General features: G+C 42.4%; 6 protein-coding genes across 7 annotated transcripts; 4 read left to right on the plus strand and 2 right to left on the minus strand.

Moving 5' to 3' along the window:
- The first annotated feature begins 5,985 nt into the window (after positions 1–5,985).
- Positions 5,986–6,939, plus strand: LOC103304322 (olfactory receptor 52M1). The gene has a single exon (XM_008161238.2). The coding sequence runs from the start codon at positions 5,986–5,988 to the stop codon at positions 6,937–6,939; it is 954 nt and encodes a 317-aa protein (XP_008159460.1).
- An 8,013-nt stretch (positions 6,940–14,952) lies between these two features.
- LOC103304321 (olfactory receptor 52I2) lies at positions 14,953–15,991 on the plus strand. Its single transcript, XM_008161237.3, has one exon. The coding sequence runs from the start codon at positions 15,017–15,019 to the stop codon at positions 15,989–15,991; it is 975 nt and encodes a 324-aa protein (XP_008159459.2). The 5' UTR covers positions 14,953–15,016.
- A 3,528-nt stretch (positions 15,992–19,519) lies between these two features.
- TRIM68 (tripartite motif containing 68) lies at positions 19,520–28,769 on the minus strand. Of its 2 annotated transcripts, none has more exons than XM_054725503.1 (7): positions 28,703–28,769; positions 25,824–26,299; positions 24,106–24,201; positions 23,087–23,344; positions 22,738–22,760; positions 22,152–22,252; positions 19,520–21,950 (listed from the first exon to the last, which is right to left on the minus strand). In XM_054725503.1, the coding sequence occupies exons 2-7, from the start codon at positions 26,247–26,249 to the stop codon at positions 21,400–21,402; spliced, it is 1,455 nt and encodes a 484-aa protein (XP_054581478.1). In that variant the 5' UTR covers positions 26,250–26,299; positions 28,703–28,769; the 3' UTR covers positions 19,520–21,399. The 2 variants fall into 2 exon arrangements, with proteins under 2 accessions (XP_054581478.1, XP_008159458.1); XM_008161236.3 differs by having other exon boundaries at positions 25,824–26,306; positions 28,703–28,762.
- Positions 28,770–36,939: 8,170 nt separating this feature from the next.
- LOC103304319 (olfactory receptor 51D1) lies at positions 36,940–37,914 on the plus strand. The gene has a single exon (XM_008161235.2). It carries the CDS (start codon positions 36,940–36,942, stop codon positions 37,912–37,914), a length of 975 nt encoding a protein of 324 aa, XP_008159457.1.
- A 12,079-nt stretch (positions 37,915–49,993) lies between these two features.
- On the plus strand, positions 49,994–50,998 carry LOC103304318 (olfactory receptor 51E1). The gene has a single exon (XM_054725659.1). It carries the CDS (start codon positions 50,045–50,047, stop codon positions 50,996–50,998), a length of 954 nt encoding a protein of 317 aa, XP_054581634.1. The 5' UTR covers positions 49,994–50,044.
- A 5,202-nt stretch (positions 50,999–56,200) lies between these two features.
- LOC103304331 (olfactory receptor 51I2-like) lies at positions 56,201–57,163 on the minus strand. The gene has a single exon (XM_008161248.2). It carries the CDS (start codon positions 57,161–57,163, stop codon positions 56,201–56,203), a length of 963 nt encoding a protein of 320 aa, XP_008159470.2.
- Positions 57,164–60,948: the final 3,785 nt, after the last annotated feature.

Raw genomic sequence — 60,948 nt, forward strand, 5'->3', positions numbered from 1 at the left:
GGAGTTAAGTCTGATTTTAAAGCTACCCTCCACTCCAGGTTTATTGAGATACAATTGGCATATAACATTATGTAAGTTTAAGGTATACAATGTGATGATTTGGTACACATACTAGTTAGTATGCATTGTCTAATGATGACCACAATAAGGCCCCTGGAATCATTATGCTGGCCTGAGCAGCAAGTTGTTTTCACCTTGATTGACCTACATGGGATGCCAAACTGTAAGACAGGGTTGATTGAATGAAGACATAAAGCTGAGTTGTAGGGGCGGATGGGTGGATGGGAAGAAATCAATCAATGAACTTGTGTACATATATGCATAACCCACGGACACAGACAATAGTGTGATGAAGGCTTGGGAAAAAGGGGGACATATGTAATACTGTTAACAATAAAGATTAAGAAAAATAAGCAGACCTGGCACATTCAAATGAAGGATTAAGGTATTTTAATGACACGAAGATTGAGGTTTTCCTGCCATTGGTGTCTCACCTTTGGGCTAGGACGCCCTCTCCTGGACAGTGTTAGAATGAACACGAACCATGTTTCTGGTTCATCTTTCAAGGCTGAATATGCATTTGATTTATTTAATATAGATTTAAGATATTATTCTATGGGAAAAATTAATTTAATGTTCTTTTGCAAATTTCATATGCATAACTCTCTATCAGTTTTAAAAGGTTATCCTTTTTTTCTGGGGTGTTGATTTGTTTATTTTTGTTACATTTTTCAACCACAATTTACATTCAATACCATTCCACACCAGTTCAGATATACAATAAAGGGGTTGGAAAACCATGCAGACTAAAGAGTGGTCCCCCTGCTGACCCAAGCACCCACCTGGGCTAGACCCAGTTATTTTTTTTCCAGCTTCTCTCCTCCTTCTCTTCCTCCTCCTTCTCTCCTCCTCCTCCTTCCTCCTTCTCCTCCTCCTCCCCTTCCTCCTCCTCCTTTTTCTCGTCCTTCTCCTCCTCCTCCTCCTTCAAAATAATTATTTATTGTTGAAAGTATTGCATATGTCTCCTCCCCCTCCCCCCCCGTCAATGACCCCCTCCAGCCTGCCTCCACCCCCCACACCAGGCCTTCAGCACCCTATTGTCTGTGCCCATGGGGTATGTATATATGCATACAAGGTCTTTGGTTGATTACCTTCCACCCACCCACCCACCCACCCACCCTGTCCTGCCTTCTCTCCGAGATTTCGCACACTGTTCCATGCCTCCATGCCTCTGGATTCACTCTGTTCATCAGTTTATTTTGTTACTTAGATTCCATATATAAGTGATATCATGTGATATTTGTCCTTCTATGACTGACTTATTTCACTTAACGTCTCAAAGGGTAAGAAATTCTTCTTTTTTACTGCTGCATAGTATTCCATGGTATAAATGTACCAGAGCTTTTTTATCCACTCATCTACTGAAGGGCACTTGGGCTGTTTCCAGATCTTAGCTATTGTAAATTGCGCTGCTAAGAACATGGGGGTGTATATATTCTTTCTGATTGGTGTTTCGGGTTTCTTAATATATATTCCTAGAAGTGGATCACTCAGACCCAGTTATCTTGACATTATTGACTATATTCCCTACGCTGCAGACCACATCTCTGTGGCTCTTCTGCAATTACCAAATTGTACTGCTTAATCCCTTCACCTTTTTCACCCAGTACCCCAAGCTCCATACCTTTTGGGAACCATACAGTTTTTTCCTTTGTATCTATGAGTCCATTTCTATTTTGTTCATTAGTTTTCACATATAAGTGAAATCATATGGTATTTGTCTTTCTCTGACTGGCTTATTTCATGGTTGTCTTGAGAGTTGGCACATAAAGTCAAATTATTAAAGGAAGAAGCCTTACTACATGAACCTTTAACACTATAATTCAAGTCTAATTGATTTGATTTATTGAATACTTATCATTTTTAATATTACACAAGATATCCAGGTACTAAAAAACCTAGCTTACCTATTACACTTTTAATTTAAAGGCAGAGTTCAGTTGGTGGAGGTGATTACTGAACCATGTTTCAAAAGCTAGATATGAATCTGTATGGAATGGCATTCCTCCATTACTTGACTGAGGGTATAACATGTGCACAGGCATAAAAAGAATAAACAACCATGTATATTGTAGCAACTGTAAGCAGTTTTACATAGAATGTAAAATTTAAGGTTGGGGAGCAGGTAGAAAGCTTCTAGAAATTCCTAGCTTTTCCTGAGGTGCCAGAGAAGTAAGATCCTCTGAAAGGGGTGTAGGAGATAAAAATGAGATCCTTTCTGTACTGATTCTATTGCATTAGCCCCTGCCCTGACCATATGGGCTCCTTATCTGAGGAAGACCATTAGGATGTCTCTTTTAGGCTTATGAGAGCTAATCTCTCTCAAAGACACAAAAACAACAGCAGTCATGTTGACAACAAGGATGCAGTTTATTAAGCACCTAATATGTTTGTTCTTTCTAGCCCCTTTCCATACAGTATCTCAATGAATAAAAACTCAATTATAAGAACTACCCAGAGACAGGCATTATTCCCATTTTACCCTTGAAGCAATGGAGTTCAATTACATAGTGGGGATGCATGTAGCTGTGTTGGCTTGCAAACCTAAACCTTTGGTGCTTCAAAGGCCATGTCTTGACATGCGTCCTAAAGCGTGATGCCCCAGCAACCCACGAAGATCCTATTAGGATACAAGAGAAACTGCTCTCTCCATTTGGCTTCTCTTCTTTCTGCAGAATGGAACTTTAGGTTGGGAAGGTTAGGTTAAGATGTAAGAGAGACGTGCTGCTCAACCCACAAGACCACGAAGTCCTTCTCTCACTATGTAAACCAAACTGGGGAGAAGTCTGCCGTATCTAGTTTTTAGGATATAGCCATTGATTTGTCTTAACGTTAGTTAGAGATTTACTTCCAGGCTGAGATCTAGTCTCAAGGATATTCTCCATCCCTCCTCTAGAAAGGCCTTTTTGACTTCTACTCGGTGTCCTTAGAATAGCTTCAGACTCCAGGGAGGCCAGCAACAAGCAAGAGCAGGAGTTGGACCCAAGGGATCAGACTCAATTAGGTCTGTCTCCTTAGACTTCTCTGGTCCAACCCTGACATACAAGGGATAACTGTGCCTAAATTTAGGTTCTGTGTCCATCCTTCTGGGACAAAGCCTGCTATTTCCTTCTCCACCGAGGGAAGTGAGAAGGTTATGAGTCCAGGTGGAATTCTCTCAAGCCCTGAATACAATGCTTATAAGTGCCAGGCCTCAGAGGTATTTGCAGAACCACAGGCTCTTGTTCTCTGACACTACCCAGCCCAGGTAAGAGCATCTTATAAAGGGGAATTTAGGAAAGAAACAGGGGTCATCAGGAAGAGTTCCCAGTCTATAAGGATGAACAGATTGGGACACTTAGGTTGTGCTCCTGTATAAGTCTCCAAGATAAGATTCAGAAGGAAGGAATTCTCTCAGAGTGGGACTTAAAAGGGGTGGAGTCCACAGAGCCAAACACAAGGAGGCTAAAAAGGCCTCTAACCCACTAACACCAATTCAAGTCCCTCCGAAAACATTTCCGGGTGCTTTAAGTAGATACAATATTTTATTCTCATTCAACACGGGTAGACACTGTGTTAGCACAGGGATTACACTAAAGAAAAAGATAAGGCATGCTTTCTGTTCTTATGGAACACATTCTGTTTGGAGAAACATGCATATAATCAGGCAATTCAGAGCATTATGTGTGCAGTACAAAGACAGGTACCAAGCAGAGAGTAAGTGTTGGAGCAGGCTATTTAAAGGTGACATCTAAGTTGTGGCAAGGTGCATATGTAAGGATTAGCCAGGTGGAGAAGATGAGAATATTTCAACATCAGGGAAGGACATAGGTAATTCTCAGAGGCAGAAGACCATGATGCCGTTAGGAAATGGACAAAATTCAGCCTTGTTGCAGGGTAGGAGGCAGGATGAGGAATGGTAAAAGCTGTGGTTGATGCTGGCAAATGTATCTGGGTAGAATTCAGGTGGGAGGTTGTCCTTCCGTGATTCCTTACACCCTCACAGTAACCTTGAAAAGGAGGTACGGTAGCCTCCTTCTGTTGTGTTTAAGGTGTGAGGGCTGCTCTGACTAGGGAAACATAAGATAAGGAGTGTTGGGATCATAGGGAAGAATGGGTGGTCACCAATGCTCAGCCTACTCCCATCTAGCAGCTGAAGGACATCTCTCCAGTTGTGAGATGAGGCCTGATTGCTTTCAAGAGAACTCATATGCCCATAATTCATTATGCATACATTTAGCCTCATATTTAATTTGGGCTGTGAGATGACATGACTTTTAGGTTCAAATCTAGAAGGGAATAACTGCCCCAGGGTGTGACTTAGTAGGGATGGGACACAAATGGCATCAGAAGGGAAGACAAACTACTAAGACAGTTTCCTCACTAACAGGAGAGTCATTTCTACAAGCATAGGAACAGAAGGCATAGTCACTTGGCAAGTCCTGCCTATTTTTCCATTTCAAGGACTCTTGTTTTTCTGGAGTAAAACAACATTCTCCACATGATTACACCTTTGCTTAGTATAACATAAAGTTATAAAAGTCAGTTAATAACTGGTAAGGGTAAAATAGACAAGTCCCCTTTTATTGTTCTTAACTTTTTCTGTCTGAGTTATTTCGCTTAGCATGATATTCACAAATGGCACTATTTCATCTTTTCTTATGGCTGAGTAGTATTCCACTTTACTGCTACTGCCAACACTGTCTCTATTTCCATTTGTAGTGATCTATGAGAACCTGGAGATGGAGAAAACACAGCTTATGGAGAGGAATTCTGTGGGATAAAGTCACCACAACAGACTTACATAGGTTACCATCCTCCCAGAATCATGGCTCCCTTCAGAGACAGACATTCCAGAGTTCTTTGGAGTTGATTGAATGTATTTTAGGTTTTGCACATTATTCTAAAAAGATATAATGCTTGGTGTTATTGTGTCAGATTAAATGAGAATGCATTTAATGACTTCTCTAGGTCACAATGGTTTAAATCTGTTGTGGAATGAAGTTAGTTGTATTTATCTAATGAGATAAAGTAACTTGTCTAAACTCCTATTACCAGGATCTGACACCATATCTGGAAAATTCTAAAGCCCAGACTACTGACTACTCTGCTCCATTCAACCCAACTAGGTTCAAAATGTAGAAGACAAAGCTTCTTCCCTTCCTTGACATTCCTGTAATATAGTACATAGGAACACATTCTGGTATCTCTTAGACCCTGAAAAAAATACACTGTAAGAATGACATGACATAATAAGTATTGAATAAAATTAACTGCTATTTGTATTTCTCAACATCAATGTGTCTCTTCTTTCAAGGAGTCCTCACTTTGAAACCAAATATGATCCTGAGAGATACTACACGGTTCTGAAGATTTAAATGACTGAGTAGGTACTTGTCTGCCTTAGGTCATTTCATTCATTGATGCAAGAACATTACTCCTTGAGAACCATATTACAAAAAGATGCTCAGACATTTCATCAAATATGTATTTTGGCCTGTGCTTGGTAAATTTGTGAGTACTGTAATAACAATAATATGACACCTACACTGTGACATTTTATAATTTCCTCTGAGAAAGAAGTTTATAGCATCTTATCAATGATCCTATTCTTTATTATAGGACTTAAGAATAAAATCCTTGCCAAAACCGGTTTGGCTCAGTGGATAGAGCGTCGGCCTGCGGACTCAAGGGTCCCAGGTTCGATTCCGGTCGAGGGCGTGTGCCTTGGTTGCGGGCGCATCCCCGGTGGGGGGTGTGCAGGAGGCAGCTGATCGATGTTTCTCTCTCATCGATGTTTCTAACTCTCTATCCCTCTCTCTTCCTCTCTGTAAAAAAAAAAAAAAAAAAAAAAAAAAGAATAAAATCCTCTTGTCTTTTATTTCTAGAAAAAAAAGTTCTACTGCATTTTGGGGCCTAAGTGAGAAGGTTCATTTATGAATAGCTATGCTCACTTTTCATAATGTCTGCTCGGTACCCAGCTCCTTCCAGCTCACTGGCATCCCAGGGCTGGAGTCCCTGCACATCTGGCTCTCCATCCCCTTTGGCTCCATGTACCTGGTGGCCGTGGTGGGGAATATCACCATTCTGGCTGTGGTAAGAGTAGAGCGCAGCCTGCACCAGCCCATGTACTTCTTCCTGTGCATGCTGGCTGTCGTTGACCTGGTTCTCTCTACTTCCACCATGCCCAAACTGCTGGGAATCTTCTGGTTTGGTGCTGGTGACATTGGCCTGGATGCCTGCTTGACCCAAATGTTTCTCATTCACTGCTTTGCTACGGTCGAATCAGGCATTTTTCTTGCTATGGCTTTTGACCGCTATGTAGCCATCTGTGACCCACTGCGTCATACCACAGTGCTCACTCATACTATGGTGGGACGTTTGGGACTGGCTGCCCTCCTCCGGGGTATACTCTACATTGGACCTCTGCCTATGATGATCCGCTTGCAGCTGCCCCTATACAAAGCCCGCGTCATCATGCATTCCTACTGTGAGCACATGGCTGTGGTCACCTTGGCGTGTGGTGACAGCAGGATCAATAATGTCTATGGGCTGAGCATTGGCTTTCTGGTGTTGATCCTGGACTCAATGGCCATTGCTACCTCCTATGTGATGATTTTCAGAGCTGTGATGGGGCTGGCCACCCCTGAGGCCAGGCTTAAAACCCTGGGGACATGTGGTTCTCACATCTGTGCAATTCTGATCTTTTATGTTCCCATTGCTGTTTCCTCCCTCATTCATCGATTTGGTCACCAGGTGCCTCCTCCAATCCACACTCTGTTGGCCAACTTCTACCTCCTCATTCCTCCAATCCTCAATCCCATTGTCTATGCTGTCCGCACTAAGCAGATCCGAGAGCGGCTTCTTCAAATCCTGAAGATACAAACTAAGATCAGATGACTACCCCTTCCCCCTCTCTCAAATAAGTGCATGTGTTTAAATATGGGCAGCCTTCCAAATGGGAACTTCAAGAAGTCTGAGATGCTAGGCTCAGTGGTCTCCAGCTTTAATAATTCTAAAAGAATGTGAAGAAAGAATGTACAGCTCTGAATTCTAAGAGGAAAAGGTATTTGTTTAATAACTATAGGATATTTGAGATGTGGAAGGTAAAACAAGGACAGTATCAGTAATAGAAATACCAACGAATGTTTACTTAGCAATTACATATCATGTAATTCTTACAAACATCCTGACATCTTATGAGGTAGGTAGTATTCACATTTGACACATGAGGAAATAGGATAGGATACTCTTACTTTATAAACTGCACACAAAGTTTAAGCTGCCTGCATCAAATGGTTTGATTGGAGTTTATAATATATTGTGGTGTTATATAATACTCTCTACTCTGTTTTCTGTGTATGTTTTAATAAAGTCCTAAATATCTGAGGTCAGCCTAGCCAGTGTGGCTCAGTGGTGGAACATTGACCTATTAGCCAGGAAGTCACAGTTAGATTCCCAGTCAGGGCATATGCCTGGGTTGCAGGCTTGATCTCAGTGGGGAGCGTGCAGGAGGCAGTCGATCAATGATTCTCTCTCATCATTGATGTTTCTTTTTCCCTCTCCCTCCTTTTTCCTCTGAAATAAATTATATATATATATACATATATTATAAATATATATATATATATATTTAAAAGTAAATAAATAAATATAAATCTGAGGTCATTTCATTAAAATGGTCTGAGCTACAAGAAAAGAATTTTCTGCCAAAACCGGTTTGGCTCAGTGGATAGAGCGTCGGCCTTCGGACTGAAGGGTCCTGGGTTCGATTCCGGTCAAGGGCATGTACCTTGGTTGCGGGCACATCCCCGGTAGGGGGTGTGCAGGAGGCAGCTGGTCGATGTTTCTCTCTCATCGATGTTTCTAGCTTTCTATCCCTCTCCCTTCCTCTCAGTAAAAAATCAATAAAATATATTTTTTAAAAAAGAAAAAAGAAAAGCATTTTCTGATTTAAGCTTTTAATAATCAAGATGCTGCTAAAGATGCATGTACTAATAAAGCATGAAATATTCTAGAAAAAAACACTGACCTATATGCCTGACTGGTATGGGGAATTCCACTCATGAAAGAATGTGGCCTGGAAAAAAATATCAGCTCAATGAAGGAAATGAGACAAAATGACCACATTGCTCTCGCATTTTCTCTGCAGGCCGGATCCCATCGAGTGGCCTGAAACTTGTGAGGGCTCCATGGAAAGAAACACCTTCTCCTTCTCACAGAAACACTCCTTAATCCCTGGGTCCATCCACCTGTAGGATCCCTGATCATAATGTGTTTTTGTGAATGGGTCACAGTAAGATAAAGTTATGAATTCTAGAATTTATAGGAACATTGGCTTTACCTTCCAGGTAGAAAATGGATAATACATATAAAGCACTGAGCTACTTAAGTTCTATGAATTGAAAATTACTAACGTGATTCTTATAACTACACTGAAAGGGCAGACATTACTCTCCCCAAATTTCAGATGAAACTGACATTCCCAGAAGTGGTAAAACAATTAATTGCCCAAGGTAACTCAGTTTATAAGAGGTAACAATTAGCCTTAAAAAAAAACCACAAACTCTAGGGCTTCTACTCTTTCTCTGATCCTCCTTTTCCTTAACTGTGAAAGAGCTGAAAGGCCTTTTCCTCAAGGTCTGAATGGTTGTGCATTTAACATTTCCAACACAGCAGACATTAGCTGTACCCCTATTCCCGGAACTGGGAGTGCACAGATCAATAAAGCAGTCTCCTCTCAGTGTTCCCTTCCCAGAGGAATGACAAAGGGTAGAGCTGGATTCATTAGAAGTCTGATTACAAACTCCATAACACATTAAACAAAACAGGCAAGAAGACGTTGTGATTATTGGGCTTCGGGTATGCAAAACACTATCATTGGGCATGATACAAAAGGAGGTAGTCAAGTGCAAAGGAAAGACCACTACATAACAACCACAAAAGTGACTTCTGATTTTGCTTTGGGTATTCCAGTTACTTGCCCCACGACTGGGATATCCAAAATATATGATCACTTAGGGTTCCAATTATATTCACACTAGAGGCCCGGTGTACGAAATTTGTGCTTGGGGGAGGAGGGGCGGTGTGTGTGTGTGTGTGTGTGTGTGTGTGTGTGTCCCTCAGCCCAGCCTGCACGCTTTCCAATCTGGGACCCCTCGAGGGATGTCCGACTGCCTGGGCAGTCGGACATCCCTCTTAAAATCCAGGACTGCTGGCTCCCAACCTCTCGCCTGCCTGCCTTCCTGATTGCCCCTAACTGCTTCTGCCTGCTAGCCTGATAACCCCCTAACCACTCCCCTGCCAGCCTGATCGAAGCCTAACTGCTCCCCTGCTGGCCCGATTGCCCCTAACTGCTCTCCCCTACAGGCCTGGTCACCCCTAACTGCCCTCCCCTGCTGGCTTGGTTGCCCCTAACTGTCTTCCCCTGCAGATCTGGGTCTCCCCCAACTGCTCTCCCCTGCAGACCTTGTCCCTCCCAATTGCCCTCCTCTGCCGGTCTGGTCACCCCCAACTGCCCTCCTCTGCAGGCCTGGTCCCTCACAACTGCCCTCCCTTGCCAGCCTGGTTGCCCCTAACTGCCCTCCCCTGCAGGCCTGATCACCCCAACTGCCCTACCATGCAGGCCTGGTCGCCCCCAACTGCCCTCCCCTGCTGGCCTGATCGCCTACAACTGCTCTCCCCTGCTGGTCATCTTGTGGTGGCCATCTTGTGTCCACATGGGGGCAGCCATCTTGTGTGTTAGAGTGATGGTCAATTTGCATATTACCTCTTAATTATATAGGATTTCTTCTAATACCTCTAATTTTCATTTCATCATTCCATCATGGTATTTAGCTTTCCTGAACCTGATGTCTGAAATCAATAAAAAAAGAAGAAAAACATTAAAAAAAGAAACCATGAAACAGATGTAACAGAAGTCATAATTTTAAAATATAATCAACATTAAGACTAAAATATAAGTAAAATTTAATGGGATGCAATGTGAACAAATATTATAACAAAAATACATTCACTTTCTCATTTTTTAGTGCTGCTTTTCATTCAAATATAAAATAAATGAGAAATAGATACATTTGAAAAGTCAAATTAAATGCTCACTTAAATGTTGTTTGTATTTATTGGTTAGCTTTCTAGCAATGGATACCTTAAGGAAGGATGCATGTAGGGAGTTGGAAGTAAAGAGTCTCATGACAGAAAGCCAAAGATAGTAAGAAATTGATGTGTCTCTATCTAAATCCTGACCTCAAGAGACTTGTTACACTGGCCCAACTCTAAGGAGAATTATTCTGCTGAATGGAAAATTTGGTTGTCTTTTATAATAAAGAGACACTTTTTCTGAAGAAGTAACTGAAATCTTGCAGACTGTTTTCATTGGGTGGTATTGCGGCTGGATTCTCGTGGCACAAAGAGAAATTCTTCCCTTGGGTCCTAATGAAAAGCAGCTCAAACGAAAAGGGCTGTGTGATTGAAAGTGGATGTGTGTCAACACTTACTTGCATGTATGCTTATATACAAATGCAAACACACCTACATACAAGTCTGATACTGGTCCTTATGCCTAGGTGGCATGTTCAAATAAAGCTTTGGCCTAGTGAGTTGTAGATTTAATCTTTCTTATTATATTCCAAAGGGTGGGAAATCAAAGATGTTGAAAGCTCTTGCTTCTATATAGAATACCTTTTCTCTGTATCATTATTCTGTTACCTTGAGTCGTCACCCTTTTGGGAATGCTTCTTCTTCCTCTTGAAACCCTTCTGCCATGGTACTGGGTGTGGTGAGTTTAAGGCCACACCCTGTTCATGAGGATCCACTCCTGCCATTAATGTCTTAACAGGAGGCAGGTTGAATCCCAGGGGGAAGTGGTCCATCTGTCCCATTGGCACTGTCACAGTTTAGCCTCACACAATGCTGGGGCTATTTGGGTGGCACCTCCTTTGCCTTCTTCATCTGATTGCCCACTTTTCCTATCAATATTCCACATTGTTGTTATTTATGCTTATGCTCTGGCCTGTTCTCTGAATTATCCTATAAGCAACAGAAACTCACAGGCCAAAGAATTTAAACATTTAAGTACAGCAGTTTTGGGGACTAGTTCTCTCACAGGTTTGAAGACTGGACCTTCTAATAGATGATAAGCCTAGTAAATTGGACTTCAATCACCCACCTCCATTTTTAGGAATGTGATGGGTCAGGTTGAGGAAGGCATGAAGCACTCCCCTGCCCCCCAAAGGAAACAAAGGTCTCTCACCAATCACCATCACTAGTAACTATGTCTCCCCTGAGGACCTGGGGCACTGGGAGCAGGTAGCATCAACTCCTGATTTTTCATATTTCCATATGTCTCTATATCCTTTGCCATTAAAAAATTAATTTTATATCTTATGCTTGTTGGCTTCTTTCTCTTCACTTTATTTCTGTACTGTGATGGTGCCCAGGCAGAAGTCATGACTTTTAAAATATGAACCATGCACCTCATTTATTTTCTGGCCTCATTTATTTTCATTCTTTTTCAAGTACTTACCCTACACTCTGCCTTCTCTGGTTTATTCTCTGTTTGGAGAATATTTTGTCTTTTCATATCTTTGCCCTTCCCTTAGTTTGAAAAGCTTATCTTCCTTGATTCCCTTACACTCTATTTTAATTTTTTCAAATAGGACTTTATAATAGAGAGTCATGAGAAATATTGAAACAGTGAAGCCCACCTCAAGCCCCCAGGCAGAACTGAGGAACTGAACTGAACAATGGAGTGGACTTTGAGAGATTATGTATACTATCAGTGTGAAGAGTTCTACATCAATGAAATGAATTATGATTGCTAGAATTTGAATCCTGACTCTGGCTTGCTAGCTTTGTGACCTTCTCTGTCCCTCAATTTCATCTACAAAATGAAGATGTAATAATGGCAGCTACTTTAGAGGGTTATGACAATTGAATGAGATCATCTTTGGGAAAATCCTTCAGCAAGGTGCTTGGCACATATCAGGCTTTCACAAATCTAATCTAGGTGTTTTCTTTTCTTTTCAGAATGCACTCTACATTCTTCTCACTCTAAGGTACCCTCTGAGGACTTGAAGAAACAAAGATTCTTTATCCACTAAGCATCCGCCTCCTCCTGCAATCTGGAAAACCTCAGGGGCCAGAGCACAGAGAAAAGCCAGTCTCTGGAGGAGTTACAGTGTTTGGCTGATGGGCAAAGGCCAAGGGGACCTGGAGTGTCCAGAGAAAAAGCAGGATGCTAGAGAACCTAAAGAGGAAAGAAGGATCCCAGTGGGACATCTTTGAAAGTGGCAATACTTCTCACCATGACTCTCTGTTGTTCATATTTGATCTTAAGCTGCTCTTTCAGCTCCCCCTGAAGGATCCTGTATAAATCTCCATTCTTTAGAGTAAAAGACATGTGGACACATCAGAGGATGTTGAATAGAGAAAACTCCAGGGATGTAGGTAATTGACCTGGGACTGGGTGTTGGGCTGATGAGTCTGAAAGCCAGGGTCACCCTAGAAAGGAGAGATAAGCCTTCCACTCCATTTAAAGGTCTGGGCACGTCAGGTGGGTACCTCTGATGTCAGGATCACCTTCTGGAAATGATGAGAGGATGGGAGAGAGGGAGAGAGCAGGGGACACATGACTACTTTGGTACAAGGCTGAGAGAGAAAGGGGTAAGTTCCACCATGGTATAATGGAGGGACAGTTTTCAGAGACCACAGGAGTTATAAGGAAAGAAACAGAGCAGTAGGCCTGATTGGGAGCATCTTTATTTGGTTGTAGAGGGGAGGCATAGGGTTATCATAAACACAAAGGCTCCATAATATACATTACTGCCTTTACTTTTAAACAATTTTAATTTAGATTGTGTATTTCCCATCCTTTAAGTAAGAATGAAAAATCCTCACATCTCCTACAATTCATTTCTTGGAGTTAAGTGACTTATCTAAGCTTTTCTTCAGTGATTGGCCCTCCAGCTTTTTATGTGAATGTCATGGCAGGGCTGAAGGCAGAGGCTGGTTCTGTGTTGGAAGTGTCTTAAGAGAGCTCTTGATCAGAGCTTTCTGAAGACCATTTTAATAACCAGGAAGCAACTGTGTCTGTATCTTGCTCTGGGTAGTGGTCATGTGGGTGTGTTTGTGTGTTCTCTTTATAAAACATTATAAAGGTACATACCTGAGATTTGTGCATTTTACAGTATTTAAAATAAAAAAAAAAAACAAAAAATAAAGGAGTAGGCAGTAATGGAAAATGTTTTGGATAGGTCAGGTAAAATAAAAAAATGAGAAGAAATCATTAGATTGGCAACTGGGCATAGATGGAGATCACTGTTGATCTTAGAAGAAACTTTTCAGTAACAATAGATTGAAGAGTGAAATAAAAAAAATATGATCAACAAACCAAATGTTCTGTCATTTAAAAAGACTAATAAAATATATGAACCTCTTAGCAGAATTAATTCAGAAGAAAGAAAAATGTGGAAAATAAAAGCGTCAAAGAAATGAAAAATAGGACCAGCTAGAAGTTGCCAGAGTGCAGAGAGGAGGGATGAGCAGTGCACAGAAGAAAGGTAGATTTGTACAGGATATATATAAAAAAGCTTTCCGTTGTCTTCTCATGATCTATCACTGAAGATGTCTCATTCAGTGACTATACACATAAAGGTTTTTTGTTTTTGTTTTGTTTAGTTAAATATATTTTTATTAATTTCAGAGAGGAAGGGAGGAGAAATAGAAACATCAATGATGAGAGAGATCATTGACTGGCTGCCTCCTACACTGGGGATCAAGCCCACAACCCGGGCATGTGCCCCTGACCGGAATCAAACCCGGAACACCTCAGTCCGCAGGCCGACACTCGATCCACCGAGTCAAATCAGCCAGGGCACATCAAGGTTCTTTTAATATGACCATGAAGCAGAGCTTATTACTTTATTCAGTCTGTTCCATTATAAGGCATCTCTTACGTTTAGGCTTTGTTGTTGTTAGTGGTGTTTATCTGGTTCAATAAAGACCATGGTTTGCAATCATATCCCCAAAATTCTAAATAATAAAGCTTTTTATTTTTTTTGTACTTTGCAATGTCTTTATAGCTTATCAGAAAGTTATTTATACAGATATACAGAAGAATCATAAAAACCTATTGGGGTCATCTATAAAGGAGCCCTAAAGTTTTATTTGCAGCTATTTAATCTATTAAATGAACCTAGCTCAATGAGGAAATCCAGGCTGCAGTAAAGGTAAGGATTATAAATACTTCCAGTTTATTATCTCCTATGAAAAATTATGTTGTTCTCTAATGACCTTATTTTCATGAATTCAACAATTCATTTTTTTTAACCAGAAGGATGCTGCATTCATCTTTTGTCTAGCACTATACTGGGGATACAAAATATGATATGTTCAATATCAGGAAGTTCATTGTTTCATTCAAAAATATTAAATATTAGGAACTGAACATATAAAGATAAAAGAAAAACTCTTTCTTCTGATTTCTCATTCATTTATCTGTTTGCTATAATGAGCACACATATCTTCTTTCAATGGACTTGCACACCACAGCCATGTGTCACAAACTTGGTATAAGGTATAAGTCCATGACTAAGACACATATGATTGAATGCAATAAAGTCAAGGGTAGAGCATTGGAATTGTTAATTTAGGTCCCTCAGAGGTCAGCATGTGAGATTCCATGAAAGCTCAGAAGGTACATAATTTAGCTTTGACATGGAATGGTAGAGGAAGTAGAGCAGAAGAGACTTCCAAAGGAGGTAACCCATAAGCTGATCTTTGAACAATGAATAGTGAGGCAAAGAATAATGAGGTGAATGGGAGGTGGGGCAGGATAACTTTGTCAGATGTAAGTTTTCTAGTTCTGAACAGACAATACCACCAGGCTTTCCTAACACCACACCTGGGAATAAATCTCACAGGATTGCATCCTTTTCTTACATCATTTTATGCATTAACAGGAAAAGTCTCATCTGTGATGCTGGGGACACCCTACAACCACACAATGGAAACCCCTGCCACCTTCTTCCTTGTGGGTATCCCAGGTTTGCAGTCTTCACATCTTTGGCTGGCTATCTCAATGAGTGCCATGTATATCATAGCTCTGTTAGGAAACACCCTCATATTGACCATAATCTGGATGGATTCCACTCTACATGAGCCCATGTTCTGCTTCCTCTGTGTTCTGGCTGCTGTGGACATTGTTATGGCATCCTCTGTCGTGCCCAAAATGGTGAGCATCTTCTTCTCAGGAGGCAGTTCCATCAGCTTTAATGCTTGTTTCACTCAGATGTATTTTGTCCATGTAACCACAGCTATGGAGACAGGGCTGCTGCTGGTCATGGCTTTTGACCGTTATGTAGCCATCTGTAAGCCTCTACACTACAAGAGTATTCTCACGCCTCAAGTGATGCTGGGAATGAGTATGACCATCATCATCAGAGCTGTCATATTCATGACTCCATTAAGTTATATGGTGAGTCATCTACTTTTCTGTGGCTCCAATATTGTTCTCCATTCCTACTGTGAGCACATGGCTGTGGCCAAGTTAGCATGCACAGACACCATGTCCAGTAGTCTTTATAGTCTAATTGGTTCTTCCATTATTGTGGGCTCCGATGTGGCTTTCATTGCTGCTTCTTATACCCTAATTCTCCAGGCAGTCTTCAATCTCTCCTCAAAGAATGCTCAGTTGAAAGCCTTAAGCACGTGTGGCTCCCACGTGGTGGTTATGGCTCTGTACTACCTACCTGGGATGGCATCCATCTATGTGGCCTGGCTAGGGCAGGACATAGTGCCTTTGCACACCCAAGTGCTGCTAGCTGACTTATATGTGGTCATCCCACCTGCTTTAAACCCCATTATCTATGGTCTGAGGACCAAACAAATACGGGAGCAAATATGGAGTTTGCTGATGCACTGTATCTTTGACCACTCCAACCTGGGTTCATGAACACAGTCTATTCAGGTCTTGAGCATTCAAGCCTACTTCAAAGAGTATGTCTTAGAGATATGAGGAGATGGTTTGTTTCATCTGGTGAAAAAGGAGTTCTAAGATGAAACTGTGAAGAATATCCTTGTGTAACTTTTCAATTTCTAGCAAGAATGTGAATAAAATGGTTAATTTTTTGACAACATGTTCAATGGTTTCAATCAACTAGTATCTGAATTAGAGACAAATTTGGGCAGAAAAATAGATTTTGGGTTTTTCTTTCCTTAGCTTCTGACCTGTATTTCCAACTTAATATCCTACCAGTACCTCTGCAAAAGAAACCAACTGTTTGGCCTCCCCACACCTGGCTGATTTGATCAGAATTGTTCATTTCCTCATGTGATTATATGGAAGCAGCTATTAATATATGACTCTTGTCTTCTGGCCCATTAATGAATCCATTCAACTTGGGCCATGTGCTCACCCCTGGTCTAGAGTCCTTCTCCAATAAAAACGGATTCCAGTTTATCTCAAAAGATGTAAACTTGGGATCATTGATGGTGGCCATTTTTCTAACACATGAACTTGGAAAGAGAAATCTATTCCTTAGCAGAAGCACATCTATAAGACGGGATGAAGAAACTGAGTCTCTGGTTCTCTTGTTTCAATTCATTCTGGATACTTGAATATACCTTTATTATTAAGTCCTGTAAGATCCTGCTATATCATTTTACTATATCCCCATTGTTAAGCTAGTTGGAGTAAGTGTATTAATTACAAGCTTTTTATTTTTAAGCAACAGAGGCCAAGGCAATGTGAGTTCGGTTTTGGACATCTTTCACTTTTCTTCCTAGTCCTGCTTGTGTAACTTAACTGTAGACACAAAGGAGAGGAATCAAATATAAAAGGTCTTTCTTCTTTTGAATACCTCTCAGGTGTGCTCGGGGATGAAAAGGTTAATAGAAAACAATAGCAATATCAATAATGAAGCTGAAATGTCACTACTCTTCTCCAGCTCACCAGATACTTGTTTTTATATTTTACCTTTTCAGAAAGTCTTAAAGAGAATAATCTGTATAAGCTTAAAAAAAAAAGGTTTCATATGTAGGAGTACATATATTTAACTCTGATACAATTGAAAATCTTAATAAAAGATAATTTCCTAATAGAGTTGATAACAATTATATCTGAATATTAATATCTCCTTTCTACTGATGGAAGAACCAATGATAATTTATAGAGGGTATTAAAATAAAGGATAGCACATAAGATTAACATGTTGTACATATTTAAAATATATACCCAATAGATCTTTTAAAAAATTATTTGAATTTAGAGACGGAGGGAGGGAAAAACATTGTTTTGTTGTTCCATTTATTTATGCATTCATTGTTTTTTTCTTGTATCTTGTATGTATCCTAACTGGGGATGGAACCTACAACCCTGGTGTATTGGATGATGCTCTAACCCAGTGGTTGGCAAACTGCGGCTCACAAGCCACATGCGGCTCTTTGGCCCCTTGAGTGTGGCTCTTCCACAAAATACCACGTGCGGGTGCGCACGTACAGTGCGATTGAAACTTCGTGGCTCCTGCGCAGAAGTCAGTTTTTGGCTCTCAAAAGAAATTTCAATCGTTGTACTGTTGATATTTGGCTCTGTTGACTAATGAGTTTGCCGACCACTGCTCTAACCAACTGAGCCAGGCAGCCAGGGCTACACAATAGATTTCTAATTCAATAATTTGGGGTACTATTAGAACTGCAGTCTTACAATTATCATTCATGTGATAATTCTTCCAAACAGACATGCTATATTCATACCTTTTGCTAACATCAGACTTGTCTGTCTACTAGGATATATTCTGTTTCTGAATACCAGTGGAGCAGAAATCAGCCTCTAAAAATCTGATAATGCATTGAGCTCCCAGAGTAGTAAAAATAAATTCTCCTCCTCTTGCAACCCCATAATCAAGATGAGGTGGTTAAGCATATTTGATAAGATTTCTATTTTGAAAAGTCACACTATTCTTTCTTCATAAGCAAACCAAAGAACTGACTAGTATCTGATGAAAAGCAACAAAGGCACATTCTAGCTTGCACCTAAACCAGAAATGTCTCCACAGCATTTCCATTAGAAACCTACCCTGCAGCTTTGTTTCATTCCCGTTAGTATTCCCTGAAACTGGGATCCGCTGTTGGCACTCAACTCTTTATTGAACTGAATACTTTACAAAGTGGACTGGTTCCCTCCCATGGCTATTCCCCAAACAGAAAATCCTGTGCTTTCCCCAATACATTCAGATTCAGCTCCTACCCTATCACATGAAGCAGTGTGTGCTCATTTAACTAGTGCCTGTGATTCACAGCACTCCCAATGTTTGCTTTTAAGACATTACAACCAATCCTGCTTGAAAAAAAGGTAGACTATATTTCCTGTGGGTTGTAAACCCACCGATTTGCCCTCTGTCTCTTTCTTTTGCAGAACTCAAGCACTTCACCCTTTTAGTAGCCTTTCCCTTCAAGGCTCAGGCACTGCACCCCTTGGTTTCTGTCAGTAAAATAAAAATAGGCAAATCTCATGCCTGAACCCTGCCTTGTGGTGAATTATCACATCAAATTGGAGGTTTCAGGGTAGTCATTTTCAGGGAATATGCAGGTACTCTACCCTTCACATGGCTATCTGCCTCTTCCCCTTCCAGAACACTTTTATAATTACTCATCAAATTAGTTTTTGAATAAGATTAGAACTAAACATCATCTAGTCTTTCATGACCCTTTGAGGCAAGGGGAGCTTATTTTTGCTTTCATTCTAGGAATAAGATTAAAAGTTCCCTCATTTGTTTATCAACACACACACACACACACACACACACACACACACACACACACACTGCTAGACTGAGGGTACAATGGTGAACCAGACAAATAAGGTCTTGTCCTGTCTTCATGGGGTTCTTAGAAGAGAAGTGCACATAAATACCCTAAAGAAAAGGGTTTTTCATATGCTTAAAAACTCCCATCTTCTTGCCTGGTCTTAACTAACAGAAAATATGAAATGACGTGACATCACTTAACCTGTAATTCTTCTAACAAGCAATCATAGCTCCAAAATCACCTGATAAATGAAAAAAAAAGCACACACAAACAAAACCAAAACAAAAAACCCAAAGCCCCCAAATAGTACTTAACAAATTAAGCCATCCCACTTCTTAGTTCATTCTAGGTTTGAATGAATTTATCAACTTTTCTCTGAACCTTCAAGGACTGTCCTAATAAAACAATAGTAAAAGAACAATACTGACTTTTCCCCAGCCTCTTTTGCTAAGTGTCTATGGACATCTAATGGGAAGCACTTCCTACAGATCTATTTCTCAAGTCTATAAACAATTCCCCAGGCACTCTACCCTCCACATGGCTACTTGCCTACCTGCCTCTTCCCCTTCTGGACCACTTTCCTCCCCACAAAAAGACACACAGCCCCTCTACTTTAGGTCAGCTCAGCACTTTGCCAAGACCAGGTCTGTGACTTACTTACTAGTCCATTCCCCTTCTGCTAATGCTTAAGAAGTGACTTGGAAGCGTGGTGGGCAGAATGAGTTTATTTATTCATTTTGGCCTTTTTTTATCTCTTTCATTTACTAACAATTAAAGTAGAAAGGCAGTTTTTGCTATTATTTATTACATTAATTAGGAATTACTTTGCCTCTGTCCATACATCACCTACTATCTTCTTTGCTGCTCATTCCTTCCCCAACATCATTACCTTCACATCTAAAGTACATCAGAAGTCGTGTCTTTAGTCATGGTGACGATATGTGATGTATATGTTGTAGCCTCTCACAATAGGCAAAGCCATTTACTCTTCATGCTAGTCTTGCAGTTCATTTCTAGACACAACCTTCCCACATCACACTCATAAGGCCTGCAGTGAGTTATTTTTGCCACACACAGCAATCCCTCATAGGTCAATAGCACAGATACACAGTCTTAAGTTCCCCTTCACTATATTAAGCTCCCAAACTGGCTCTCTGTGCCTAGTGCTACTCTTTCCCTCACACTGCCTCCCATTTCTCCTTCTGCCACAGATTTAGAGAAGACAAAGGCAGGGAGAATGTTATGTAGTTACCAGAACGATTCAGACTCCCTTTGTGACACAAAAAGATCTAAACTTTAGCTCAACTAGCTTGTGGGCGAGTGAGTCTTTTTCCTGGGCATTTTGTTTTTCATTTTAAATTATCTCGTCTCTACCCTGTGGTCACAATCCCAATTCTAATCCAAACAAGAGACAAACGTACAACAGACACACAGTATGTTACAGTAGTCCAGAGTTTGCCCTGGTAGGGCCACGTTCTGTCTAAAGAGCTCCAGACTGTGAGGAGAGGCCCTGAGACAGAGGCCCTGCTGAAAGATGCTGGCCGAGAATGTGAGATAGGAAGGTAACATGGGCAATATTCTCAACTTGCCTTCCTCTGTCCCTGAGAAAGGAACACAAGTATGGGACGGACCCGAGATCCTCACAACAACCCTGTGAGGTAGGAGAGTATACAGCCACTCCACTCATTTTTCCAGAGGCTGAGAAAACTTTCAATCGGGTGGGAAGTTTCAGACCCAAATGTAATGAATGACACGCAGACACGTGACCTGAGAAGCGAGTCTTGCCGATCTTGTTTCATTCGAATGTGAGAAATACGTTATAATCTCTACAATCTTCTTTCAATAGCTCTGTGAGAAATAACTTGCTCTATTAAGGCCATTTCAGTTTTCTCATCCATAAAGTGAAACTAAAAACAAGGCTCACAGGTTCTCTGATCCTGCCACTCAGCGAGAAGGGCAGAGCCAGGACACAGGTCTCCTTAGAGTCTGAGACAGTGGTGTGCCCAGCTCGTGCTGAGGAGGATGGCTACTGGAGTGGTCTGGACAATCTGCAATGAATGTCTCTAGTTTGCAGGTCAGAGAGCAGGGCTCAAACATTTGCTCATCGGCAGCAAACCTCAGGTGAGGCCTCCTCCAACTGGCCTCTCCAGAACAGCCAACTCTGGATGTGAGCAGGATTTTTTTGCCAACAGGTTTCCAGAAGGTTGGATCTACTTCATCGTCCTTCGTGACTGAGTTATGGCACCAACAGGGACTGAAAAAGAGGGGCCTGAGCTACAGAAAGGACAAGTCCTCCTTGTGAGAGTCACTCGGATCTTCACCATCAGCCGTCATGCCTCCCTCACAGGGACAATGCTCATGTGACGAAGCCTCACGTCCCTCACATGAGTGGTTTAGTGAGAGACGTGGGCTGAGGAGCAGCAGACCACTGGGCCAGGCAGAGGAATCCCAAATTTTAGGCTCAACTCAGTTTAAGGGAACCCTTGTCAGGGGCGGGGCCCTGCAAGACCCCCGGGCCCAGGTGAAATTCCGAGGCCTCTGGCTGGATGGTGGGTCTCAGTCCTCTCCGTCCAGGGAGCAGATGGCCAGAGGGGCGGTGTTGTTGGCACCGATGCTGTAGCAAGGACTAAAGTAGGGCAGGAGGCGGCCAGGAAAGGGGTGGTGGGGGAAAGTGAAAATGTGGGAACCGTTGTTGGTCACGTTGTAGAAGGAGATGTCCTGGGCCTCATAATCCAGGAAGACACCCACCCGTCGGGGAGGGACTGGCAAAGGCAGGAGGGGGTATTCATCAGTGCCTGCCCGGTACTCATTGCCCTTCCTCAGCCTTATCACCCAGAAGCCATAGTTGGGGGATAAATAGACCACCTCCTTCCGGTCGACATCTTCCTTACACACTCCCAAGCCCCATTCAGACCTGTCTCCCACCTCCACCTCCCAGTAGTGCCGGCCTGAGGAGATGCACTGGCTGCCCAGGACGATGTTATAGCGGTAGAATCTCTCAGGATTGTCGGGCAGTTTCTGGTTGGTGTCTCCATAGCGCACGCACTTTCTGTCTTCAGATACGATGAGGCGGGAATAAGCAGTGTCTGGATCAAGGCGCACATCAGCTAGGGACAAAGATCCTGGTTGGCAATGCTGGTACAGAGCGAGGGGCCATGGGCGAGGTCTCCCTGATAAATACAGCCCCGATTTCTCAGTGACGGGTGGCAGTGGGGCTAGTTGGGGTATTCAGAAGACACTGAATGGTTTTATTTTTCTGGGTGGGGCCCCTCCCACTGCCCATCACAACCTCCCCCAGCACTCATTACCTGCATACGTCTTCAGGATCTCTCTCAGGCCCGGCACCCGGCAATCTGTCTTCAGTTCCAGGGAGACTGGTTCTGGCCGCTGGAAGCTCCAAGACTTGCTCCTAATAGAGGAGGGTCAAGGAGTCTTAGCTCAGCCACATGGACCTTCCCTTAGTACAGGGAAGAGGGGCTTGGCAGGGCGGTGCCATTCCCCAGCATCACCAGGCAAAGCTGTGATGCTTATTCGACTGAGAAGAAGGTTTGTGGCACAGACAACATTCACCTGACACGGGGAGAGGAACAGGTGTGCCACACTCAGAGCTTAGAGACTAATGGACACATCTGTAGTGTTTTTCCCTCCTTGAGAGATCTATTTGAAACCACGTATTTTATAACTTTTCTGAGATTCTTATTGGTAACCCTTGAAATGAATCTGATCAAAAATACAAAGAAGAAAGGTGAATAAAGCTTCTTTGGCCAATGCAAGGAAAGAGGAAGAAGATTATGGAGCAGCCCCTGGTTCTCTACCGCATGGGTCTCTGCTCCTTCCCCACTTCTGGCCAGGCCCCTCCTGGGTCTGCCAGGGGCTCCAGCGATGGGAACGTACCTGTTTAAGACCTCCCGAATGCCCTAAAAGGAGAAAAAAGTGCAGCACATGAGTATCTGCTGTTCCTTGGAGGGACCAGACATTGAGCGCAGGGAGGGGGTTTCTCTAAGGGCAAGGGAGGCGCAGAGCAAGGCTGGAGAGAAGGTGTGCAGAGGTGGAAGGGAGAAGCCTATGGGAGGGGAGGATAGGCTGAGCTGGACTGGCTGACTCTCAACAATCTGCCCAAAGGAGTAGGAATGCAGAGCTGCCTGAACACCGCCCCACCTACCTGCCTACAAAGGGCCAGCTCATCCAACCAACCAGGGGCAGGAGAAGTGCAGGGATGGGGGGTGGATACGGAGGCACTCACCTGCAGCATCCAGCGGACAGGCCTCTGAGACCTCTCTTCCAGCTCTGCGATCAGCCGGCACAGGACCCGGCTCTGCTGGATGAGCGCATCGTGATTCAGCTCCAGTTTCTGTCTCGTCTCCCTCTCCTCCCGCTCCAGGCTGGCGAGAGCTGAGGCTGCCTCTGTCTCCAGCTGCTGACCTGGTGGCTTGTGCTTTAGTAATTGCCGATACTTCTCAAACTCCCACACGATACTCTGCTTTCGGGTTTCCACCTGTATCTGCACAGCCAGGATCAGAGAAAAGCACTGATATTGTTCACACAAGGGCCACCAGGGACTGTGCGTGTACACACACACACACACACACACACACACACACACACACACACACACTCTGGAATGTTTTGGTACCAACTGTATGCCTGGCACTGTAGAGGCCAAGTTAAAGGCTACTATTTTTCTTATCTTCTGTTCTCACATGCTTCTGGGGCCCTATTACCTATCCTTATCCACTCCAGTAGGGCCCAGGATATTATCTTGGTACTATGTGCTATAGACTATTTCCTATTTTCAGAATAGTATATGCTATTTTCAAAATAATGACCAGAGCATTACACTTGAGCCTCTAAGGCAGGTAACAACCACACTGGTAGATGCTTTTGCTTCTTACTGGTATTATCTCAGTTCAATATGTTGTTTTTGACTGGTTCAGTGTTACCTTCTGTTGACCTAAAGTTCTGATAGTTTGGTAGTTACGGCCTCAAATTTATTTCAGAGGCGATCTTCCAGTGTATGTGAGGTGTGCATGAGGACATATGAGGGCACTAGGCCAGAGGTTATCCCTACATCACAATCAAGAAACTGGAATGAGAAGTACATGGCCTGCCTAGGGCTGCACAACCTGTGGAGGAAGCTGGCATGAGGATCCCTGGCTCTGACTTCAGTCCCCACATTCTGCTTATAGAGATGAGGAAGTCCCCATGGCCAGCTCCAGGGCAACACCGGAACCACCCAAACTCCTTCCCCAGGCGGCAACCTGCCTTCCAGGTGGCAGTTCGTTTCCTCTCACCAACTTCCAGCTTCCAGGCCTCTTCTTGCTCTTTCCTCAGGTGTTCCAAAGCCTCGTGGAGTTTCCACTGAAAGAGATAAAAACTTCAGCCGGGTTGATAATGAGGCTTGCTAGGTAATGGGGGGGAAAAAGTGTCCCTCAGGTGATGAGCCAGAATGAATGCTGGGAGCAAAGGGATGCCAAAGAGGGAATGGAATCCTGCCCACTTGACACCCAAGGTAGCTCTCGTTCTGAGAATCATTTCAACTCCCACAGTCTCCAGGTTTCTGCAGAGTGAAAGAAAATGTCTGTTTCCAAGCTTGCCAGAAGGCCTCCTTGGACTTCCTATCCATGCATCTTTTACTCATCTTCTACATTACCCTGGGGTCTCCTAAAATCTTCCTACTCAAAGTGTGGGCCAAGCATCAGCACCACCTGGAAGCTTGTTAGAAATGCAGAGTCTGGAGCCCCACCCCAGACCTCCTGAATTAGAATTAGAATTTTAGCAAGAATTTGGGGTGGTTCAAATGCTCATTAAAGGTAAGAAGCACTATCCTGGAACACTCATGCAAAAGATTACTACTGGAAAGCATAAAGTATTCTGATGATGATATTAACCATTTTGTTAAAAAGTTACCAAGTGCCACACATATGCTTCAGTACTAAATATACATTCAGTACTCAACCCCTTGAGACTGGTATTATCCCCATGGTACAGATAAGAAAACTGATGCTGAGAGAGAGAGACATACTCAAAGCTATTCAGCTAGTAACTGGTTGAGCTGGGACTTAACATGCTTATGTGATACTGCCTCTCTATTCTAATACTCAAAACAAAATGAGCAAGTAAATACTTTTAATTTTGTAGAAATTCTCACATAGAAAAACAGCTAATTCTGGAGATTTGTTTTACACTCTTACCTTCTAATCTCAACTTCCAGAAAGGAAATTAAGACCAGTATTGCATCAGAGTCATTGGCATAATGATTCTGTAAAGATATGTCAACATGGAAAACTGAGGAAAGTATAAGAAGCTGGAAGTTGATGAGGGTAGATTAAAAAAAAGGAATAGCAGGTGTGTCAGAGATGACTCCCCCTGCAGTCCCCCTAATCCCCCCCAAAAAAAGGCCTGAAAGAGGAGAAAGAAAACTGGCCCAAGAGCAAGACCTGAGTCGTATCATTTGATCTTCCTTTAACTAACTTTTAACTAACTTAACGAAAAGTCAAACATAAATGTCTTGGCCATAGTCTTTTCCAGCTCTAAAACCAATTATTATGATCTCAAATTTCTAAGCCTTAGTTTTGTCTATAAAATGAGGGGGTTAAAGTGACTCACACAATGTCAAATGACTATTTGTGGCATTGCTAGGGGTTTGCAGTTTCTGGTAGCTGTAGCCTTGACTACCCCATACCAGATTCATTCAAGGCACCAAGAGCTCCAGCTAAACAAGACTACGTCTCCTTCAAATTCTCAGTAAGGAAGCATCTTTGGGTTAGGCATTGAGCCCTTTTGGGGTTGGGGATGGGGCATGGAAGTGGGAGGGAAGGAAGTCAAAGGAGGTCATAGATGCAAGGAGAGATGTGGCTCACTGTATCAGGTCCCACGGCTCTGTGGACATGAGGACCAAAGGAATCAGTTCTCATTTGGTCTCTGGGGCCGCTGGTCAAGTTCCTAATTTAGACATAGCCAAGTGAGAGGCAGCCTCCCACCTTGTACTCCCAGGCGACATCCTCCATGGGCACGACGCTGTGGGCCTCATGCTCAGAGGACCGGCTGCAGGTCTCACATGTTATCAGGCCATCCTCTTTGCAGAACATCTTTAGCTGTTCTCCATGGAGCTCACACACATCACCCTTCAGCCCCATTCCTGGGTGCAGGCCTAGCAGGCAGACTTTTTCTACCACGTTGGCCAGCTGCCAATTAGGCCTCAGGTTCCCTGGTTGGACAGGAGTCCGGCAGAGGGGACATGTGTAACCCCAGTTCTGGGATTCTCCTGGGACCTCCCAGAGTCCAGCGAGACAGCTGTGGCAGAAGCTGTGGCCACAGTCAATGCTCACAGGCTCCCTCAGGTAGGCCATGCAGATGGGACAGGCCAGTTCTTCCACGACGGCTTCCACCAGTGCTGCCGGATCCATGGCTCCTTTTCACACCCTCCTCGGAACATGAACAAAACCAGGCGGAGGTACTGAAGGCTGAGAAGAAGAAAAGAAAAACAGGTAAGAGGAAAACGTAACAGAGGAGCAAAGGGATCCATAAATGGGATAATTCATGTGTGGAAAAAAACCAGTTCCTCCTTTCAATCCTTCCTCGGACCTTTATTGACCCTGTTTAATAAGCACTGGCCTTCCCAACTGAATTTCTGATCGGGCCACATTACTCCCACCACAGAGGGCCACCTGGGGATGCTGGAGCAAGCGAATGATGGGAATTCTCACTTTTCATTCATTCAGTCATCTCTGACCCTCCTCTGGGGTCATGAGACCCACCTCAATCATGCTCTCCAAATCAGCATTATTCCTCTGGAACTTGGATGAGATCACAAAAATGGGATGTTTCAGTACCTAAAATAAGGCCAGAAATACCCCTAGTCTCACCCTGTGGTATGTTTATATGTATACTTATATACTTCAAGGGGCAAAAAGAGGCTGTGCCAGAAACCCATTGCCTACATGCTCAATTGGCAGATAAAAACGAAGGTCATCTGATGTTCATCAAACCCATACGATGAAGTCACTACCCAGCAAGAAACCTGAGATTTTTGCCAGGGCCACATATGGGTATGTAACTTACACAGCCAATGGCATGCTCTTGGCACGGTTGGCAATATTTACTCGTTCACTTTGCACGTTTGTGTTAGTAGCCAGAGTCTGTAAATGGAAGAGCCATGTTGATCTTAGTCACTGCTGTACCCTCAGCACCTAAACAGTACCTGAAATGCAGTTACTATTGAATAAATATTTCTTAAATAAATAAACCAGCTAGACACAGGAAATAATTCCTACACTCAATATGCGTTTATACTTTGTTAGAAAATCGAGAGCATATGTTAATCATAACAGCAAGCACTCCTTGAGCCCTTACACTATCCTGAGCATTTTACATGGGCTAGTTTATTTCACAACCTTAAGGAGAAACCATTATTCTACTGTTCTCATTTGACAGGTGTTTGGTCCTGGGCCCCACCATTCCATCTTGGGCAAATTACTAACCTCTCCAGCTTCAAGGTAGGATAAAAATTCGAGAGAGAGAGAAATCACTGTGGTTTTGAGTCGTCCAGTAAGTCTTCCTGGAGGTAAGGAAGCAGTAAGTAGATTTTGCAGGACTCGCTGTTAAAGGCTAGCAGGAGGTCCAGCCTTCTCAATGGCCTCCCTGTCTCCTGCTTCCCTTCCCCCCACCCCCCACTAACACTACCCAACTGTGGGATCTAGTATCCTAAAACCTAGTTTTATGAAATCACTAGCCCACTGAAGAGCCTATCCTGGTTCCCCAGCACCCAGTCCAACAGGAAGCTCTTGTTCTTCATCCTTGAAACAGCTCCCGTGTCCAGTCAAGCAAAGAGAGAAACTTCCACACGTTCCAACAGAACCCTGCAGACTTTCCTGGTTATTTTACCCCACCTGGGTTCCCGCTGTTCTCCCAGCTTGAAATGATTTCTCCATGATCCTGTTCTTAACATCATTTGGCATGTATGTGTTATTGTCTTATTTGCCCACTGGAAGTTTCAAGAGGATAGTGACATCATCAATTTTGTTCACTCCTATATCCCCAAGACTAAGAACAATGCCTCCAATATATTTTTTTTAATATATAAGAATTAAATGCAACTGTTGAAGTCCAGCTGATCCTAGGTTGGAAGTGGAAAAAGTGTCAACATCCTCATCTAAGACAGAGGGGCACTAAGAGCTACCACAACACAGGTTGAGATCTATGATTGAAAGCTACAAAGACCAACAGAAGAATAAAAAAAAAAAATAGAATGGAAAACTGGTGGGAGGTAAAGAAAGAGCAAAATGATAAATCAAGAAATGCGGTGTAAGTATATTATTTAGATTTAGTAGGGTCTTAAGTTAAAAGCGATGGCCTCTGTAAAAAGGATTTAGAGGTGGGTACTATTACTCTTAGGATATAAAACCTGCTTCATTGTTTCCTTTGTTCTACATAAATTACTTCGACAAAACCTTATTAAACATTGAATTGCTCAGAAATTGCCTTTGGCAGGGCGGGGAGTCAGTCTGGGAAAGACCTTTGAAGGGAGGGGGCAGAGCCTGGAAAAGCCTTGCAAAGAGGGATCTGAGTGGGGTGAGGGGTGCGTGGAGGCGGCGATCTTCCGGGTTCGAGCCGAGGGGCGGGGGTGGTAAACCCTAGGCCCCAGGGCCGGGGCAGGGCCTCCGGGCGCGCGGGCAGGGCCCCAGAACAGAGGCAGTGAGGAGACTTCGCAGGACCTCTGACTTCAGAAGAGGCTCGGCTGTCGACCCACCTTCCCCCTTAGACCGCACCAGCGCCCCACGGCGACCGCGGAAAGCGGAGGTGCCAGGTTCCCACGGCCGAGCGTCCGCACCGTCAGAAGCGGCTGGACCGCAGCACTTACCGCCCGTGGGCAGAAGGTCCCCGCGGCCGCCGGCTCCTCGGCCTCTCGCCGGCTCTTCGGCCCTACGCCCGCCCTCAGGCCCCGCCCACAGGGCCGAAGCCAATGAGCGGCGGGCAAGGGCCCGGCGCCGGAATTCGTCCGGCGGCATCTTTGTGGAAGCAGCCAATCACAGTCAGGGATCAGGGCAACCCTAGCCAATCAGAGGAGGGGACGGGGCCTCGGCACACCTCTGGGCATGCCTGTTTTTTCTCTGCTATCTCGATGTTTGCGTCCCTTTCCCCAGCTCGGAGCCCCTTAAAACTGTGAAAGGGCCCAGGAGGCAGTCCCAGGACGAATCGAAGGGTGCGGCTCTGGGATGCGGGCGCTCAGGCTCTGTATTAGCAGAGGCCCAGTTGGTTCCCGGTCCCAGGAATCAGTGACGTCCCACGCTTCAGCGCCCGCTGACCAGCGGCTCTCCTGAGCGAAGCTGTTCCTTCCGGATGACGACACCGAATGCTGTTCATTTGCCAGTTTCCTGTGTTAAACTCACCAACCTGTGAGATCAGCCTTGCTTGGTTCAATGACGCAGGTTAGCGCAGGTCTGGGTACGTAACTGAGCTCTGCAGTTTCCAGCAAGATAAGCGACCTCTCCTGGCTCCAGGCGGCGGATACTGGGTTCTTAGAAAACCCCCTCATGAGTATTTTAGCAGGCACAGTTCATCACCATTGCTGCAACACACCTTCAAGTTAGAAGCAGATACTGGGAGCTGCTGGAGTGAAAGTGAAATGGATCGTTGGTCACAAACTGTCATTAAAAAAAAAATTAAAATAAAATTTTATTCAACAGCTGATACCCCTCCTTCACCCAGACACAGACATACAGCTTCTAAAGGGAGTGAATTGGATTTTTCTTTGGACTCCCTGCACCATGTCCTTTTCCTGATATTAATTAGGTGTTTACTGAATAAGCAGATAAAGGCACATCCAATCTACATGGAAAATAAGGAAATCCTCCAATTGAAGCTCATTTCCATTTTTTTGGATTTAAACTCTTTGGGTCCTCAGGCCAATGTCAGGACCCAGGACATGGTTGAAATTCTGAAGGGTGAGGCCCAGAAAATTCCTGAAACAAATGGGGGAGCAACAAAAGAAGAAAAGAGGTAACTGAGGTCTGAGCTGGACCTTCTGTTTCACCTGAATCTGGAGAAATGGCTGCCATGACAGAATAGGGAGTGGATTCATTGAAACAAGCCACTTTAAACATTTATTGACCATCAACTTTTTGCAACACTTTGTGCTGGATGCTGGGATTACAACTGAGTCACACAGTCTCTGCTCCTAAAGAGCTCAGGATCAAGTTGGTTGTGTTACAGGGCAGTAAGGAGCTCAGAAAATTCCAGGGCAAGTGGAATAGGGGAACAGACAGGAAAGTTAAAACAAGGCCAAACAATGTGGGCAATTTGTAGTCAATTTATAAATAACAAGCCATTATTTTCCCCAGACAAGGACACTTGAGAGCAAATGGTTAAAACCTCCCCAAGGAGAGAATGCAGAAAAGGAAGGGGGAAGGTGAAAGGAAAAAAAGGCCAGTTTTACTCCCGAAGCAGAAAATCCAGCAGTTTCAAGGCTTGGCAAGATAAAATGGCCAGGTGCTTCTCATGAATTCTGGGAAGGTCACAATAAAGTAAAAAGGGACCTTGATAATTAATCTGTACCAAAATATTCAGCAGAGGAATTCTGAAACGTATAGATAGAAGGATTTTGATGGTTTCAGGTATTACATTTAATTAGTTAATCCATTCTGGGTTTATTTTTGTATATGACATAAGAAAGTGGTTCAATTTCATTTTTTCTCTGTATCTGTCTAGTAACCACTTACTGAAGAGACTGTCTTTACTCCATTGTACCAGTATAGTCTTGCCTCCTTTTTCATAGATTAATTGACCATATACTAGTAAGTGAGGATTTATTTTTGGGCTTTCTATTTTGTGCCATTGATCTATATACATTGTATCTGTTTTTATGCCAATACCATACTGTTTATTTTTTTAAAATTGAATTTATTGGGGTGACAGTGGTTAATAAAATTATATAGTTTTCAGGTACACAATTCTATAATACGTCATCTGTATATTGATTGTATTGTGTGTTCACCACACCCCAAGTCAAGTCTCCTTCTAGTACCATATGTTTTGATTATTGTAGTTTTGAAGTATAATTTGACATCAGGGAATGTGATTCTTTCCACTTTGTTCTTTCTCCAGATTTCTTTGGGCTCTTTGGGGTCTTTTGTGGTTCCATATAAATTATTGTATTAGTTGTTTTAATACTGAGAATACCATTGGTATTTTAATAGGGGTTGCATTGAATCTATGTATTGTTTTAGGTAGTAAGGACATTTTAATAATATTAATCCTCCTAACCCATGAAAAGGTATATTCTTCCATTTATTTGTATATTCTTTCATTTCTTTCTTCAATATCTTACAGTTTTCAGAGTATAGGTTTTTCACTTTCTTGGTTAAATTTACTCCTAGGTATTTATGCTTCTGATGCAATTGTAAGTAGGATTGTTTTATTAATATCTCCTAATTATTCATTATTTATGTATAGAACACAACAGATTTCATATATTAATTCTGTATCCTGAACGTTTGCTGAATTCATTTATTTTAATAGTTTCTTGGTGGACTCTTTAGGGTTTTCTATACTAGAGTATTATGTCATCTACAAATAAAGTTTTACTTCTTTCTTTCTAATTTGAATGCCTTTTATTTCTTTTTCTTATCTGATAGCTGTGGCTAGAATATTCAATACCATGTTGAATAGAAGAGATAGTGATAGTGGGCACCCTTGCCTTGTGAAATATTGAAACAAAAATATAGGGATAGAGTATTATTTTAAAAGCCATACCATGGTCAAACTTACACAGTATTCTTATTACTGTAACAAGTAAAACACTGTTTGAAAAGTTCCTTTGGAAAATAGCCATTTAAAAATGGAACCAGCATGGTGCTTGTTGTTGATACCAAAAATGTAAGGGGACCTTCCCATTAAACATGTCTCAATTGAAGTAATAGAAATGTGAGTTATGAGTGAACATCAACAAGAAGACCAATAATCTCTGCATTAAGAGGGAATTAAAAATGAATCTGTAAACCTCCTCCTTTAACTGTGCACATCAGTGTCCATCCCCCCTACCAAAAAGGAGGATAAGATTGCTCAGAGGTATGAAAAAAATTAATTTCATAATGTTAAATGCTTTAAGTTAAACAAAAGGAAAAGAATAGTCACTTGGAGAGTCTGCCTGCTCCATCAAGATTAGAAGTCAGGAAAGATCTCCTTAAGCAAGAATGTTTAAAAAGACACCTGAAGGCTAAGTATTAATCAGAACAGGGAGTAAAATTAATGTCCTTCCCATGGGTAAAAATATGTGAAAGCTGAAAGGTGAGAGAAGGCTTGGCACATTGTAGCTGTGGGATAATTTTGGTACATCTGGGACTCGGTATGCAAAAGGCAGGTAGACTTGCTGGTGATGGGCTTTAGACGTACACAGAGGTGACTCATGGAGGCCCTATGAGCTGGGTTAAGAAGTATGATGCCTGATGATGTGACCAAAACTTTTCATTCTATGTCACTGGGAAGATACTACAGACTGACTTGTGCTTTGGAGGTCGCACTGGCCACAGTGTGGAGAGTGAACTGGTAGGAAAAATATTCAGGGAGGCTGGCCAGTGAACGAGTTATTCTAATGATCTAGGCAAGAGCTTATTTTGGCTTGAACTGGAGTGAAGACAAAGGAGATGGAGAAAAATAATCTAATTCATGAGCTATCCAGGAGGAAAACAAAGAAGACTTGATGATTTTTTTAAAATTATTTTTCAATTGCAGTATAATTTCAATACCATTTTGTATTGGTTTCAGGTGTGGCTAGACAATTATATACTTTACAAAGTGTTCCCTTGGATTATTCCAGTACCCACTTGACACCATACATATTTACTAGTGTTATTGACTCTTTTCCATATGTTGTACTTTACATCCCTGTAACTATTTTATAATTACCGATTTGTACTTCTTAATCCCTTCACCTCTTTCACCCAGTCGCTCAGTGGCCCCTTCCCTCTGGTAGGGGGAGTTCACTGTTGGGGGACTGGGTCCACTCTCTGTGTTTATGAGTCTGTTTCAATTTTGTTTGCTCATTTATTTTATTCTTTAGATTACACATATAAGTGAAATCATATGGCATTTGTTTTTCTCTAATTGGCTTATTCCACTGGGTATAATACCTTTTAGGGCCATTCATGCTGTTGCAAATGGTAAGATTTCATTTTTTTTAATGTCTGAATAATATTCCATTATATATGTACCACAGCTTTTTTATCCACTCATCTATTGATGGGCACTTGGGTTGCTTCTACATCTTGGCTATTGTAAATAACACTGCGATAAAGATAGGGTTGCATATATTCTTTCAAATTAGTGTTTATTTTGATAAATCCCTACAGTGGAATTGTTGGGTCACAAGGCAATCCATTTTTAACTTTTTGAGGAACCTTCACACTGTTTTCCATGGTGGCTGCATCAATCTGCATTTCCACCAATAGTGCACCAGGGTTCCCTTTTTTTCTGCATCCTCGCCAATACTTGTTCGTTGATTTATTCAAGATAGCCATTCTGACAGGTGTGAGGTGATGTCTCATTGTGGTTTTAATTTGCATTTTTCTAACAATTAGCCATGTTGAGAATCTTTTCATATGTCTATTGGCCACCTGTATGAAAAGGACTTGGTGCTTGACTGGATGTGTTTGGAGAGGGAGGTGAGAGAGAGACAGGAAGAAGGTGGAGAAGATGGTTTCTAGATTTCTGGCTAGGGCAACAGAATCATTTCTGTGACAAGGAACAAAACACACACACTGGGGCACAGACTGGGGACCAGAGATAATGAGCTTAGTTGGAGGTGCTGAGTTTGAGGTGCCTTAGGGACACCTAAATGGTGATGTCCTATAGATATTGCCATGCCTTGAGTTCAGGATATTGGTCTGAATTGTTTGGGAGATAAGAACTATGGGAGCAGGTGATATTGCTCCCACTCTACTCATGGTTACCATGTGGAGGGGAAAAGACAGAGGGTCGACCAGGGTCATAGCCTTGAAGAACTCCACTAGTAATGTGAGAAGTAAAGGACAGAGAGCCTCTCAACTAACTCCATCTTGTTGACATTTGTGTTCAGTCTCTTCTATCTCCAAAATACACATTTTAAAAACTCTCCTTTGACCTATCAATTCTTCACATTGCCTATTTCCCTGCTTCTCTTCAAATACAAAATTATTTAAAAAGTTATCTACACCCAAGTTCTCCATTTCTTCCCAACACACTCCTCACTCTACTTCATTCAAGATTCTGTTCCTACCAGCTTACCTCACACTTATCCCAAGCTAACCAGTGACCTTCTCTATTTTCAGTCTATAAACTGCTTGATATCTCCGCAGCCTCTGCACTGCTGCCCTCTCTTCCTTCCCAATGTATTTTCTTCCTCTGGCTGTTGTAGCACTATCTCAACTGGATTTTCTCCTATGCCAGTGGCTCTTCCAGTTGTTTTGAATAATAATGAACACAAACATTCACTGGAGAGTTGCTAGTATTTTCTTTTATTTTTCTCTTCAAACTGAGGCTAGGGGGGTCATACCATTAGTAAGTGGTTGGGCTCGGATTTGGACACAAGTCTGTTTCCTCAGAGAGACCTACATATAAAAACAACCATGCTACATTGCCTCATTTGTGTGTGTGTGTGTGTGTGTGTGTGCGCGCGTGTGCGACACACACACACACACACACACACACACACACACACACACACACACACAAGAGCGCGCGCGCTGCAGAACCGAAGCGGGACGATTAGTGGTTCAAGGAAGAAAGCTGTCTTGAGAGAAAGGGAGAGCTAAGGGGCAGCATAGTACTGTGGAATGAGTTGATTCCTTAGGACCTTAAGGGGCTGCAACTCCCCAAGACTGCCACAAGAGGGCAGTATCAAGAAGTGAGAAGCTGCCTGAACACAGCTCTGGATACCGTTGGATAGTAACAATATCCTTGTCTGTATGTTTTCTAGTGTGTGCCCACACTGCCATTCCAGTAGCTCCTTTTTTTTTTTTTTTCAGTGTGGGTCATTCCTTTTCTTCTGTCAAACCTACAGCACTTGCCTTCCCTCTAGTCTTCTGAGCTGGCCTTAGAATAGTAACAGAGCGCAGCCCCTTTGGGTAGAACTCAGGGCTCAGCTTTCCTGGGGCACCTGAGCAGAGCGTGGCTCCCAGGGAGCCTGGAGTAATTCACTCTTCATTATCTCTCACACTCCCTAGGGTCCCAAAAAGCTATATATGGGCGGTGGCTTTGGACAGAGATACTGTAGGTGGGTGCGTTAGGCTCAGCTCAGGTAGGGTAGGTGAAGCTTGCCACAGAGACCTGTAGGATAGGAGGCATTTCTGAGGAAGCCTGGCCTTTGTGAGACAGCCTGGTTACTTGGAGAGTCTGCCTGCTCCTACACCTCCCAGATCACAGAGGCCTGAATTTCAGACCTTATTCAGGGACCTACCCAAAGAGGAATTTCTTCAAACCACTGTGAGACCTATTCCGTACTTTCAACTCCTCAGTTCCAGCCTCCCACCCTTCACTGAAGAAACAAGGCAAGCGAAATTAATTTACCCAGGAAAAATATATGTGGTGGTGGTGGTGGTGGTGGTGGTGATTGGTAATGAAGAAGGAAACCGATGGCTGGAAGGGTAAGCTGGAGTCACACTGCAAATGGACTTTAATGCAGACCAGGTGATTTCAACTCTATCTTGAAGGCTTTGGGAGTCACCTTAACTTGCTAACTAGAAGCCTGACATGGCAAGTTTGCTGTGTAGGTGGTAGTGATGTGAAAGGTAGATTGACACAGAGTGGGTTTAAAGTCAGGAAGGTGAGATAGGAAGCACTTTTCATAATCAGAGCAGAGTGGATGATGCAATGAGGTTGGGAGAGAGGGAGGGTGTGTTAAATAAGGGGAAAAGTCATAATAGATTCATTGGAAAACAAAATCACTCCTGGAGGTGAAAGAGCGGAGAAATCAAGGTGGGACTAGATGGGACTGGATGTCTTGAGTGACAGAATGTTTCCATTCAGAAAAGGTCCTCTTTGGGGCAAGATGGGTATGAGGATAGACTATCAAGTAGAAGTATGAAGAGGCAGCAGGTTTTACGGGTCTGGATCTCAGGACAGAGGCTTAGAATAGAGTGGTCTGTGTATAGAAAAGGAATTGAGCCTGGGATGTTATGGGTTCACGAGGGAGAGTAGTGGAGGGAGAAAGGTGTGCATGTGGACACCAGAAAGCACCACCAGCCACATGGACTGATGTTCTTTTCATGTCTCAGGTGCATCTGGTTTACATGTTACACCCCAGTCAAGCAGAATCTGGGTCTGACTGTTATGTGGGCATGAGAAATCCTGATGAAAGAGTCTGTTCTTTTCCTTTTTTTTTTTAGTCTGTTCTTTCTTCAGGCTAGAAATAACAGGTTTTTTTCACCCTCTCTCCCCCAGAACTCCAGATGAGCGTTTCCCAAACTTCTCAGATTAAAAACAAACCAGCTTGGGAGAAGGGTATAATGGCTTTGTTGTTGTTGTTGTTGTTTTTTAACTGGATTTCTGGATCCCTCTCCTGGAAATTCTGGAGTAGGACCTGGGGGTAAGTTCTCAGTAACTGCTTTAGATGAAGCTATCAGGGAAGTCTGAGAAACGCTGCTTAGGACTAAATAAAAATTTGTCTCTTGAAATCCAGTCCCAGACTCAACCCCTGATTTCTGCCCTAAATCAGATCAAAGTGGTCTTGAAGGAAACTACAGATTGGATCCAAACCAACCCTAACCCCACATGCATTAGAAGAGCTGGGGTTAGTGTAGATGGGAGGTTCTGTGCAAGGCAGTCTACTCTGTTGGGAAAGTGGCCAAGAGCAGTGCCCCTGGTCAGCTCTGGAAATGAAGAGCTGTTGAGTATGCTTTCTGTGTGCGTCATCACACACTGAGATTAATGGGACCTCCAGGGAGGGATGCACAAGGAGAATTAGAGTAGAGGGAAGATGGAGTTCAGAATTAGTGTACTAGAAATACTCAGTCTTTCTCTTTGTTACTTCAGTACTTCAGTGCCCTGTCCTTATGTTTTTTCTCTCTGCTGAGCCACTAACTGAAGGATGTTTCTCTTTTTCACTTTCATAGTCGTTGGACTTGGATGCAAAAGCCTCAGCTCTTAGGTTCTGTCATGGCTACTCCAAATGAAACTGTGGTCCACCCAGCATACTTCCTGCTGGTGGGCATCCCTGGCCTGGGACCTAACACTCACTTTTGGCTGGCTTTCCCACTGTGTTTTATGTATGCTTTGGCCACCCTGGGCAACCTGGCCATTGTCTTCATCATCCGCATAGAAAGGCGCCTGCATGAGCCCATGTACCTCTTCCTGGCCATGCTTTCCACCATTGACCTAGTCCTCTCCTCTGTCACCATGCCCAAGATGGCCAGCCTCTTCCTGACAGGCATCCAGGAGATTGAATTCAATGTTTGTCTGGCCCAGATGTTCCTTATCCATGCTCTGTCCGCCATGGAGTCAGCTGTTCTGCTGGCTATGGCTTTTGATCGCTTTGTAGCCATCTGCCACCCGCTGCGCCATGCTTCTGTGCTCACAGGGCCTACTGTCGCCAAGATTGGACTAGCTGCCCTGACCAGGGGATTTGCATTCTTCTTCCCACTGCCCTTCATCCTGAAGCGGTTGTCCTACTGCCAAACACATACTGTCACACACTCCTTCTGTTTGCACCAAGATATTATGAAGCTGTCCTGTACTGACACCACGGTCAACGTAGTGTATGGACTCTTCATCATCCTCTCAGTCATGGGTGTGGACTCCCTCCTCATTGGCTTCTCCTACATCCTCATCCTGAGGGCTGTGTTGGAGCTGTCTTCTCGGGGGGCAGCACTCAAGGCTTTCAACACCTGCATCTCCCATCTCTGTGCTGTTTTGGTCTTTTATGTACCCCTCATTGGGCTCTCAGTGGTGCATAGGCTGGGTGGCCCTACCTCCCTGCTCCATGTGATGATGGCTAATATCTATCTTCTGCTACCACCTGTGGTCAACCCCATTGTCTATGGAGCCAAGACCAAGGAGATCCGTTCACGGGTCCTCCACATGTTCTCACAGGGTGGCAGGTGAGCAGGTTAATCTTCCCAGTATCCTCAATTCCTGCCAAATATGGGAGGACAAGGATCCTGTTCACCGTCTTGGTGATTGGATCATCCATCCCATTGGGCTGTCATTTAGTTATCTAAATGGATCTTGAATTCTGTTTCTAGGAATGTGTCAATATATGAGAACTTATGAACCAGCCGTCCTGGAGAATGGTTACCCTAGTGTCTCTGCTCTGGTGGCCGTGCCTTATTTCCCTTACACAATAAGGCTATAAACGCCACAGCTCAGGATAATTCCAGTTTTGATATATGATTTTAATTATTCTTGCTCCCATGAACTCATGTCATTAAAACTGTTTTGGTCATAAAGCTTCTTTTTCGAACCCCAAGTGGTTATGCAGTTTTTTGGAGGGTGGAGGAAGGTGATAGTAATTGAAGCGAGGGGAGGGAGATGGTAACAGGAGATGAGACAGCTCACATGAAGTGTTTACATTTCTGTATGCATGTGGGTGTATTTATGTGGAAACTGCCAATGCTCATCTATGTGGCCCTACTGGAGATTGCCTTTCCATAAGAGTACTGTGTATTCTGAGTGGTAGTGAGTGTGTAGGTACATTTATGTGGGTGTAGTGATTTTTAGTGTGTGTGTGGTGTGTGTGAGTGTATCTGTATACATAAGAAATGGGCCAGTTGTGCAGTTGGCGAGTGTGATAGCTGTGACTTGGCATATATATTTCATGAATAACAGATCTGATTGCACATTTATTGTGTTTATGTGGTCTCTGTTAGTTGGTATGTGATATGCTCCTATTTGAGAATGTTGAACAATATCTTTATGAATATCGGATGAAAATGCTGCCTCTATCTTTTCTTCATATTTGTAATATGGAAAATGTAGAGTGTAATATGTAGAATGTAAAATATTATATATTTGTAACAATGTAGAATATGTAATATGCATGAGTGTATGGAATGTATGGTATTAGGATGGCGATGTGATGTTTATCTTTGGGCATATGCCTGTTGTGCATAGAATTTGTGATATGAAATCATTTTGAGTGATACATGTGTCTTTAGTCATATGTAGGTGGAATGTAATGTCTGAAAGATATGTGTGTATACATGTGTGTGTGTGTGTATGCAGTGTTTGTGAATACTGTATTTTAGGGTATATGCCTGGTGCATATACTTTAGGATACATTTCTTTTTTTATTTTTTGAACTCTTATTATGCTTTCTAATAAAAAATGAATCTGTTATTCCTGAAATGCTTGTATCTTCCTCTCCTTTTGCTTATATTCTCTTCTTCTACACTGAGATCCAAAAGTAAATTGAAAAATTCTAGTCATGCTGTTGATGCAGGTGATACTTAGAGGTCATGGGTCTTGCCATTTTTCTCTTAGTGAATAGATACCTCTTTACTGATTCCCACCTGATGTTCTCACTAATCTCATTCTCTCTCTTCCTATCCCTCATTTGATAGGGATAGGAAGAGAGAGAATGAGATTAGTGAGAACATCAGGTGGGAAGCCTAATAAAACTATAAATGTTGGACTGCTCAAAGATATATGCATTTCTTTTTTAAAAAATCTTTATTGTTGAAAGTATTATAGATGTCGCCTTCTCCCACCCCATCAACCCTCTTCAGCCCACCTCTGCCCCCCTCCCCAGGCCCTCACCACCCATTTTCCATAGGACACATTTCCTTTGGGTGGTAGGTGTGGATTATATGGCACAAGAATGAGTACACTAACTGTGTTTCTTGGCAGTGATTATCGAATGATGTCTCTATGTATTTGGGGTGGCAATAGGAAGTTAAGGTCCTGATTATGGAAGTAATTTCCAAATCTGAGAGCAATCTCAAAGGCCCTGTTTCTTGGCCTGGGCTCAGCATGGGTATGGCCTAACCTCTGGAAGTGATAGGAGAGGAGAGTGCTACCTCTTTACATCTTCTCAAAGGCCAGACCACACCTTCTTTTTCCTGACCACATGATTTTAGGTGCTTCTGTTACCTCTTCCCATCTTTCCTCCCATACTTCCTGCTCTTCCTGAGGCATTGAACTCTCTAAATCCCTGGCCTCCTACCTCAATATCAGGTCCTAGTATCTTCTCCTCTCCCTTCCCTTTCTTGCTGGTCTACCAAACATGTTTAAATGTCATTGGTTCTAGGGAGGTTCTCTAAATCCCTCTGGAGAATCAGTGAACAAGAATGAGGGGGGGAGGGGGCATCGATATGAGACATTGTAAAGGCTCTGGCATCTCCTAGAGATAAGAAATGTTCACATTGATGAAAATGTAAAAAAAAAAAAAAATTTAAAAAATGTTCACAGTGAAGAAAACAATGTAGATTCATTTGAAGCAGAGGAAAGAATACTAAAGTAGTACTTATGAGGTTAAAATCCTGAAAAATATCATAAAGTGGTATACCATATAACCACCCTGGATCTCATTTCCTCTTCTGTGTAATGAGACACTATAATAGTGATGATGTTGTAAAGCTCAAATACTATGAACGTCCTTTATAAGTTGCCAAGTATTGTAAACGTGCAATAAACTATTATATTCATGTTTGTTTTATTGCTTTAGGAAACATCCACCTTCTGGTCTTTGTGAATGGTGTCTCAGAATTGTGCATCACCAGTTTGGCCTGACTTATTGTCATTAATTAAAACAACTTTTTAAATTTATTCATTAATTGTTTTCATGAAGCTTCAGAGAAGTTGAAATTCATTTCCCTGTGAAATCCAAATTTACCAGTGAAATTCAATGGAAGCACAACCTTTCCAAGAAATTCCTTTAAATGTGGTCGATATCTATATCCAGAAAAGAGATATTGTGGGGTTACAATGAGGTGCCATCTAGGTTAGGATCACTAGCTTTGATATTTAGGCATGCTATTTAGCTTACTGAACCTCAGTAATTTTGGAAACAGTAAGCACTGTAAAACAGAAACATACTGTAGCTCCTGTGGGTGGTTGTGGGATTAAATAGAATAATAGATATGAAAACACACGGAAAATAGAAAGTGATCAATAAATGTTGGTGCCAATTCAGTCATTCCTCACTTTAAGCTATTGGTAGATCTTGTGACTTTAAGTGAAACACTTGAAATGAAACTGATTTGACCACAGGCTAATTGATATAAGCAAGACTTAAGTTCCTGCAGCATCTCATCAATGTTCTAACAAAATGACGCTGAGCAAAATGACATTATGAGGACCCGTTGTAGTTTTAAATAATAAAGTGAATAAAATAAGATTTGCTTATTTTATTATGGGGGAAGATATTTAAAAGTATAGTCATCTTCACCCTTCATAACCACATTCTGTGCCAAGGCCAGAGCCAGTCCCTGATCCATATTGCAATGTCTCTGTTTTAGATGAACTCATGGCCTTCTTTCTTAGAAGATCTGAGGACATCTCTGAGTCCCCTAGAATCTCTATATTTAAATAACTGGTGGTAAGTGCAGTAACTGTTGCTTGTTGGAAAACCTGGCTAATTGCTCACTAGATTAAAGGCTTCCTATAGGCTCCCACAGGCTCTGTGCTTCCCTCTATCATAAAATTAGGGCTCTATATTCAACTGGATGTTTACCACTCTGTCACAGAGCTTAAATAGTTATGTAACCGTTTGTTCATCCTCTCTTATAGAACTTAAATATCCATATGATAGTTGTATGTCTCCCTTGAGGACAAGGACTAGGTTTTCTTATCTGCAGTACGGGGCATATAAGGTGCTCAATGGCTGTGGGGTTGGGGCCTTTCTGAGAGAGGGAACGGCTGAGTGGTTTCTTCACTTTACGTAAACAAATTCACTCTTATTCCCCCACCTACTCTCATCTCTTCTTCCTTTCTCAATAAATTATAGTCCTTAAATTTTATAAAGTCCACAAAGTACTTTCTGCAGCTATTAATGATCAATTATTATCCAAACATAACATTATATTATAGACAGAGTTTGGTTAAATATTCTCACTTCTGAGGCAAGATCCTTCTGTATTCTCCACTCATTATGTCATGAATCTTAAAGTTTTATTGTCTAGCTGAAGTCACTATGGTTGACCCTAAGTGAGCACTGGATATGTGAAATCTAAGCTTTTCTGGTGGAACTTTCCCCAGCTTGCTCCCATGCTTGTGCTGATCAGTGTTCAGCTGAATTTTTGAGGAGGACCCTCTACATATCTCTGGAGTTCTCTCTCTGTGTAGATCATTCATCTCTAGTCCTCTGCATTCAAATTCTAGCTAGCTTGGTCTTCCTGAACTCTCAGCTCCATATCCTCAAGTTAAGATGTCCTCTGTCTGGTCCTCCGCCCTCGTGCCACAGCATGAAAACTCTCTTAAGGCTGTGAACTGAGGAACCACAGGTTCACCTCATGTGTTTCCCATGTTTCAGGGCTCACTGTCCTTCATTGCCTGATATCCAGTATCTCCCAAACCATTGTTTTATATATATTGTCCACTTTAGGTCTCTTTGGGTGAACGTTACTTTCTGTTACTCCACCTTGGCCAGCAATGGAAGTTCCTGGGGTATTTTTAAAGTCTTCACACCGTGTAGGTCTAAATGGGAGGTTGTGGGAGGTGGTTCAAGGGAGATGACAAGTGTCAGGCTGCAGGTGTGAAGGTACCTGGAGCCCTTGTAATCTCAAGTTTTGATGTGGTCTGAGTTGAAATGACCTGATTCGACATTGTCTGTTTGTGCACAGCTTAAAGTCAGCACACCCTGTGTTGTGAATTTAAAACTTACAGTTGCAAAATTAGTCAGTAAAAAGTAAGAAGAAATCAACTAGAATTCACTTTGCTTTATTTATAGACATGTTTTTAAAAAGTTTATTTAAATATGTAAGGTATTTACTTTCACACTCAAATTGTTCTCCAACTCCCTAAAATGTTCTCTCGCTATTTTTGTCCTTAAGAGAGAAAGCAGATGTCGTTGGTCTTATATGGCTGGTGTTGGTGTTAGGGGAGGATTAAAGAAATCACATTCTCCTTCCTCAGCCAGACATTCAGAAACCCAAGACTAAAGAAGAAGGCAGAGGCATGGTCCCTGGGGACCACTGGTATGAATTAACTAGACACAGGACCCAAAGGCTGGAGACAAAGAAGATGAGCTTTGGGGGAAGGCAAATGGGTCAATTAGGCTTAGTAAGGACCCAACCAGGTGCCACCAATGGAAAGAAGGTGAAGGACAGAGAAAGCTTCAGGAAGGTGATGAGCTGGCACTTAATCCTGGGGTCTCCCTTAGAGCGTATGTAGCCTTTTCTCTGGCTGAGTTTGTTGAACCTCGGAAGAAACTTGGAGAAAAGCCCCTCACATAGACCATGAACACACAAATGAGTTTTTTTGTAGCCTTCCCTTGCTCATTTCCCCTGTCTAACTTCACATTTGGAACTGGCGCAGGGCCCATCTGAGGAGGACTCTAGGGATATCAGCTCTTTCTGCTCCTCCTTTCCCATCCCTCAGGCATACCTTCCCTGGACACAGAAGCCAAGAAGGACACAGGACCCACAGTTGGCTACTGAAGGGTACCTGCTCGTAGACCCTCTGGGCAGCACTCCTCCCCACTGCAGGGAGAAGCAGAGGGAGGAGGAGATAAGACAGGGAACAAATAAATAACCCTGATCAGGGAGGTCCAAAGGAGGGAGCAGAGACAGAGAGGGCTGCACTGCAGTGTAGCTGCCAGACCTCTTCTGGAAAAGTACTGGAGAAAAGGGCACAGGTTCCTGCAGTGCAGCTGAGGTGAGTGCAGGGAAGCAGGGGTACATCCAGGCATGAGGGCTGCTTGTAGATAGGGGTCTCCCATTAGACCTGCTGAGTGAATGAGAAATCAGACTGAAGAACCAGAAATATAGGGGTGGGGCTGGGGATATGAAGCTGGCCCCTGACTCACATGACAGACAGCCTCAGCAATTTCTGTGTTTGTGTGGTAAAGGGAAGCACAGATGGTAGTTTTCAAGCAATTTTCCAGTGATCAGTTTACTGGGTGCCCAGCTAGAGCCTGGCGGGAGATGGCCTAAATGAAGATGAAGAGGGACAGAGAACAGATGGGGTTGGAACTGGGGTAGAAATAGACTATGGTTTGGTGTGTGAACAGGGCCAGTTCGGGGTTGGTAGTGTGGTCCAAGCTCAGTTTGTCATTAGAGGGTCGCACTATAGCTCTGTTTGGGGTGTGAGCTCTGAATGGGGTTTAGGCTAATTGGATGCTCTGCATCAGGAGTCAGGCTGTGGCTGAGATTGAGATTTAGCAATCTTCCTAAGGCTCTGTGCCTAGAATCAGGGTTTAGTCTTCAGCCCATTTAGAAAGTGAATTCGTGTCTACACTGCAGTGTCCCTGGCTTGTACTCAATCACTTTCAGCTTCCCAAACAGGTATGTTCTCTTTCTCTCTGGGTCTTTGCATTTGTGAGAGGGCACTTTTAAAAACAAATTGGATCAGGTCTGTTGCTTAATTTCCTTCAAGTCACTCAGAATTAAATCAAAACTCCTTGCCTGCAAGCCACTACATGATCTGGTCCTTTCCCTCACTCTGCCCTCATCTAAAACTCTCCTGTGATCTTGATGCTCCAGCCACAGTGACCTTCTTTCTGTTTTGTGAAACTTCAAACTCATTCTTGACTCAAGACCTTTTCCTCTTGTTGTCTCCTCTGTCTGTAACAATCTGCCCCTAGATCTTCGAATGGCTGGCATATTTCATCACACAGCTCTCAGTTTATGTGCCACCTCCACTAACTTCTATTTCAAATATGGGTACCTTGTCCCTGCCATTTGCCTCTTATTGCTCTGTCTTGTCTTCAGTGCTCTTATCTTTGTCTGAAGTTTTCTCGCTTATTCATTTGTTAATTTTTTTTTTATCACCCTCTTAGTGCATGAGCTCCCTGGGAACAGTGATCTTTTCTGTTGTACCCATCATTTTATCTCCAGTTTGGGGCAAATAGTAGGCATTCTCCATGTTTTTGTTGTCTAACTGAATGTTGCTATCTCCATGCCCCTAAGCTTGTCTGGTTAACTGCTACTACTTCCCCCCAAGTCTTGGCTCAGACGTCACCTCCTCACCCCCTGAGCATGACAACTTGGTGAGCTATTGTCTATTTGCTCCTGAGGCCCTTGTAGTTTCCCTGGTCCTGGCATTTATCACAACATGCTGTGATGGCCACATCATTGTCTCCGTTTCTCCCCACTGTGGGAGGGATGAACTATGACTTACTTACTCTGTATCTTAATATCTCCAGTCTGGTCCACTGTAGACAGCCAATCAATAATTGTTGAAGAAATCAGTGTTTCAATCAAAGTCCCAGATCTGGCTTTCCACTGCATCCTACTTTCCTATGTGCAGGCAGCAGCCAGAATAGCTGTGATGGGCACTGACAACTAGGTCAAGCTTTCCAGCTCTTTGGGACTCTGATTGGCTCTGGTTCTCCTTGGGAAGGAGAGGGGCAGGGACCAGAACCCTGGGGCTCTGCATAGGAGTGATTTTGGAGGGCCAGGCTGACTTGTGTGAGTAGAGTGGGGCTGGGAGTCTCACTTTCTATTGAGTTAGAAATTGTACTCTCTTATCTTTCTATTCTCATCTTGGCCAGTCTAAAAAGAATGGACAAGACCCTGCAAGGGTTTACCTGCTTCATCAAATATAAGACCCTGCAAGGGTTTATCTGCTTCATCAAATACAGAGAATATGATAATTTGGAGTGGATGTGATTCTGGGGCTGCCACCCTGATGGAGTACTAGGAAAAGGGCTTCTCCACAAATTGGGTGAAGAGCTCCAACCTCCTTGCTGGTCACAGCATTGCCCCTGAGGCTGGCCTTCCCTCTCTGGGCCTGGGAGCAGAAGCTAGAGTCTCCCAGGTATTTCTGGACTTCCCTCTAGAAACATTCTCTGACAGATGTTCCCGCAGTGGCTGGCAGTGGTACCTGAGACCTCCACCCATTGTTCCAGGCTTTGCAACAGGCCAGGCTACTACACACGTGCACAAAATTAAAAACAGCTAAAATCAAGGGAAATGTATAGGCCTTGGACTTAGACAATCTAGGTTATATTTCTGCTTTACCAGTCAACTGTTAAACCCTGGCAACATTATTTTTCCCCTTGGGACATCCGTTTTCTCACATATAACATAGAGAAGATACACAGAATTGCCATCATGCAACATTGTTCTTGGGCTAGGGATATCCAATGCAGTGCCTGGAATTTTGCAGGTGCTCAATGATTTTTGCTATTATCATAAAAACAATAAAATCAGCGTTGGGAGTAACCTCGTTGTTCTGTTAGGTCAGAAGAGATGGAGCTGAGAGCCCGGCCTATCTCCCTGACTGCTTTTCAGTGGGTCTCTGAGAAGGCAGGAGCTGAGAGAGTTCTGGGGAAGAGCGTGAGGAGGGGCTGATCATGAGGGCTGAGCTGGCACTGGGGGAGTGTTGGAGGCCAGGGGGAAGGAATGAAGAGGATTTAAGGCCTCAAAGAGGATTGCCACTCTTTGTAGCTGGAGGCTCCTGCTCCCTCATCCTCAAGAAAAGGCCAAGGTGTTCTTCACAGTTCTCCAAGAAACATTCCTGGGACTTGCTAAGATAGTGCGACTTTTCCAGGGAACTATCTTAAGCACAGGATTATTCCTTAGTAGTGAGAGCAGTGTGGGTGGGCTCTCTAAAAGAAAAGAAAGGAAAAGGAAAGAAAAGGAAAAAGTTCCTTTGTTTATTTTTCCTTGATTATGCCTTATTTTCAAACTAGAGTGATTTAGTTCCAATTTCCTCCAGATCTCCAAAGTTCTATCTCTGAGTATGTGCCAATGGCTCTAATTACCAACAGTTGCCCAGGCTGGAAGTCATTGGGTCCTTCTGCCTGCCTCCTCAGGAGACTGTGGGAGACGGGGATGCTTCAGGGATGGGCAGTGTGAAGGGTGACACTTGGGCCCTCTGGCTGGCTCCCTTGCCCATTCCTTTATTTCTCTCCTGCTGCAGTCTTCTGAGGTGTAGCCGGCTATTTTACCTCCAGCGATAGCTGCCCGTTTCCTGCTGCTGAGGCACCTCCCTTCCAGCATGTGTGTGTTGTACGAGTGTGTGCTTAAGGTGGAGTGGCAATGAAGGTGATGAATAGGAGGGAAATAAAACGTTTTTAGAAACTTCATACCTCTTTAGAGATCTTCTTTCCCAGTTTATGGAAATGTTCAAACTGTATCACATTGTACACTGTGATACAGTTTTTGCAATGCCTTTTGACATGCCTTATATGATTTTGCAGCAGCACTATGATTTCTTATTATTGCCCTCTGCATTTATTTATTGCTGAGACTTGCATTCCTAGCCCTAGGACTCTGCTCATTACATAATTTTACCCTCAGAATATGGCAATCCACGATTCCTTCCCAATACATCGCCTAAGGCAGCACATTTTAATCCTAGTCATTCATTGCACTGCGCTACCATGTCTGTTCATGTGAAATTTCTGGATGACATGGATATCTGGCTCTCTGGAGAACCAGAGCCTTCTTGCTAATGTCTCCAGGTGAGGCATCCTAGGTCCCCTCCTGTCTTGGGCACAAACCGTGTGTATGTCCACTTTACATTTATTTAGGGCAAGACTTTGCACCTGCTCTGTTTTCTATGCAGCCTCTCATGCCCTCGGGCTCCCTGGGTAAGAAAGACCTTTTCTGTTGGACTTAAAAATTCTTGTTCTGAAGTTAAGACCACCCCACCTGAACCTTCCAAACATTCTTTTATTCTTCTCAAAAGTCTCTAAAATTCAGACAACTAGAAATCCTTCCTACACTCTTGACCTTGTTGTCCTCATTAGATGCCTATTGAGGGATTCTTCTTTTGAAAAAACTCATTTTACTTTTTATACAAACACTAACTAAATACTAATAAATATGGTAGGGTTTCTGCCATTAAAAACTCATAATTCAGGGGAAAACTATAAATATGCAATAATTATAGTTCAGGAGGATAAATTCATAAAATGAGACCTAAACAAAGTTCTCTGGGAGCGCAGAGCAGGAAATATTTAATTATACCCAAGGGAAAGAGAATTAGGAAAATAGCATAGGAGAGAGAGACAGTAAACCAGGATGTGAATGCTAAGTAAGATTTTTGCTCTGTGGAAAGACAGGAGAGGGAAAGAGACACTCAGAGAAACACCGATGTGAGAGAGACATATCGATTAGTTGCCTCCTGCACACACCCCTGATTGAGGTATGTGCCCTTGATTGGAATTGAACCTGGGACCCTTCAGTCTGAGGGCTGACTCTATCCACTGAGCCAAACTGGCTAGGGCTCAAAGGAATTTAAAAAAACGCACAACACAAAACAATGGCTAGTGACCTGATTTCTTTTGGTTAGAAGACTATTGGGATTGTGCCAATGAAAAAGATTACATGGGAGTCATGGCAGTCAGAATTGGAGTATCTCGCTTGTGTGACTATTTGGGCCGCCCTAACAGAAAAGAGGAAAAACTAGAGGAAAAGCAGTTAACAACACAGACAAGATTTTTTGCACATTAACTATGTGCCCAGCATTGTGTTAAATGTTTCATCATCTCATTTGATCCTCACATTGACATTTTTTAGGCAGTGACTGTTATCCTCATTTTAAAGAGGCTTAGAAAGGTTAATTGGTTTGCCCCAGATTGCACACTTAAGGAAGTCTTTGACTGGGATTTGAATTCAGGATTGATTTCATACCTCATATTCTTAAGAGCTATACAACTGTGCGTCTGTAAGAGTTTGTTTTTGGACAGGGAGAGTTTTTTTTTTTTTTTTTAATATATTTTATTGATTTTTTACAGAGAGGAAGAGAGAGGGATAGAGAGTTAGAAACATCGATCAGCTGCCTCTTGCACACCCCCTACTGGGGATGCGCCCGCAACCAAGGCACATGCCCCCGACCGGAATCGAACCTGGGACCCCTGAGTCCGCAGGCCGACGCTCTATCCACTGAGCCAAACCGGTTTCGGCGGACAGGGAGAGTTTGATGTGCTTGAGTGACAGACAGGTAGATCCTTTAGTAAGACTGTAGAATTATGAGTCTGGATCACAAAAGATAATTCATGGCTTGCTATATAGATTTGGGAATCAATAGTTTATACGTAACAAATGGAAAGGAATGAGATGGCTCCAGAAGGGGGATATAGAACAAGAACACTGAGGATAAAATTTTCAGAGCATTATCATTTAAGAGCATGCTTAATGATCAAGCAGAGGAGATGGAAGATCCAGAAAGGAGACCAAGAACTAGTGATCAGAGAGAGATGAGGAGCAGAGGGAGGAGGGAGAAGTTCTAAGAAGGAGGGATTTGCTCCCAGTGTCATGCTACAGAGAGGTCAGGACAGAATACTTAAGTGACTTTGCCTCTTTGCCTAAAAATCTAGGTTAAATATGGCTCCTTATACCTTCTCCCCCCAGCAGTTTGAATTAAGCTGTTATTCTCTGTTCTAAAACTTGTGCTTCTAGTGTTCCCCTGAGTGACAGCTTAATGGTAGAACAAAGATTATTGACACATCCTGAACCCAGTGTTAGATGCAAATCCCAACTGATGCTGGCCATGAGCTCTTCTTCACACTCAACTCTTCTCTGGTTACCATGCAGAGAGGTCCTACCCTGTTGTCAAGAGCCAGATCTTGTAAATCTACCCTGGCTATTTTCTTCCCAAGATAAAACCATCTGAAATATACCCTAACGATAAATGTCACTATTTCCATAGCTAGCTCCCAAATTATAGCTAAATGTGTGTGTGTGTGTGTGTGTGTGTTATAAATTCATACTATTTACATAATCTCGTAAAAAGTACGTGAATATTTATGGATGGTAGAAAAGAAAGGAGGAAGTTAGTTAACTCTAATTGTTTTAACTGAGAGAGATGATCTGAGCAAACTCACGTCTGACATTTTTCACCTCAGCAACCTCTACTTATATCCCTCACTTTTTGTAGCCAAGGGTGGGGTTGGTAATCATGGCTGGGTGAATTATCTGAACCTTGACTTTTGAAGGATGATTAGGTTGAGTTTAGAATAGGCTCAGAGGGTGGATAGACAATGACATTAGAGTTAGGGTCAGAACAGGGCATCAGCATGGAGGGAAGAGGTGTGGTGTTGTGATTCAGGAGGATCTGACAATTGTTTATCTTTGCATTCCAGCCTCCCCAGGTCTGGCATTGATTGCAACTCAGCTTCTTCACTATGGTGGGCCCTGATGGCAATGAATCCAGTGCCACATATTTCGTTCTAATAGGCATCCCTGGCTTGGAAGAAGCTCAGTTTTGGTTGGCTTTCCCTTTATTCTCCCTTTACCTTATTGCTGTGCTAGGTAACTTGACAATCATCTACATTGTGTGGACTGAGCACAGCCTACATGAACCCATGTATATTTTTCTTTGCATGCTTTCTGGCCTTGACATCCTTATCTCTACTTCATCCATGCCCAAAATGATGGCCATCTTCTGGTTCAATTCTACTACCATCCAGTTTGATGCTTGTCTGCTACAGATGTTTGCCATCCATTCCTTATCTGGCATGGAGTCCACGGTATTGCTGGCAATGGCCTTTGACCGCTATGTGGCAATATGCCACCCACTCCGCCACGCTACTGTGTTAACATTGCCTCGTGTTGCCAAGATTGGAATGGCTGCCGTAGTACGAGGTGCTGCACTTATGGCCCCTCTGCCTGTCTTCCTCAAACAGCTGCCTTTCTGCCGCTCCAATATCCTTTCCCACTCCTACTGCCTACATCAAGATGTCATGAAGCTGGCCTGTGCTGACATCCACGTCAACGTCATCTACGGCCTCATCGTTATCATCTCTGCCATTGGCCTGGACTCAGTTCTCATCTCCTTATCATATCTGCTTATCCTCAAGACTGTGTTGGGCTTGACACGTGAAGCCCAGACAAAGGCATTTGGCACTTGTGTCTCTCATGTGTGTGCTGTTTTCATATTCTATGTACCGTTCATTGGATTATCTATGGTGCACCGCTTTGGCAAGCGGCAGGACTCCCTCCTGCCCATCATCATGGCCAACACCTACCTCCTTGTCCCTCCTGTGCTCAACCCTATTGTCTATGGAGTGAAGACAAAGGAAATCCGGCAGCGCATCCTTCGTCTTTTCCATGTGACACCCCTCACTTCAGATTGCTAGGTGTCAATGATAAAACTTATTTTTCATTCAAAGTTCTTTAATTCAGATTTTAATATCAATATTTTGGGAGACAGTATTAGGAGAAAAACATTTTCCTTAATAACAACACAAGTGATTCTTCAGAGATGAAACTGGTTGGAACATCTCCTGTGGATAGGGGCAGCAAAACAGTATACTCCCAATCCCCATTTGTGAATATCATTTTTCCCTCTAGTTATTTTCTTGTATAATTATTAAAATCCTGAGGTGGTTGTAGTTGTAGGATTATTATTTCCCATTTAACCATCCAGTCCAATTCTTTAAACTGCTCGTACTAGTCCACAGCATTCTGAGATAAGGGTGCTACATCTGAAGCATATTTACCAAAGGCTTAAGCATGGCAAAAGTGAAATAAACTCAAGAATACAATACAAACAGATACTTTGGCTTAAAACTATGATTTTTTCTCCCCAGAAACCATATTGGATCTCAGAAAAGAAGATATACATGGATTTTCTTCTTCAAAATGATCTCCACAAGGAATATATAATTTACTTTCTTTTGGGGCACCAGCCCTTAGGAGGGAGATTGGAAGTAAAACCATGCAAAAACGACTGTTACCTGCATTAATGGAAGATGACACACTGTTCTGAGAGTTTTTACAGCCCATGGACACTTCCTTTCAATCTGAATAGAAATATAATTAGTACCACCATTGTACTAATGGGGAAGTTGATGTTCAATGGGTCATGAGGTCACACAAAAAAGTTGTCTTTTGATGCCTAACCCTATATTGTGAGGAGGAATTGTTAGACCAGTGGCATAGTGAATTAGACATTTCCATAGTCTTACATTTTCTAGGGGAGGTATTTAATTTCCCTTCTCACTCATCCAGTGTTGTATTTAGACATTTCCCATTAGTATTGTTGGTGGCTTTAATCTCAATAGCTTCTGGTCCATTTACCAATGAACTTGTGAAGTAGCAGCAGGAGTGTGTTTGGGTAATTCCTAACCAGTGGCTAATTTGGGAAATAGTATGATTGGCAGTGGAAGCACTCACTGGGTATCTGGAGAGGCACTTTATAAAGAGAGGCATCAGAAAACACCTTGAAGCTCATGGGAGAAATGGCAGGTCTAACACAGACCAGGGAATCAAGAGCATGACACATCATGAGACTGAGGAAGCGCATGGGGCTAGCCATGAAGCAAGGCTAAGGCAAGCATAGGTCCACAGAAACAGAGTAGAGCATATAGGTGGACAACTACATCCCCAAGGCTCTGAGCTGCCTTACAGGGGAAGCCCACAACATCAATGCTTGGAGAACAAATCTACAGGAGAGACCAATAAAGACTGCTTTCCTGCCAGCTATATTTAGCATAAATGTGGTCCCAGCGGTCCCAGGACCCCCACAAGCTAGGTAGCATAGCACTTCCCAAAGGAAGCAGAATGGGAAAGAGGGGTTATGGGCTCCACAGAGTGCAATAGGAATAAACAGAGCAGAAGCGAGACCACTACCCACAAGGGGAGTGCTAGTCAGACCCAAAGAGAGGTAGCTAAATGTGAGAAGCAGGTAGTATAGTGGAGAACATGGCACAGGGTCAGCCAGACTTTTCTGGCCATAGCACAGGATTACTTAGTAGAGAGGATATGGAGCGAGCATATCTGATTTCTTGGACTGAAATCCAGAAGACGAGAGTTATGAATAGTATGGAATCTAATATACCCAGATGAATGGTGGCCAGCACTACTAGGAACATAAACTTGAGTCATTGCAGGCTTCATTTGGAGGGAATGAAGAATTAGCCCATTGCCTGGTAGAGTCCAGACACTGGGACTGAGAGAAAGAGACAGAATGAAAGAGAATGACATATCATTTTTTCTTATTAGGAAATCAACACATGATTATTATAAATATAAATCTTAGACATTGTGAAAATATTTAAAAAGTAACAATATAATAAAAACGCCAACAAATTTGTCACCTTAAAAGAAAATAATTATTAGCATTTTGGTGTTTATTTTTTCAGATTTTTATTAAGTGTTTATATTCATGCTTCTTTAGGGGCATATGCTAAATGTGTGTGTCTGTTTTATATTTGAAGTGCTATTGGAGACATAGATAGATGAATAATAAGAAGATAAATATAGAGATGTCAATTTCATTATTTCAGATTTTAGAAGGGATTCCATGTCTATGGTACTTAATATGCTCTGGATAACATTTTATAGATTTTATCCTATACGACTTAAACATTTTGTGAGTGTAAACACACACACACATACATACACACACACACACACACACACACACACACATTGGGTCACCTGGAAAAGCCTGGAGTTAAGAACTAGAATGAGAGGAAGAGGCTGTTTCTTTTTAGGAAATTTGGCTGGAAGTTAGGTTAGGTTCTGGATGAAGACCTTCATCATATGCCTTTTACACGAGCATCCTTTTACCTCCCCCATTTCTTTTGTTTGTATATTCCTGCCTCTGGCCCTACCATCTCAGCCACTTGGACCTTTTTGAGTCCTGAAGAAGTCTGAATGTTAAATCTGTCTATAAGTCACTTTTTTAAAGGTTTTATCTGTTTATAAAACAGTTTATGAACTGTTTTACAAACATGTCTTGTGTTCTCTATTCACCAAACCTAATTCCTCCCCATTCTGGACACACAGCTAAGCATTTCTCAGCCTCTCTTGAGATGGGTATGATTAAATGCTAACCATTACTTTCAGTGTGAGTGGAAGTGACATGTGCCACTTCTCTGCCAGGCTCAAAAATCTTCGCATGTTCAATCTTCCACATTTACATCAAATGTGACTTGGGAAGCCATTAGTTGCACATGGTAAACCACAAGCAGCCTGGGTTCCTAAAAATTATGTAGAGACAGATACTTCATACCTGCCACTCTCCATCAACCCATATTTACACTAGGCAGTTGAATAAATAGAAAATAAAGTACTAATGTGTCAAGACTTTGTACATGTTTTTGTTGTCCTTAAGTAGGGTAGTCTTGTAACAACACTAAATAAATAGTTATTGAATAAACAGATTAAAAACTAAAAGAAATAAAACCTGGAGAGTAAGGAGCTGAGGTAAGACTGCTTTTTATCCTTTTAGAGAAAATACTGGATGTATAAATTTATCAAAGAAGCAGATATTTATTTACATTAATATAATTATCAAAAGTCTTAATCAAGCTGGGTCTCATATAGATTTTTAAAAAAAATTTACTCTGGGTCAATACCTTCTCACCTTCTCAGGAAACTTATATTATTGTTCCTTCTCCCTATTAGATATTCAACCTCACTATCTCAGTCATTCTTAGCATTTATTATGTTCCAGTCTCTTCCATATTAAAAATGACAATGACAAGTATAATCCTGCCAAGATACTATATCCCTCTTTTATCTCTTCCCTTTCATAAAATCTCTTAGAGAAGTTAACTAACTAATTTCCACTTATGCATCTCTCATCTAGCTCTTGCAGGGCTCCGATATAACCATAGCCTTGGTGGAACTGCCAAAAGAACTTTTACTATCATCATCAAGGTTTTTAGTCCTTATCTTCTCTGATTTCTCAACAACATTCAACACACTTGACCACTTCCTCTTTCTTGATACAGTTTCCCCTTTGGCTTCCATGGCTTCACACACTTGGCTTTCCTCTTATCTCTCTTGATACTTCTCTGTTTCCTTTGTACCTACGGTATAGTCTTCTTCGCCTGATGAGACAACATGTTATAAGAGAGCATACAATCAGACTTTTAATTGTTATGCAATCACATTTGTGTTGATGGTGTCTATAGTAGGTGCTGTGGCAAACACTGACTATTCTCCATGACTTAAATTTATCTCTAGGCTAGACCATTCAGCTAGTCTAGTGCCCCTTTCCCTATTCAAATTTATTTGTACATTCAAAATAATTATTGAGCTGCTATTATTTCATGAACACCACTAGACACTGAGTATGTTGGCACCTTTGGAGTTATGGCATAGTAGAGTGGCAGTATATTAAACATGTGCAGGAGACAAACAAGTACCAGTGGGTAATATGGAAAAGAAAATTAATTAGACAAGATTTTTCTGAGAAATTAGACTTATACTTGACAAATGAGGAAGGTAGCTAGAAATGTGATGTAGAGTGGGGTGATGAGAATGTTGCACGCAGAGTAAATGGTAGACGCTGAGACCAGATAAACTGATTGTGTTTTAGGTTGTAATCTGCAACTCATACTCCTAAGTTATTTTATAGTACAAATATTTAATAAATAATTTGTATGTATTAGATACAAACCAAATTACTTAGAATAGTATGTGCAATCCTTTACAATCTACCTTTTTGACTTTATCCCCCAACTCCCTCTTTAAACCCTACGCCGCAGGCATAAGGGTTAAGATATAAAAAGTGGTAGAGATGTAAAAAAGTGCAGAAATGCTCATCTTTCCACAAACACATGTACTTTTTCAAAATATTGAGCCTGTTTTTTATATTGCTCATTTTCCCCCTAGGTTTTTCTCCTTTTTACTCAATTCCTACGTTGCCCAGGAAAAAACACACACCATGCTACATTTTTTTCCCCCAAGATGAAATGAAAAGCATCCTCTTCCTTGTAGAAGTTTGTCCTATTTTTCTAGGCAAGATGTAGCAACTATTAATTTACAGTCTCTAGTAATCTCTTGCAAAAAACTTTATTATGATACTTATAAGTCTGTATTCTAGTTGTGTATGTATATGTCTTTAACCTGGTACAAAATTGTGAGTTTCTGGAGAAGACCATGTTTTATTTATTTTTCAGTCTTTAATTCTTAGCACTGCTTCCAGTACAAAGCAAATGGTGAACATAAATTTGTAACAGAAGGAAGCCTGATGGCCCTAACCAGTTTGGCTCAGTTGGATAGAGCATCAGCCTGCGGACTGAAAGGTTCCAGGTTCGATTCCAATCAAGGGTATGTACTTGGTTGTGGGCACATTCCCAGTGGGAGGTGTACAGGAGGCAGCTGATTGATGTTTCTCTCTCATCAATGTTTCTAACTCCCTCTCCCTTCCTCTCTGTAAAAAATCAATAAAATATATTAAAAAAAAAGAAGCCTGATGGTCTTCCCACTGTATTAGCATGGACTAGGAATTTTCAGTACTCCCGCCGAGTGTAGCAGGTTTCTGTGAAGCTATAGCAAGTATCTTTGATGGTACCCAGACCCTGTTGTATTTCATAGTTTCATCAGCCTTGGCCCTTCCACCTCAGCACTCTGAGCATGGCCTCCCTGATGGGCTTGGATTTCACACTGTAGATGATGGGGTTGAGTACAGGGGGCACCATCAGATACACATAGGCAACCAGGGCATGTACAATGTGAGGCAGGTGTCTTCCAAAACGATGGATCATGGACATGGTGATGCATGGAATGAAGAAGACAAAGACAGCAAGGATGTGTGAGACACAGGTGCTGAGGGCCCGGATGCGCTCCCGGGGGGAGGCCAGCCCCAGGACTGTGCACAGGATGAGAGTGTAGGACAGGATGATGAACAGGGAGTCTATGCCCCCAGTGGACACAACCACATAAAGCCCATAGCGAATGTTTATGGTGATATCAGCACAGGCTCTTCTCATTACATCAGGATGGAAACAGAATGAGTGGGACAAGAAGATCTTGTTAGGGCAGAAGTTCAAACGTTTAAGCAGGAATGGCACTGGGAAGAGAGATAGCATAGCACGGGCCACAACGGCCAGTCCAATTCTGAAGATGACATTGTTTGTGAGGACAGCTGCATAGCGCAAGGGGTTGGAGATGGCCACAAAGCGGTCAAATGACATGGCCAGGAGCACCGAGGACTCCACCACAGAGAAGGAGTGGAGGAAGAACATCTGCACCAGGCAAGCATTGAAGGTGATGTGACGATGGTCAAACCAGAGCACAGCCAGGGTGGTGGGCATTGTGGACAAGGTGAGACCCACATCGGTGAGAGCCAGCATGGACAGGAAGTAGTACATGGGCTGGTGCAGGCTGGGAGTCCTCCTCACAGCCAGGAGGATGAGGCAGTTTCCAGTGAGGGCCACAGTGTACATGCAGGAGAAGGGAATGGAGATCCAGCCATGAACGGCCTCCAGCCCTGGGATGCCAATCATCAGGAAGGAAGCTGGCTGGAAGAAGGAGATGTTGACATAGGATTGGGAAGAGAGCATCCTTGGAAGGCAGAAGAAGTCTCCAGTACGATGTGACCTCTTCAATCCGGAAAGACAAAAGGCATTGAGAGGGTACCTGTCATTAGGAAAACATTTATTTTTGCTGTATAGGCTTTTAAATGAATAATTTTTCATTTCTTAGTACTTCGTAATATGAGTAGTTCTAAGAATATGCATACATTAGTGAATATGTCCTCAAAAGAAATACAGAATGTAGGGGATAGTTTTAACTTCTTCATGATTACAGAAAAAATGTGACTGAAATGGACTTAGAATTTAGTTGTTTCTAAATGTAAGTTCTATGCTATTTTCACCATACCATGCAGAGTCTTCATTAAATAAAGTGATGTTTATTAATATACATAGTACTCTCTAAATGATCATTAACATCATCATCATCATCATCATCATCATCATCATCATAGGCTTTGTCTAGGTCTATATTGTTATTTTATTAATGCTGCATTTTGCAGTATTTCTAAGTGCTTTCACATAGCTTTCTCATTGTTGTCTCAAAATTACGCTGCTGATACAGAAGGAAAATATTTTAGCTAATGTGAAAGGAGAGAAATTATGTAGCCCACCATAGGGTGAGAGATTCTCCCTGGAGCAGTTTATTAGAACTTCAGATCTTTTTGTGTTGAGGGGTCTGAGTACAAATCATAGGACATTCTCTTTTAATCAAGTCCCAGTAATGATAAAGTCCCAGGATGAAAATGAGAACAAGTACTAGGTAAGTTTTAGTAAATGAAGAGACAGTTGATTTTTGCCAGGTAACTGAAGACACTTAAATATATGGGTTCAGCCCTAGCTGGGAGATCAGTTGATTAGAACATCATCCCAATATGCCAAGGTTTGGTCACCTGTCAGGGCACGTGGAAGAAGCAATCCATGAGTGCATAAATAAGTGGAACAACAAATCGGCGTTTCTCTCTCTCTCTCTCAAGTCGGTAATAAAAATTTAAAAGTATGCTGTCTAAATATGCCTTGCCCAGAGAATATCAGCCAGGGTCACTGGATGCCAGTGTAATCCAGGCTACACATTGCTTTTTTAGGAATCACCCCCTCACTTCAATTATTTAACATTCCCCACAACCTTTACAATACCAGCCAGACACTTTGTTTAGCCCTTTCCCATACCCATATTGAGGCCTTGATTTGTCCTTGAATGTGCATCCCTGTAAATCACTCAGCACTGACATTTGCTCTAGCTGGAGGGCCACAGCTGCAGGGCCAAGGACCCAAAGTTAGAATTTCTAAGGCACCAACTGGAAACACAAATCAAAGACATAAATGCAGGCACCTATAGTGTTCTGTAGGGTGTTTTCTACTTTTAGTGTTTGTTGCTGAGCAAATACATTTATTGAGTTATAAATCATTACATATCTCTTATGTTCCAGATATTAGACTTCATTTTTTGTTGTTGTTTGAAAATTCAAAACTTAAGTTCAAGTCTATTTGGCTTAAACACTTTGAAGTCTTACGCTGCCTGTATTGGCAGGACTTTACTAGATGCTGGAGATTTGTAAAGTGTGGAGCTGGTTGGACCAGATTATCTGAATGAGCTTGTTCTCTTCTCATGTTCTATGGTGACATGATTTGGGGCCCTCCAAATAAAACCCCTTCCTATTTTTCAAAAAATCTTCTGTTTGCCTCTCTGTCATAGTGAGTTTTTGAGTTCTTCCTACAGAGCCAAGCATTGTGATAATTATCTCCTCATTTTTACTATTTATTTTACTAATTCAAATCACATTTCTTCAGAAAACTTATTCAATTTCATTTTTTTCATTGTGATTTCAAAATTTTTCTCCTCCTTTGTTTCAGTTACTATGATTGAATGAACAAGAAAATGAAGAACTGAATGAAAACTCCTTATTCTTTAATCTAGTTCCTTTTCATCCCAACCTTTAATACAGTATCTCTTAGATGCATATATTTGTTCATAATTTGTACTAAATAGTTTGTATATAGTAAAGACCAGTGGCTCCTTCAGATTAATACAATTGATATTTATTTTTATCCAGTCATATTGGGGTTTCCATAGGACCAATCAGAAAATACTCCCTGTTATTGGTAGTTTAAATCAGAATAGCAGGTGAATTCTGCCCTCTCTATATAACTTGCAGAAATATGAGGATTAATTTTTACCTGGGATGAATATCACAATTCTTTTTCTTTTATCCTGTATTGATTTACCTATTATCGAGTAATTCACAAATCCTCAATCCCTTAGGTTAGAACTTGTCTAGTTGGTATGCAGGTCTGATGCACTTTTGAGTATTTGTGTGATCTGTTGCTCTTGGCTGTGTTGGAAGGATGCAAATGCTAAATTAAGCTGAATATTACAAGAACCTTAGAGCTCACAAGGGTAAAATTATAAAGTGCAATTGAAGACAAGTTGCCAAAAATTAGGGACAACTCTTATACAATCAAGGTAATTTTTCCCTGGTATCCAGATGGTGGTTCTTTCCTTTTATGTTCTGTGACTATTACAGTGTTATGAGGGGTCTGGCATTGGGAAGGGATTCTGTGTGATGAAAGGACAGGTTTCTTTTGGTGTGTGTTTTTACTAAAATGCCCATTTAGATAGCACAGTTGGATTGCCATGTTTTCTGATTGCCATGAAGCCCCAAAGCAATCACTTAAAACTGGAAATCAGATTAGCTTAGGCCTTATATTATTATCTCAAGGGCACTAAAGTGTCAAAGATATTTTAAAATGATAGCTTTCCCTCCAGGGATGAAATCATTTCCATTCTACCACTCTAAGATTCTGTTATCTTGTGACGGGGTGTGTCTGGGAATGTCAAGTTGCCTAGAAACCAAAGACTGAATCCACCATGCTCTCTTTACCAAAAACCAAGTACTTTTCTTTCTTTTTTTCCACACAAAAAGGAAATGGTCACTATGTGATATGACAGAGATATAATCTGATGCTACGGTGGTAATCATTTTTAATATACATATAAGCCAAATGCTTTTCTAAAAGGCTCTTCTTTATTGAAAGAATTGAAGGACAATCTCATAGTGACACCAAGCATTCAGGTCACTGGCAGGATGCTATCTTGACAGATGGAATCTTAACATACCCTCATACTGTGGCCCCAATTAGAGAATGAAAGGGGTAGTAATTTGCTTGGACACAGAGTCTGGGTTTCTGATAATTCTCTGACTTGAGAAATCTCTGTGCTTCAGGAGAGTAGCCTTCTTCACTTCCTGTCCTTTATTTAGGGCCATAGACCTGCCATCCATGGCCCTAAGTAGACCTCCTAATTTTTCTTCCAGCTTCTACCATCTGCTCATTCCCCATCCCATTGGCTCCTACACCTGGCAGCAGCTAACATAGAAGGGATGTCAGACTCACTAACCTGGCCCCCATTCTTCTAAATAATATAAATGGGATTGTGCCTGGGCCTCAAGTTACTCACCCTGCTTGTTGTGACAGCCCTCTGTGCCTGTCCATATTCTGAAGGAGCCCATGAAAACTGCAACTAAGATGTTACCTTTATACCACTGGCTGGATGCCTTAGTGAGTTTCTGCTCCCCAGAGACGTCTGAGCTACAGGTCACAAAAGAGGCTCTGTGCTTATGTTTTTCTGAGCAAGGGGAATGTGTGGGCTATGTGTGTTGTCAAGGAGAGTTATAAGGAAATGCAGAGATATAATTTTTTAAAATCTACATTTGTTTCATTACTGGTGACACAGATAATTTTATCTTCCATTCTCTTTATTTTCTAGACTCTTACAACAACTTCCAAAATGTTGTCCTTCCATTCTTTCTCTCCTG

This window comes from Eptesicus fuscus, chromosome 13, assembly GCF_027574615.1.
Source record: "Eptesicus fuscus isolate TK198812 chromosome 13, DD_ASM_mEF_20220401, whole genome shotgun sequence".
NCBI classification, from domain to species: domain Eukaryota; kingdom Metazoa; phylum Chordata; class Mammalia; order Chiroptera; family Vespertilionidae; genus Eptesicus; species Eptesicus fuscus.

What these genes read in the sequence shown, in the direction of transcription:
- LOC103304322 (XM_008161238.2), top strand. Translation starts at nt 5,986, where the DNA reads ATGCTCACTTTTCATAATGTCTGCTCGGTACCCAGCTCCTTCCAGCTC.
- LOC103304321 (XM_008161237.3), top strand. Translation starts at nt 15,017, where the DNA reads ATGCTGGGGACACCCTACAACCACACAATGGAAACCCCTGCCACCTTC.
- TRIM68 (XM_054725503.1), bottom strand. Translation starts at nt 26,249, where the DNA reads ATGGATCCGGCAGCACTGGTGGAAGCCGTCGTGGAAGAACTGGCCTGT. An exon ending in ATGTCGCCTGGGAGTACAAG is followed by an intron (nt 24,202 to 25,823) that starts GTGGGAGGCTGC and finishes TATCTCTTTCAG; the next exon opens with TGGAAACTCCACGAGGCTTT. An exon ending in GATCCTGAAGACGTATGCAG is followed by an intron (nt 21,951 to 22,151) that starts GTAATGAGTGCT and finishes CTTTGTCCCTAG; the next exon opens with CTGATGTGCGCCTTGATCCA.
- LOC103304319 (XM_008161235.2), top strand. Translation starts at nt 36,940, where the DNA reads ATGCAAAAGCCTCAGCTCTTAGGTTCTGTCATGGCTACTCCAAATGAA.
- LOC103304318 (XM_054725659.1), top strand. Translation starts at nt 50,045, where the DNA reads ATGGTGGGCCCTGATGGCAATGAATCCAGTGCCACATATTTCGTTCTA.
- LOC103304331 (XM_008161248.2), bottom strand. Translation starts at nt 57,163, where the DNA reads ATGCTCTCTTCCCAATCCTATGTCAACATCTCCTTCTTCCAGCCAGCT.